Source organism: Amia ocellicauda, chromosome 11 (genome assembly GCF_036373705.1).
Source record: "Amia ocellicauda isolate fAmiCal2 chromosome 11, fAmiCal2.hap1, whole genome shotgun sequence".
Taxonomy (NCBI): domain Eukaryota; kingdom Metazoa; phylum Chordata; class Actinopteri; order Amiiformes; family Amiidae; genus Amia; species Amia ocellicauda.
Genome location: NC_089860.1, coordinates 22,041,416 through 22,113,504, shown reverse-complemented (window position 1 = coordinate 22,113,504; position 72,089 = coordinate 22,041,416). Strand labels below are relative to the sequence as shown.

The window sequence follows — 72,089 nt, the reverse complement described above, 5'->3', positions numbered from 1 at the left end:
CATATATTAATTGTTTCCTTTCAAATCCATTGTAGTGGCATACAGAGTCAAAATGATGACAATTGTGTTACTATCCAAATATTTATGGACCTAACTGTATAGTGGAATGTTCACTGGCTGTCTTGTCATCTAAATATCTAAATGCTCTCAGTTCAGAACAGAACATTACATATTTTGTATTACTTTGCATCCAGGCATGACCTACAGCATTTGGACACTTTTGACTATTTTCTAATGATTACAAATGTAACGATAGAATGTGTTTTTTCTCTCTCAAGTGGGGATCCTTACAAGGAAGTACAAGTATTTCATGTTTTAAGCAGAAGCCTAAAATCCTTTTATATCACCTATATAATCATTAAATTAAAATCCAATTGAGTCTATAAAAGCTACAGAAATAAGGATATGGTTTTATTTATTCTTTGTTTATATGAACTATCCTTGGTTTCAAGATTTTTATGCTTTGCGTCAGAGAGGTGATATCATTAGAAATACCTCACCACTGGTAAATTCTTTTAAAGGGTGGAGACCATATATTAGACGGCATAAGATCTTCTTTCACAGAAATTGTGAAAACACATGACTATTAATACTGTCTTATTTATGTTATGATTAATTGATCCACCATCATCCATCCATTAATTCATTAATTAATTCATTCATCCATTCATTTATTTTAATCTCAAAAAGTCTGCTTTAGATAAAACTTCCCCATTGTTTTGTTATGAATGTAACTGCTGGACGCCAGGTGTGCCACTGCTGTAGAACTACAGGAGGGAACTATTAGAGGTGCTTATATAGCAGGCCTCCCTGGTACTAGTAACTCGAGCTGCTCCAAACCTTGGCAAGATGACGCTCTTTAATGACAGTCTCCTAAATTAACTGCCATTACCCAGGTCGCTTGTGGCTATTCAACCCTCCCAACACACACACACACACACACACACACGCACACACACTCACTCAGAGGCTCTGTTAGTGTTTAGGAAAACAGAGAGATGCTTATGAAGTCCTATTCCCACTGGAAATTAGCTTTGCGGCTGAAAATGGGGGAAAAGCAGAGGCAGAAGAAGAGAATATGTTTGTTTTATGACATTTCCTTGTTGTATGTTTCAGTGCTTGAATAAGGTGCAAGAAAAGGGAAACCTTGATACTGGAAAGTCATCTATACACACAAGACAGAACAAAGAGGATGTAGAATTACATAGGGAAAATCCTGGGTTTTGTTTGTGTTTGTATTGGCCCAGTTAACCACAAGGGACTGAATAGAAAGCAATAACTGCTTTTAGCTTTTGTTAAAATGTCGGTGTTGTATGATTATGTATATATATTAAAACCTTCCTGATCACTTCATTTGTTTATGCTATCTCTGTTGATATTTCACATGATCTATCATTTTTTGAGAAACTACAGCAACTACGTCTTTGTCGGACTTTTCATTTAGTTGTTGTTATTTCTCACAGACAGCTCCTGAGCTGAGTCATTTTTCATCCCCATCTCAGGAGAACATTGTTTCGTAGCTCCTTACTAGACGGACCTCCACAGGCACTGATCCATCTTAATATTAACACCAGATCTCCCGCTGAGTCACAACTGCAATGTGTAGGAAATAACCCCCAACGTATCACTGTTAAAGCACAGGCATTAACCAACAAAATCTTTTAGAGAACTGAGAAGCATATGGTGGACATCACAGCACAGCATCTTCGAGGAGAGATGATGGTAGAGTTTATAGTTGGGCAGTATGGGGCCTTGGCTAGCTTCCAAAAGGTTTCCATAATATACCAATGGAAAGGTCTAGTTTATCCACATGTGAAGATCCTGTTAAATGAAACCTAATCTCATGACTTGGGGTCACTTCACAACCAGTGAACCTTATAAAATGTCTAGGGGTAAATTTGCAGAGTAATTTTGCAACTGGCTATCATTCCCCCGATCATATTGTGCTTCTTAAGTTTTTACTACAATTTAGTTTGTTTTTTGTTTGTTTTTTTACAGTTTTACTCGCATTCTCCCCTAAGTCTGCAGCCTCCTTTTTGTTTCTGAAGATTTACCTTTAATCTATATTTCAGAGCACAATTACAACATGTCTGAGTAACATCAGACATTTAATCATATAATTGATACCTCAAGCTCCCTGTAGGAGTGTTGGACTTTGAACTGGCATATCAGAGGAATTTAAAGTTGCAGGTTTACCCCCTGAATATTCATCATTAAATATAGTATCAGTTTGAGTAAAAATAGACTGCCAATAAAGCATGTGGGGAGAGCAAATTAGCATTGCAACATTTTGTAAAGTCCATACAAGATTAATACAAAGAACAGATCATGCAATGAGTAAGAGGAGAGAGAAAAAATTAAGAGGATTTAAAGTCTGGAGCAGACCCAGACAAATGGGTTTTATATAGAAGGGACCATGTTTAATGAGGACTACTGCAATTTAGGGCAGGGAAGGGAGTGACTTGTGAATTTCAGGATTGAGAGCAGATCCAGGGTGTGCTCACAAAACAAGTATGGCTGAGAACAGTAATAATAATTAAAAAACTAAAACAAACTAAAAAGAAAACACCCAATCAAATGTAACAGAAAATCTACACTGTAAGTTGTAAATTGACACAGTAAGTTTTTCTCTAACTCATATGCAAGCTATCAAAGTAGAAATGTGATGCAAACCTTGGTTGTGAAATTATTTTGGCTTAATTTGCTATTCTCCAGACAATACTTAATCAGCATAGGGAGTATTAGTCAGACTCAGGCCATGAAACTCTATATTGTTCCTTGTGCTTTCTTCTTTTTGTGTTACCGTGCATCAGAAAATAATTTTGCTGCTTGCGTCACAGTGACTGGGGCCCCACCTCACTGAGGGTGCTTGCATACATATGTTTCTTTTCAACCCGGCCCCTATTTAGATTTTCCTGCCTCCCTGTTCGCTCTGAAATAGCACACTGCTCACACTTCAGATTGGAGAGCATATTGGAATACTGTGCTGTTGTGAGAGTTTTTGAGTTCTGAATTTAGATGTGGAGGCACAATAATCAATTAAAACTTTGAATATGGAAATCTTTTTAAATGTTTTGTGTAATTGGAAGGCTAGCTCTCTGGCTTGTGAGTACATCAAACCAGAGGCAAACCACTGTATAAAGTTGATGTTCTGAAGGCTTTCACAGCATTTCAAAGCAATCTGATGAAACAGCCCACTTCCAAAACATGTCACAACTGACTTGAATTTCCGTGATGGGCAAATGCTATAATTATTCAAATTTGTCTGTCTCCAGACTTTCTCTTGGAGGACATTAAATGTAAAGAGCTTTTCAGTTTCAGCACAATAATTCAGACAGTCACAGACCTGCCATGTTACAGTGGTTTATTGTTGACAATCTTTTATTTTCTGGGTTCATTAAAATTAAGAACTGATCAATTTGCTGGCAGACCTTCCAAAGTCTTTTGCAAAATCATACATTGACTAATAAAAGGGTATGTCATATTTTTCACTGTTACTATGGACACATCCAAGAATTACAAATGAATCACTCTTCCCAGAGAATTTCTGCTCACCCTATAACAACGATCTTGCATGTAAGACTTGATTATGGGCATGATATTATCAAAAAGTGCAATTTTGGAAATATCCCCACTTGGTTCTGACACCTTCACAATAGTTCCATAAATATACAGCATGCACTGAGCCCAGAAACCCTGTGTAATCTCGACTACATTTTTCTTCCTGCTCAAACTGTGGCACATTTTTCAACTCCAGTTCTCTACATCTGCTTACGATTCTAGTAACCTGAATCTGTGTTGACATCAAACTGCAACAATTCCAAATGAATGATCACAAATGTGTTTATTTAAAAAAAATATATAACAGTGATCTGATATACAAGATTGGGATACACACTGATCATCCATAACATTATGACCACCTGCCTAATATTGTGTAGGCCCACCTAGGCAGCATGGGCACCCTGACTGGTCTGCGGCTACGCAGCAACATACGCAACAAACTGCGATGCACTGTGTGACACCTTTCTATCAGAACCAGCATTCACTTTTTCAGCAATTTGAGCTACAGTAGCTCGTCTGTTGGATCGGACCACACGGGCCAGTCTTCGCTCCCCACGTGCATCAATGAGCCTTGGCCGTCCATGACCCTGTCGCCGGTTCACCGCATTTCCTTCCTTGGACCACTTTTGATAGGTACTGACCACTGCAGACCGGGAACACCCCACAAGAGATGCAGTTTTAGAGATGCTCTGACCCAGTCGTCTAGCCATCACAATTTGGCCCTTGTCAAATACTATTTTATTGAATTTAGTATTTTTCTTTTCATCAATAAAAACAATTCAATTTTTAATACTTGTGATTAAAATCATTAAATATCAGTCCTTAAAATCACTTAAAATTTTTAAAATCTGTGATTTTAACAAGAACTAAAACAATTAACTTTAAAATAAACGTGCCCAAAACAACAACAAAAAAACGTGATAAAAGCAAAAGCTGCTCACCAACAAAAGAGTCAAATACATTGAAAATAACTGAAAATGCATTGAACAAAATAAAGAAACAATTAAAAAGTAAAAATAAAAAACAAACAAAAAAGGTCCAATGCATTTTAAATTAAACCCAAAACGGTCAATGTATTTGACAACAGAATATAACAAAACTATACCAAAAACCCTAAACAATGTGATTTAAAAACAACTAAATCTTTAAAACCAATTAAGATTTGTTTTTAAAATCTTTTTTAAAAACAATCATCCATAAAATCTTTAAAAGATCTTGGACTCGGGCTCCAGCAGGGGGAACTGACCGTCCCCGGAGGTGGGTCCCATCATGGGATCCTGAGCTCCCCCAGATCTTGTATACGCCAGTTCTTATAGGCTTCCTCCTTGCCCCTCTGATGGACCTCCAGATTGACATAGTCTCTTACAAACACCATGCCCCTCCGCGCGATGACGATTGGGTCCAGCTCCTGCTTATTGAACAAACAGATGTTCCGTCCCTCCCACAGTGCCTGCTTCACTGCGCAGACGACACGCCACCAGCACCTCAGGGTAGATGATGAAATTCCCCTGGCCGGACCGTACAGGATCTGCTGGGCGGTCGCCCGCGCAGGAACGGCAAACCTGTGAAGGAACGGAGAAAACAGGAGCCAGACCCTGTGGGCGGAGGGGCACTCACTAAAGATGTGAGCCTCCGTCTCCTTCCCCAGGCAACCCTTATAGGGGCAGGTGTCATAAGGAGCTATGCCCCTTCTGTGCATGAACACTCGGGTGGGGAGACACCGACTCACAGCCATCCAGGAGACATCTTTCTGCGTGTTCGTGAGGCAAACGTGCGTAGCGTTAGCCCAGATAAACCGGCAGGTTTCGGGAGGGAAATCTTCTATCCGGCTGGTCTCCTGGGTAGATCTCATCTGACTACAGATGGTCTTGTAATCCCAGGAGGGCAGCACGACTTTATGGAGGCCTACTTCGAGCGCAAAGGCTCGGAGCGCCCTGTAGAACGGCGGGGGATCCCACGAGTGCGGCCTGGTGTTATCCATGGCGCAGAGGCCGAATGGTCTCAGGCTGCTGGCAAAATAAAAGCGGTTCATAAAACTCACTTTCTTGCCAGCAGCCTGGATGTTCTTTACCACATAGGCCAGCCCCTGCGCCTTTATCAGCCGCACAACGTCCGGGACCCCCCTGCCTCCATCCAGGGTACCCTTCACCATCTGTACTCTTTTCAGCCTCTCCATTTTGCTCCCCCAGACAAACCGAAATATAATTCGGGTCACTAATTTTGCGATGACCTTGTCTGGGGGAAAGATCATTCCTACGTAGAGGAGTATCGGGAAGAGGATGGCCTTTACGACCAGCACCTTACCAGCCATCGTCAAGGTCCTTGTGCTCCAGCCGTGGATCTTCCTTTGGACCTTCGCTATGGCCTCCTCCCAGCTCCGGGTGCCCGTGTTGGTCCCGTCGATCGTGATCCCCAGAACCTTGATAGACGGCTTCACAGGGAACACGGTCGGCGGGCCCCGGCCGACAGGCCATGCCCTGGAGAGGTAGACCTCACTCTTGGCCTTGTTCACAGCGGCCCCCGTCGCCCTGCAGAAGCCGTCCAGCAGTTCCTCGACCCTGGCCACGGACGGAGCGTCCGTGCAGACCACGGCCACGTCGTCCATATAGGCCAGGGCCTTCAGTTGCTCTCCGCCGGAACCCGGGAGATGGAAACCTGTCACCCGGACGTCCCGGCGGATCGCCTGCATGAACGGCTCCAAGCAGAGGACGTACAGCAGGGCCGACAGGGGACAACCCTGCCGGACCCCCGACCTGACCGGAAATGGTTCGGTCAGGTGGCGGTTCACAAGGACCCTGCTGCTTAGGCCGCTGTAGATGATCTTGACCCACTTCCTCAGGCCAAGAGCGAGACCCATCCTCTCCATGACAAGCTGCAGGTATTCGTGGCCCACTCTGTCGAAGGCTTTCTCCTGGTCCAAGCTGATTAGGACCAGGGGAAGCCCTCTCTCGTTCGAGTAGGCCACGACATCCCTGAGCAGCATGGCGTTGTCGGCCGCCGATATCCCCCGGGCACCACAGACCTGGTCGGGGCCCACGACTTGAGGGAGTGGCCGCTGCAGCCGGAGCGTCAGTGCTTTGGCCAGTATCTTGTAGTCGGTGCACAGGAGGCTGACTGGCCGCCAGTTCCTCAGATCTTTTTGGTCTCCCTTCTTGTGAAGAAGGGAGAGGATACTCTTCTTCATCGACGGGGCCAATCTGCCCTCTCTGTACATCGACCCCAAGACCTGGCCCAGATCTTCCTTAAGCACCTCCCAAAAGATCTTATAGAACTCAGCAGGGATCCCGTCGGGACCCGGTGTCCTTCCAGAGTTAAGACTCTTTATCACCTGGGAGAGTTCAGTGATGGTGATCTCTGGATCCTCCTCCTCCTCCTCGTCCCCCTCATTGCGGGACTCCAACAGGGACAGAAAGTGATGGATCAGATTTTGATCCACCACCTTCTGATCGTACAACTCCCTGTAGAAATCCCGCACCACTGTCTCAACAGCCTCTCTGCCCTCCACCTCTTGCCCCGAGGAGTCGATCATGGAGGACATTGCAGGCCGCCTCTCCTTCGTTTTCTTGAAGAAGAAGCGGCTGCATTTCTCATCGTCCTCCATGATGCGGACCCTGGAAAGGACCTTGATCTTCTCTTGCTCCTCCCGATAGAGGGCGGAGAGACTCAGTTTGACCCGGGCCACCTCCTCAGTTAGGTCGAAGCCTCTGAGCTGTAAAAGACTCAGGCGCTGGAGGCGGGCGTTTAGATGGGAATATCTCGCCCGCCTCTCGCGAGCTTTCCGTTTCCCCAGCTGAATGAAGTAGCCCTTGGTTCTTTTCTTCACCATCTCCCACCACTCTATGGGAGAATCAAAAAGGTCCTTCAGGGTCCTCCACTCCTCGAGGCGTCTGCTAAAGGTCTTAATCACACGAGGGTCATCGAGCAGAGAGGTGTTGAGCTTCCAGACCCCAGGCCCCGACTCCCGTGTGCTCGGAATGAGCACCTCTGTCGTCAGGAGCCTGTGGTCTGAAAAGAAGACCGCCTCCGAAGACATGGCTCCAGTGGCTTACTGAGGAGGACGAGATCTATCCTGGAGAAGGAGGAGCCAGAAGAACTCACCCAGGTGAACAAGGGGACCAGGTCCCGACCTGCGTCGCAGAGTTCAAAGTCCTCCACGAACGCAGCGAGGTCCCTGCTGGATCTACCACTTTTGATAGGTACTGACCACTGCAGACCGGGAACACCCCACAAGAGATGCAGTTTTAGAGATGCTCTGACCCAGTCGTCTAGCCATCACAATTTGGCCCTTGTCAAAGTCGCTCAGATCCATACGCTTGCCCATTTTTCCTGCTTCTAACACATCAACTTTAAGGACAAAATGTTCACTTGCTGCCTAATATATCCCACCCACTGACAGGTGCCATGATGATGAGATTATCAGTGTATTCACTTCACCTGTCAGTGGTCATAATGTTATGGCTGATTGATATATATATACACACTCACCTAAAGGATTATTAGGAACACCTGTTCAATTTCTCATTAATGCAATTATCTAACCAACCAATCACATGGCAGTTGCTTCAATGCATTTAGGGGTGTGGTCCTGGTCAAGACAATCTCCTGAACTCCAAACTGAATGTCTGAATGGGAAAGAAAGGTGATTTAAGCAATTTTGAGCGTGGCATGGTTGTTGGTGCCAGACGGGCCGGTCTGAGTATTTCACAATCTGCTCAGTTACTGGGATTTTCACGCACAACCATTTCTAGGGTTTACAAAGAATGGTGTGAAAAGGGAAAAACATCCAGTATGCGGCAGTCCTGTGGGCGAAAATGCCTTGTTGATGCTAGAGGTCAGAGGAGAATGGGCCGACTGATTCAAGCTGATAGAAGAGCAACTTTGACTGAAATAACCACTCGTTACAACCGAGGTATGCAGCAAAGCATTTGTGAAGCCACAACACGTACAACCTTGAGGCGGATGGGCTACAACAGCAGAAGACCCCACCGGGTACCACTCATCTCCACTACAAATAGGAAAAAGAGGCTACAATTTGCACAAGCTCACCAAAATTGGACAGTTGAAGACTGGAAAAATGTTGCCTGGTCTGATGAGTCTCGATTTCTGTTGAGACATTCAGATGGTAGAGACAGAATTTGGCATAAACAGAATGAGAACATGGATCCATCATGCCTTGTTACCACTGTGCAGGCTGGTGGTGGTGGTGTAATGGTGTGGGGGATGTTTTCTTGGCACACTTTAGGCCCCTTAGTGCCAATTGGGCATCGTTTAAATGCCACGGCCTACCTGAGCATTGTTTCTGACCATATCCATCCCTTTATGACCACCATGTACCCATCCTCTGATGGCTACTTCCAGCAGGATAATGCACCATGTCACAAAGGTCGAATCATTTCAAATTGGTTTCTTGAACATGACAATGAGTTCACTGTACTAAACTGGCCCCCACAGTCACCAGATCTCAACCCAATAGAGCATCTTTGGGATGTGGTGGAACGGGAGCTTCGTGCCCTGGATGTGCATCCCACAAATCTAACATCAACTGCAAGATGCTATCCTATCAATATGGGCCAACATTTCCAAAGAATGCTTTCAGCACCTTGTTGAATCAATGCCACGTAGAATTAAGGCAGTTCTGAAGGCGAAAGGGGGTCAAACACAGTATTAGTATGGTGTTCCTAATAATCCTTTAGGTGAGTGTATATATATATATATATATATATTGGGAGTTTAGCAAGTTTTTCCCATGATTTTCCCACATTTTAACCACGATTTTACATGATTTAAATTTGTGGTTGTTTTGATTTATTTTACTATTTGACTCATTCACTTTCTTGCTTGAATGTTTATAGTATGTGTTTTGTGTAATCTTGGCACGTTATTCACCTGAAGTATGGAAACCTGCCCTGTCAGGCATCAGCAATCCCCAATCACCTATTGTGTTTCGCCTCCCCAAATACAGAGTGCCCTTTATAAACTCCATGTAATGGCAGAACTGGAAGGCAGGTTCAGAGTGTAGTATATAGGGAGGGAGTGTGTGTGGTAACAGAGCACCAGAACGAGAAGGGACGCTTAATGTATTTGAGACTGCAAGGGGTGCAGTGGAAACAACGGAATGAGGAAATAACTGATTGAGAGTCTATTGTTTGAACCTTTGTGTGTAAACATGCTCCTTTCCCCGTTTAACAATTTGCTAAAGAAAGGGATTGCCCAGATATTATGGGGAAAAATATCTTATTAATAGAAGATTACATTTGTATCCCCCCCTTTCTTTGTTGCACTATTCTTTGCCGCTTCTTTCCCATGCCTGGAAAGAGAAATCACAATAATTACAAATTGCAACATCTACTAAAGAGTTAAGATGAGGATTTCCATGTGCATTGGAAATGTTTAAGATACAAGAGCACTGAGTGTGTCAAACATATCTAGAATTATTCTGAGAGCCGCTGTGCTTGTTGTTCATTTAAGCAGTGTCCATTATTTTTTAATGAGTGTTTATTGTTAATTTGCTAGCCTATGCTGTGTGGACTTCTTGACCCTGAGAGCAGTGAATGTATTATAACTGTTTACTGGTTTGCTCCTGTGGGAAATAATAAAAAGGGATAGAGAAACTTGCCTGGGTCCCATGTGGTGTGCTGGGAATCAGTTAAATCCTGCTATGGGGGAAAGCTGCTTGTGTATAGAGGTCTTCACCGCTTTAAACCTCCAGGTGGTGTAGTCACAACTTGATTTAGAGACTTAACCGGGGAAAGTGTAATTTCACCCGGACCACTGCCTCTTGAAATGACACAGCCCTGTGAAAAGGGGAGTCTCGTCCCTGAAACAGAACTGCCTCAGAAGAAGTATTTAATATCTGATTTTTAGTATTTTTAGTATTTTTAGTATTGCCTCAAATTCATCTTCATCGTAGGATACTGTAGTCAGTAGGGCTGTTTCAGTGGATGGAACCAAGTGAAAAAGAAAGAGACAAGGTTATTATGTAAATTCCTACTAATCCACACCTTCTTCACCTACAGATTTTAACAGATTGTTATGCTGTCATATAAATCACACACTATTGTCTGCCCAAACGGTAACCACTACCTGGTTTCTGAGGCTTGTTCATTCTGATGAAAGGAGGAGTGAGATCTGACAGGGCTACAGAAAACCACAAACAACGTGCTGGAATATTAAAAGCCTGGCCTTTAATCATAGGGTCAGTCGTGTACTTGTCACAACACAAGGGAGGAACATAATGACCTGATGATTTCAATACTCATGTTTTTAGTTATATAGTGGGAAAAAAATCCAGTTTTTTAACATGGAAACACTGCCATCTATGGGTTTCCATTGTACTTTGACTGTGGAACTGTGGACTCAAAATTGTATAATTATTATTATTATTATTATTATTATTATTAACAGACAAGATTAGATTATCCAGGGCTAGTTACAGTTTACACTTTACAGTTTTACCTTAATAAGCAGCATATTCTCCTGATCTGTTCAGCACTCTTGTAATTTTGCAAACAAAACAAACAAACAAACATACAAATACATAAATAAATAAATAAATGAAAGCTTTGCATTACAGGGAAATATAGTTGAGGGTTTCAGTTACAGTACAGCGAATAAGACTTCTCAAGTGAACAACCCATTGTTATTCTTAGCAATAATGAAAACCTCAGTCTTGGCCACCACCAAGTTTCAAGCCAAGCAAATTAAACCCTATTAGTAATCCCAATTAAAAGACCAAACTGACCTCAATGGAAATCTACATTTACTGGGATTTTGTAGCCCAGCAATAAATCTAACCCCCTCTTTCATTAGTGTTTGGGTTAGTTTCGAGATGAGGATTAAGAGACCCAACCCTCTGTTCCAATGAACTTGCCTTGTTGCACACATGACCAGACAATTAAATGTCGAAACAGCATTCTGACACATGTGGGTTGGCCTGCTTGTAGTTTGCTGCTGAGTACCACCTAGTGGACCTGTACCAGAACTGCAATGGGTCTGAATTTGTTAGAGGAGAGACTATGGCAATAAATAGCTAGTGAAAATACTGTGCCTCAGTCACTGTGGAGAAGCTTGTGTTTCTTTTTCATTCAGGTTGCTCTCAGAATGTGTCAGTTTTTTTGTAAATAGATACTGAACTTCAGTCTTTCTGTTTCTGTATTCATAACAGCTTGCCCCCATCCCTCCTCTCACAGTAGGACTGTTTCTAAAGCTTCTATGGCTGCTAATCTGCCTCCTCGGTGCACAGTCTGACTAACCTGGGAATAGAATGGGAATAGAACGGTTATGAATCAGTTGAGGCCATTCTTCCCTGTGTGGTTCTTCCAGCCATTTATAGCTTATTGATAGAGGACCCTCAAAGCATTTCCTGACAGATAGAAGTAATCATTATCCACAGCAGGGGTTGTCATGTTGTTCCTGGGTCTCACTACTTTATAAAAATAATGCTTTTTGTCTTCAGGATCAAGTCAATTTAAAATTAGGAATATCCTTAACTCTATTAACTCAAGATCTATTAACTCTTATTAACTAAATATGTAGGCACTCTTCGGCATTTTATCAAGCCTCAATTAATTATCCTTGAAGCTTTCTTTACTCCACACTAAATGTGTTATATTCTTGAAAAGTTTATATTAACAGTACTTTGTATATAAATGTTTGATCAAGGCTCTACACATGAATATTGATAATAAACAAAGGAAATAATAAAACAAATATTAAATGGGTGTGACAGATTGACTTAGAGCCAAGGGGAATTAATTATTAAATCAGACTTCAACCAGGAATAAAATTGTCTCTTGCTTGAAATCAACCTGTTCAAGGAACCCTGGGAAAACTGCTACTTGAACTTTCAGTCTGGAGCAGCCATTTAAAGGCAATGCAACATTGTGTTAATTCTTAATGGAGGGTACATAAAGAAAACACAACATGTTTCCAAACAGCTCTTGGGAAACAGTTGTCAGAGTCCATTTTGCACGGCACAATGAGGCAGACACATTCACAGGGCTTCAGGGACAATCTCTTCACGCCTCCTGAAATTTTAATGCTGCCAGTACATGCAGGGAGCTATTTTATTCCCTTTCATTTAGTGGAAGCATTTCACGTTGGCAACGCAGCTTTTACTTTGCAGTGTTTTTGGCAAGTAAAATCAAGTAAGCAGTGATTGCCATGATTACAGGATCAAAAACAAAACCCACTTAGACACTGGGCTAACATTTTGACCAAGCTGTAACTGAGTTTGCACTCTATGCTGAAGATATATTATAATCCAAGGTGTATTGCCAGAATAAACAGAGAGACATAAAACCAAAGCATACAGTGTTACCTATAGATACAAATTACAAAATTGATTCAAGGTGCAATTCATGTTCAAATGTTCAGAGACCCCTTGGCAATTCTTGCTACAGAGCCCTTTAGATCAGGGGGTAAGAGTTCTTTCCTTCACCCATGGGAATTTAAGGAGGCACTCCCCATTCATACCCAGTCAAGATTAGAAACTTGAAACAGCTGGTATAAGCCAGTCATATTCCGGTCACCAGGGTCACCTGACACTTCACACTACATGCCGATGAAGCAAATTATGTTATGTAGGATCCAACAGGGATTGATATCACCATTTCGCCCCCCAGCATGATTTGTTTATTTTTGTACTTAAACAGTGGTAATTGTGTACGCCTAACCCGGAAATTTAATTTGAGCAACCTAACCTAAAGCAAAAGACATAATTTCAAATCAGTGCAACTGGTTTGATCTTTACTAAGACAACTTAATTCTCAACAAAAAGCCCAACCTAAGCCCCACCCTAAATCCATCACACTGCCCTTACAAGCTGCCCACGATGTTTTTTTGCTTAGACATACTCCAACAATTTTCTTCAAAATAATTTTCTGTAACACTTTACAATAATGAGCACCAATTCACCATGAATTAGGTATGAATAACATCTGAGTCATTAACTTCCATTGTGTTCTGGTGTTGATCACCCCCTAAACCCTGAATCTAGTCTGTAACCCTATCCCTAATCTTGTTATAAGTGTGATTTAAATTGGAACTCAGATAAACAATGCTTATTCACTTGCTACTTCTGTGGTATTCAGACATCACTTTAGATTTGATGTCCATCATTGTAAAGTGTGACTTTCATATAGCAAAAATTCAGGTTCTACAATATAAAGGTGTTCAGAAAGGTTTGGTGGATATCCATTGGGTTGCAATCATGCTAAAAGTTCATATTCAATTTACTGTGGATGGTGAGATCATGTTACATGGGGGTCAAACAGTATAGCAATTAGATCATATGAAACGCAGGTGAAGGGTAAAATGTCAGTCAATCATGGAAAACTTTGTGTCTGGCTGCTCCAGTGTAACTACAACTCTAACTTCACATAAAAATAAGAAATTCAAACCAAATTATTCAGAATTGGGCGACTGCAGAGTTTAGTGGGTCGTAGTTTCCTCAGCAACACAATGATCCCTAAGCCAAATTCATAATTCAAAATGTAAATTTAGAGCAAATAATTATTTTGGAAACAAATGATACCCAGACCATTGGTAGAAAGAATGTACTTATTAAACATGAAAAAAAGCAATGGAGAATTCAGAATGGAAAATAATTGTAATTTGTACAGGGATTATGTCTATAATTATATATTTAGCTGTTTATATAATACAGATGTTTGAATACATTTAAACAACTTATTCTTATTTTTACATTTACCTAGTTCATGTAGTTTATGTTACCTATTACGTTAGAATATAATTATTTCACTTATTTTACTTAATACTATTGTTTAGAAAAACAACGGTATGCTAAAACGTAACACTTTACTGATATCTCAAGAATTAGACCATTTGGATTCCGTCTTTTTTTTTTTTTTTTATCAAAGTGAATTGTAATTATAATGAATTATTAAACTGGAATCTTCCATGATCCTGCGTGTTTGATTTGCAGGAAGTAACGTGATCCTTAACCTGCCAGGAATCCTATGAATCCCATATGTACAAATGTTTAAGTTTTGTTTTCTGTATTCAACGAACGTGTACGTTTTGTTCCGATACAACATAAACCCCGCATGTGTGCAAACATATTCCATGAACATATTTGATCTGTTCTGTGTATATTTGTGTATATTTTTGCTTTCGTTTTCACACGTACGTTGTCTGCCACGGTAGACGTAGACGTAGCGTACCGTAAAACCGCTACTATTCGCCAGGTCGCAAATAACAGGGTTGATTTGCATACCCATGTAAACAAAAGTCGGTCTCTAATGAACGCATTTTTATAGTGGTATTGCTGCGATTTAATATAACTGTCAATTGCAAAAGAAACAAGACACGGATGAAGTAAATAATGTGGATGATTTGGTTGTTGTAGGGCTGTTTTTCAGTAGACATAATTAGCTTGTGCTCAATATAGGGTGTACGTACCATACAATGCATGCGATGTGTTTTGCTTTCTTTCGATTAAGTTAAAAATAAAAGCCAGGGCGTACTACTACAATGAAGCAATGTTTGCAAACTCATCATACCCTGCCTCAGCCCGCGATGTCTTTTTATGTGTAAATGTGTAACAGAAACGCCGCTGCTGCTCCAGCTCTTTGGAATAAACGGCGGCGGCTACATGACGTTTTACGGCAGCGCGCTGCGGCCCCACGTACGGCGGAAGCGTCGCGTTGGCCCCGCCCTTCTCCCCCGCAGCCAATGGCGGCGAGCGCTGTTATCACAGAGCCCGAGTCGCACGGCCGCCATGATGCTTGTTTGCTTTCGGTGAGGGAGCTGCGGATACAGAGTGGGGGAGAAACAAAGAGAAACAACACATTGGTCTGCACAAACTGGTATGCGTTTGCAGGTAAAAAAAAACAAAATGCAGATTGGGTAGATCCTTGAATAACTAGGCCAATGTGTGCGTCTCCGTCTGTGTTGGATGTTGTGGGAAGAAAATAAAGCGTAACCACGGGTAGAAGAAACGCGCTTCTCAGGTGGCAAGTGTTGTCAACGAGCCTTTATGATGGTGGAAATAAGTCCTGCTCCCGAGGGTCGAGGCAGTGAGGAGGATGTGAGAGCAATAAAGCGGACACGCAGGATTGGATTAAATGTGTATTTGTGATGTCGTGTACACGCTTCATATATCTATATTGAGTGTTTATATCCTCGCATGGTTGAGGGTCGTGAAACCTCGTTTTGGTTCAAGTGCTTTAAACTTTTGTCTACTTTGGCTTTATTTTCAGGCATACATCGCGTCGGTGCACGCCGTTAAAGAGCACAACAAACAGCCCACATCGCTCAAGGCCCTGATCCGATGTTAGAGAGCGCGTCTTTGTGAGCTTTGTCGTGCTCTTAAAGTTTAGCTACATGCAGCCAGTGTGTGTGTGTCGGTGGAGCTGCTGCTTATTTGCGTTGTTTGCGTTTCGTGTTGGTGTCGCACGATTCCCCCTCAAACGTGGTTTCACACAAGAATATAACTGGATGTGTCGTGGGTTTTCGGATTGTGGTGTAAATCGCGCTTCGTTTAATCGTTTCCCGTATTGAGGCCTATTTCGGATTGAAGCCATTTAGATCTGAGCCGAGCAGGGGAATAGAAAGTCGTGATTGACAGGTGAGCGGCCCAATAATCACAAAGCATCGACTTGGCTGGCTCACTAGAGGCATATTTTGGGGATTGTTTTAATGTTGTGTTTAGGTCTTTAATTCAGCCGAGGAAACTGCGTTTTTGTCATGTAGTTAATTATTTGTTTTAAAGATGTAATTTCACGGATTGCGGTGAATGCATGTAACCGTTACATCTGCAACATTTGTCCGTCACTGTCAGTCTATGTAATACAAATTGGCAAACGGCAACTTTGTACGGTTTAATGGTTATCGCTTTTGAACTATTTCAAATTCATAACTAAAACTTTTCACTTTTTAATCCAACAGTTTTTATGTGGGTGAACAATACATTGTTGAAATATATTTTCTCATGGTTGTCCTAACCCAGGTGTTTTAATTAGCTGTGATGCATCCCAGTGTGTTTGGGACGAGACTTATTCCAAGCTCAGTAACTTTTCTTTGCATCACTGAATCGTTTATATACATGCAAATATAATCTGACCCTTAACTGTAAAATGAATGTATTTGCGTGTGCATCATTTACCCTGGTACAGTAATGGGAGTGGATGAGCTCAGACTTGTTTGGGCTGTAAAGTGGTACAGCTGTGTTTCTGCTACTGGCTTGTTTTCCTTTTCCAACTAGGCAGTCAAAACAAAAGTAGGGAAGGTTGATTGTTTAAAGAAATGCAATTTGGTATTTATTCTAATGACCTACAATACAAATATACAAATCAGATTTAAAAGACTTTTCAGTGTGTGAATATTGTATTTTTGATTAGGATTGTCAGGCCTCGAAGTTCTGCACTTCAGGCTTGTCTTTTTTTATTTTTATTTTTATTCAAGTGTTTTTGTTGCAACTTTTCTGCGGATCATAAACAACCTGTGTGTGAATGAAGTATTCATAATCAAGCAGTTTGAATGTTACACAGCACACCTGTGATGCCTTCATTTTAATTTCATGGTTATCTCTGCTGGTAAAAGGGGACCTTCAATTTCTATTCAAAAATGGCCAATCTTGTATTGCTGAGGTATCTTTTCAAAGAGGCATTTATGGTTACCAAGTGCCAATTGCATATTGAGGTAGGATGCCTTTTAATATTTAATTTTATGAGATGGTAAACTGTTAAAGTAGTGTTATTTGTTGATTTAAGTTGTATATGAAGGTTTGTCAAAAGTCTACAGCAGGATAAAGCTACTCATTTACATTTTGTTTATTGTGAGATGCATTTGCTTAAGCATGTCACATTTTGTTCTGTCAACATGTACTGTATCAGATTGAAATCCCTTTGACATTTTTTGTTTGTAGTGTGTTCGCAATCTAACATTTTAGTTTAATACCACCCCATATATTGTATCATGAATTATATTGTCTGGACATCACATGCTGATTATGGCAAGGTATGCCCAGATTGTGTTAGAAAATTGTCTGTTATGGCCCAGATGGTTGGGGGAAGGTTTGAAGGGGTGAATACACAGGACTCACCAACAGGACTGTTGTACATTAAAATAATGCTACTAATTTGCAAGATTAAATTTCAGATTCTGGTAGGAAAAAAACACAAAACTGTGCTATTCTTCCTAATTTTAAAGTAATGTTTTGCAATTTTAAGGACACATTACATTTTTCTCATTAAAAGTGCAATTTCAAATTGGCTAACACAATTATTTTGTTAATACTTTGACAACAAGCATACCTAAAATACAGCTAGGGTTTTGCAGTAAATCCTTTAAAAAGGTGTATGGTTCTGTGTTTTGTATTTTGCATTTCTAAATGGCTTGTTGTGAGGCACAGACAAAATGTCAAGTTATACCCTGGTCTTACTCACCTAATAGGAAATAATTTGCTCATCCTTGAATGCAGGTCAAGGGCCAAGATTGTAATTTTCACTACATTTCAAAGTCTGGTTTGCAAACATTGATTTTAGAAAACAAGGTCTAAATTGTGTTTTTTTTGTTTTGTTTTGTTTCTGTGAAATATTCCTGGAAAGTTGTCAGCGCTGTGTTCATCAAACACTCCTCACAAGGTTAATTCTCCTCTTGTCTAACAGATTCTTGTCCAGACTGTGTGAAAACACTGTTTAGATAGTGAATTAAAGGTTTAAGCAAATTCATGTAGCTTTGAATATTTTATGCTTTGTATGGGGTCTGTGTTTAGTTGCCCTAATATGCCCAAGGGGATCATGCGTTGCTTGCAAAAGAAAATGACGTCATACATTTCTGGGGAATCACTATGAAAAAGGCTGGGCATGTTTTTATCTTAATTTTATTATTTATGTCAAATTGCCACCATTGCAGGTTTTTGGACTGCAATATCATGTATCAAAATCCAACCAATTTGTAATTTGAATTCCTCAGTCTAAATCTGAGTTTGTTACAAAATTGTCTGGTAATTATGTTAAATCCTATGTGATGAATGTAAATTTTCTGTGTTATCAGTTGAACATTGTTTCTCCCCCTCAGTTTATTTTTTAATTCTATACCGTTAAAACCCAACAGATTACAATTGAATTATTTGGGATCTTTCTTCCTTGTAAAATGCTGTCAAAATATTTTACAAATTCCTGTCTTCAGCTCTTGGCAATACCAGAACCATATCAGAGATACATAAGTCAAATTAATTACTTCAGGTAATGTTGGTAATTCTTTGCTCTTTTGGAGCATCTCTTAAGCGATACAAAGTGAAATATTTTTTACCTCATTATGTATTAAATACATATATCAAACAAAGGTGTTGCAAAACAAACAGGGGAAAGCATTGAATTGTCAGACCCAGATTGCTTTGCTTTTTGGTTATGACATGACATTTTCTGCAATTTACTACATATAGCCCTGAAATCTGTTTTGAGTGAAAACCGCTGTAATTCTTTGAGTACTTGTCTTTATCTATTGTGGGAGAGCACAAGAAAATGTATCATGCTACCTGTAAAAAGTAAAGCTGAACCTTCTAGATCTTCAACCCAGACTGACACTATAATTGGCATTTCAGAAGACTTACAAAATGGGTTCTTAATCCTCTCTTCACTGTAAAGTCTCTATGTAATTCTCTTTTCAAGCTGGCAAAGATGTCTGTTTCTCGGGTAAAGGGTGACCAGATGGTTTGATGGTCACCAATCTAGGTGAGCTAAATTCGTTCTCGTTTTACTTTGATGTATGATTAGTAAAACCTAAGGTCTCTGTCCGTGTGTTAACTTGCAGGAGTGTCAAAAACGAACTATTGTTGAAGCCGATTACTTGGGATCCTTTGAGAAATGTCTAGGTCTTTGGATTAGTACGGTACTACTATTTAATGTATTATTTATTTAGCCCTTACCCAGGGTGACTTAAGTTTTCACAAGAAACATTAGAAAGGTACAGTAAAGAACATCACTACCTGAAAAACAACAATAAATACATCCTATTACAAATGAGCTATGCAGTGCAAACATAGTGCCATCTCTCATGTGCTAAGGAGTGCGGTAGGTATTGGAACAGGAGAATTCCAGTAAAATGTTGAAAGTACTAACATTTATAAATAATCGCGAGCATAGTTTAATAAGAACAAGAGTGCTTCGATGTCCCGGAGATACTAAAACCAACAGAGCAATATGGCCGTAGTGGTTTCTTTGTAACCTTTCTTATACAAATTAATAAATACTCTATACTTTGAGGTTAATCTTTTGTGATTTGCTTTTTCTGCTATAAGGAAAACCTTTTTGCAGTGGTGTAGGAATTCAAATTGTGAATGGGTTGGGTAGGGGTTGTCTCCAAGATTGGTCTTTCAACCCCCCACCCCCCGGCTACTATAGCTCATCTCTGCAGTGAAGTCTTTCTAAAAAGTGATTGAGTCATTTATAGGATTGGTAACCTGTCAAATTTGTAAACTGAGATTTAAACAGTGAAGTATTGTGAATTTATGTATACAAGCAATCAAGAACAAAATGCCTAAAGATAATCCAATTCTGTCTCGCATGCATACAAAATGTATATTGCAATTTCAGTTTGCTTTTTGCCATTCTTATATAGCTATAGATGTCTACACATACATACTGCAGACTGATTACTCTGTATAGTGGTAATTTCTTAAAAATACACAGCCAAACATTATATAAAAAAATGGTATATGCAGATCCCTTTTCAGTTAGGGAGAAGGCTTCTGAGCTGCAAATGTTGCAGAGATCATTTTGATCTATCTTAAGAAATCTCATTACATTTTGAAGAGAATCAGGCAGTTTCCATCAGTACTGGAAACAATGATCACACTCTCTGTATTCAATCTGCAGGTAGCCAAGGCAAGCAAGTTCACTGAGCAATGGCACAATGGTGTGGCACTGGTTTTATAGTACCAGGCTAATTTATTTCCAGTGGGAGTTATAACAACACTTCATCTCATCAATTTTAAGACTTTTGAAATCACGTTTAGGAAAATATTTTCTGTTTAATATATGTGATTTTGCAACCAGTTAAAATGTATATAAAGTTAGTTATATTTACTAAATTACTCTGCAGTATGCCAAATAAAAACAGTGGAATTGTCCTTTTACTCTGGATTTGTAACTGTGTATGAGTGGCATTGAGATCTGTATTGCCAACTCTGTTTTCTAGAGTCCAGTGTAATATTTCTGGTTGAGATTGAGCATAATGTATTTGTTCATATACCTTTCATTTCACAAAAACCTATTTCCTCAATTTAAAAAAAAACAAACATTTTTGGACATATCTGGACACCTTTTCTGATGAGTTTTAAATATTTGTAAAGTCTGTGTAGTCAGCTTTAAGTTTACATTTATACCAGATTTATAGCCTGTATTGTGATAGATTTACTTGCAGTTTGTGGTCACAAATCTATATATAATTGACACTAAGCTTTATAGAAGCTAAATACTTTTTAGTTTGTTTCTAAATGCCTTACTAATAAACTTATCTAGATTTGCCATAATATTGTATTTGTGAATTCTGTGGTGTTTTGTGTGATGGTATAAAGCTATGGAAATTTGTTTTCCTTGTAGAAACAAAGCAGAATCTGTTGGAGGGCATGCATGACAACCCATCTGGTTACTGCTGTACCTTTTTAAAGATTAGTTAAAAATGGCTGCCTTACCATACCTCATTTGCCTGCTCGCCAGACTCCTTTCAATAATTCATACTTGTCTGAAAGTGCTGAATGACAGACTAACCTCAAAAGAAACCGGTTGCATTATTTTACCCATTGTGTTAGCTCTTCCATAAATATCCATCGAAACACATGCGTGCACACTTTACTGCACCCCACATTATGGGAGTGTGTTTAAAGGATTTTAAATGGAAAAGCCTTCAGTGACAGTTACGTTTTGTGGAGAGATGATACAATAACACCTAGGTATAAAATAAGTTGCTTTTACTTCAAAAAAACTATAGTATACTCGATTTATACTTCTGCATTCCATGCATCACCCCCCCCCCCCCCCAACAAATGGCCAAAATCAAGAGACAATGAAATGCAAAATACTTATTGTATGCCATTAAAATAAATAATTAGACCTTTTACTACATCTAAATTGCTCAGCATTGTTCTATTGACATCTCTAACTTCCAAATTTTGTGAAGTCTTCAACACTAATCCAATAAATATAAAGGAGTATTTAAAATATTATTTTAAACAATCTCAAGATGCACTAGAACTTTCATTTTATTGCAGAAAGACAGTACTTATTCTGACTTTTTATATCTGTCTTAATCAAGTGACATCCTATTGTTAAACAGCAGGTCTATAATTTGGAGTTCCTGCCTGCAAGTTAATAAATTAAAATAGCAGTTTTTAATGGCAGATATCTGACTCTTAAAAATAGATCCTCGTGTTGTAGCAAACACTTTGGAGCTGTGACTGCTTTGTTAGACCCTCCAGTTTTCTGCAATTATATGATTGTAGACTTCAATGGATAATTCACAAAAATTAAAAGCTCAGAAATGCAGGTAATGCAATGAATGAGCATGTTTCATTTTCTTCTGTCTGGGCATGCAATGGCACTTGACTTTACTTAAATTTAGTTGCATAATCCTTACAGAAATCTCCCCTAGAATTAATTTAGTACAAATCCTGGAATTCTGCTGGGATAGTTTGTTTGGTGAAAATATATTTCTGCATTTTCACCTTAGCATTTTTCAAAAAAAGTGAGGCATTGTTTTTATTTTGCACTTTCTGTGGGTTTTGGAAGTTGATGGGCAGATCAGGGATATTGCTGAGTATGATCCATCAGGTGGAGGTCTAACTAAATACCTGTATAAGTGTCTTGGATAGTTTCCCTCTCCCCTGCCCAACATGTTGTGGTATAAAATGACTGTGAAGCTAGAGCTGACTGCACAGCTGGCCACCTACACACTCGTATGTAAGGATTTGTGCTTGTTTGGATTAGAGCTGGGTTAGATGCCCAGAGATGTGAATGGAGGATGTGGTTGTGCAGGCTTTCGTTCCAGCCCTTTGCAAGGCGTGGGCAAACTGGTACTTGTGGCTCTCCCACCTTCCAGAAATCTGCTGTATATTGTTACGCAATGAGGCTGCAGTAGGGAAGTGGCCCTGTGTAGTAGGTTGCAGTATGGATGATGGATATCAAACCTGTGGTGAACATTTGTTTGAGTACAGGTTGACCGCTCTTTCCTGTTTTTCTGGTTGGCTGATTTGTATTTGGGATGGCTCGATACCACTTTTTCTTTTCCGATCCGATACCTCAACCTTTAATATTTGCTGATACCAATACCGATGCAATGTGAAACAAATTTCTCTATTTCCTTAAAGGAAAAAAAACAAAGCCCACAACAACATGACTTATGCAGTAATGCTGTTTCCTTTTATTTATTGAAACTCTTTTAAATGAAAAAATATATGTTTAAGCAGCATTTAAACATAACGCAAATAACTCAAACCTCAATATATATATTGTATATTTATAAGCATGTCCAGTAAAATAAATACTTTTCAATTTAACATTAACATAAATAGCATCTCCAGTGTTAGTCCTAGGTCATACATTTAAGTTTTCACCTAAAGATCTTCGATTTATTTTAATTTATTTTTCATTAAATAGTCTAATAGTTTAGCAATGTGAGCTACACCTTAACATTAGCATCCTTGTGGCAATGTTTTCTGGTCATAACAGTGAAATACAAAATGTATTAGACTATCTATGTAACTAATTCATACAATCTACTTTAATAAACAATTTACTTTTCCACGCTTCCAAGCACCACTCAACATACAGACACCGCTCTGCGTTCAGAAACACACTGTGCGCTCGAGTTCCAGTCAATACAAAATAAACGGCAATAGTTGGCTGTGTGTGTAGCTTAATATTAATTTGTTTGTTGCTCCTCTTCCCTTTTCTGTCATTGCTAGTTTCGCACAAGGATGTTTGGCTTTTAGGTGGGTTAACACACCAGCTGTAGATGTGTGGTTGTTTAATTGCACTGCACATATTATACACTTAAAAGTGTTTTCGTCTCTGTGAGGAAGCCATTGGTTGTGTTCTTGTAGTGCAGATTTCCGCAGATCTGCAGAATTCCACCGATTGTGCTTATATGGAATTTGTCAATGCAACTATTATAATCCTAGAACACTTTGATCCAGGTCATTAAAAAGTCAGTAATTAAGACTATGAAAAGTAATTAAAAGTAATTATTTTTCCACATCCTTAACCTACAGGAACCTTGCTCTAATGTGACTATTATGCCCTCTATACCCTCTATGTGACTGAGGTTTGCTAAGGGCAAAAAAAAAAAAAAAAAGTCATAATGATTTTCGTGACTTTTCTGATTTCCTCCATTGACTCAGGAAAGCAGCTCCAGAGTTAGGAACCTGGTGATGTCATGGCATATTTCTTGATCTCTGATTTCTGGTACATAGAATGAGCTGGACATGAAAAACTCACTTCACATAATATGTTTCTACTTATAGAATAACCTGAGAAAATATGGATTTTCAGTGGAGTTTCCCTTTAAGGCGAAGATTCAGGCTAGATTTGTCGGTGGATCGTATCGAATTACAACATCTATTATTTCCGATATCCGATCCAGTGTTTTTGGCCTGTATCGCACCGATACAGATTATCGAATCGGCGCATCTATAATTTGTATCCCGTTTCCGAGACGATGCCATCTTCTCATTTTTTAGTCATGTAAGATTCTTGCTAACATCTGATCAATTGCTTTGATCTGATCGGTACTTTTGAAACTGGGTGTTGGTCATGTCTTTCTTTTTAGTCTGATTCTCCAGTGGGGGATAAAAAATTGGACTTGTTTTGTTTTTCCATGATTGATGGATGTTGCTGAAATGAACAGAATAAATTCGATCATCCACTAGCAGTTTCATAATAGACATGTCCGGTCTTAATGCAATGTGAAAATCCAGTTAGGAATCGATATGTGAATAACGGAATGAACAAACAGTTGGCTTTACATATTTTCCAGATTTCATCTTGTGGCAGATTGAAAGCCAGTAGCTCTCAAGGGAGGGTACAAAAATCGCATTTAAAAGCCTGCAAGGAAATGGCAGGCTTATCAGCTGTGAAAACTGAATTTGATCACTGGTGCCTACCATAACACTCATGGGTATGCTAGTTGAATGCAAACTAGTAGTCGTGCAGCTGAATGAGTTGGAAATCTGATTCCATCTGCTATTCCAAGTGCTGTTATGAGCTTGCAAGGTCACACATGCATGTTCTTCACTACAGCCAACAATGGAATGACCCCTAACGTGGCTCGTTTTGGTGAACAGGCTCAAACTGGATTCTTACTCGACCATGACTATAAATATAGTGTTCTGTACACACACGGTGGGAAAGAAGATGATTAGTGCTTTGTGCTTGGTGAGGTTTTCTTTAATGCCATGCTGTCCATTCTTCTCAAAGCCGTTCCAACTTGACCAAACTCCAGTGTGGAGGGCACCACCTGGCAATTATAGCACTCATTGTGAAAGGTTAGAGGTGCTGTACCAGTACATGGAACAAGACAGCAGCAACATTCCCTGCTGAGTGTTTGTTTCAGCAGAGTGCACCTTGGGCAGACTGCAGGGGGTCACAGTGTGCAAATGACAGTGCAGTGCTGTGATGGTGGTGTAGAAAGAAGCCCATCAAAAATAAGCAATGTGGAGTTGTTTCCATAGGCTACTTTGTCATGTTCTCGCTAATCTTGTGTGTTCATTTCACTTCAGACTTTTTACATTTATAAATAAAAAAAATTAAAGATACACTTGAAAACTGCAGCAGTTGAAACATTGAAGCTTGGGATTGTGAATGTTAAATTGTTTTATAATTAGCCTCATTTGAAGCACAAACACCAGTATAGTATTTGAAACCAATTTGTCAGGTTCAGGATTAAAAAGCAGTGTTACAATAGGATTGTGAATATTACTTTGTGCAAGTGCGCATGCAGTGGGCAGCAAGTCTGGGTGTTGTGACCTGGCAGAGCATTAAAACAACTATCAGAGAACGTGATGTATTCTAAACAAGATGGTTTATGGTCTATACTTATTTCTATTCTAAAACAACAGAGACCACACTAATAAACAGCCTAGCCCCAAGGACAGCCTACTGAGCTCACAAAGTCCTTTCATTTCCAAGCATAATTAAAACCCGGTCAAATGCTTTTCTTCATAAAAATTAGTTAACCTAATCTTTGAAGATTCTTTGTAAATGTGTTTCACATCTAAGAGAGATGGACTTATTTGCATATATTCAAAATAATAACCATCCTTTTAATATTTTTGTCAGTTTCAATGTGTGGATTCAGAGTACCGACACTGAAGCATTATCATTAGATGTGGTGATATTGTCCATTATTCTGTTATTTATCTTAGAATAAACATGAAAGAATACAGTAGTGATCCCAGCAGAATGATTCCCTCATTGGTGTATAGACTAATTTTAGCCTCAAGATAACGCAAGTGTGCAAACGTGTTTTGGTGGAACAATCAGTCAACACAATGTTACATGGCATGTAAACAACTTCAGTTTATGCTATGCAAAGTTTCCAATGAATGGAGGGATTTGCTTTGGTGAAATGGTTTTTGTACTGGCTTCTTTAAGGGGAAGTCCTGTTCAAAGTGTCTGTTGCATTGCAATCACTTCTGGATAGAATTGAAATTGCACAAGTTGATTGGCTTTTTGGCTTTCTTCAGAAAGCATTGCAGTGGTCTGTAATGAGTTCTCAAGTCATTAGGTCTACTTCATTACAAGTAGAAGTAGGGCAGAGTGGAAATTGCTGTCCCTGCACTTAGTTTATAATTTAGTGTAGTATAATTTGCATTGATATACTAATAAAATTATGTACAGCTTTTTATCTGTGCAAATAACTGATCATTCAGAAGTACATTTAAATGCACAAATTTATATGATGGATGAATATCAAAAAAAGTTGTATTAAATCTTCAGTCCCAAACAAAAATTTGTTGAAGACCATTACATTTGTTTAATTTTGATATGTCCGGTGTGATTGCACATCTAATTTGTTGTATTTGTGGACGAAAAGCAAACCTTAATGTCCTCTAGAATACAGAGGTTACCTTCTCATGGTCTGGCTGTAGGTTTTAATCATAAGCTCCTTAATATCATTAATGAGTGGTCATAATTATAATTAAACTATTTGAAAGTACATATAATAGTGTAAGATTGAGAGCACGCAAGCCTACATTTCTACATGTTTTGGGTTCAGGCTGTTTAGCCATAAAATGGGGCATAGAACCTTGTATTGTTATACAATACTGTGTTTGCATAGTCTCCATTTGACACTGCAGTTAATTCTGTTCAGAATTAAGATTCTGATTCATACTTTTTTTTTTTATTCCCCACAATGTGTTTTTATATTTTTTGAAAGGTAAGGTAATACAGTATGGCACACCTGCTTAAAATATTTTGCAGCATCTTTAAATCGGTCAGGAACATAGAAATAGACCAAATTAAAACTACCCGTGAAATGTAAATTTGTTCACATGGCTTCTGACAATAAATTAATCTCAATAGGAGACAGGTTTGTAGTTAATCACTATTAATATTAACTTTTTCTTAGTTACACAGGAATGCCCAAGGAAAAATATGATCCGCCAGATCCGAGGCGGATGTATACAATAATGTCAAGTGAGGAAGCAGCCAACGGGAAGAAATCATACTGGGCGGAGCTAGAAATCAGTGGTAAGTGCGGAAATCAAAGGAAACAGAATTTGAGGTCTTGCCAAAAGAAGAAATCAGTGTGCAAATACTGCAGGTAATCTCCAGCCTTTTTTTTTATAGATGTTTCAGCTGTTATTGGTAAATGATGAATACTTAGTTTTTAAAAATGTTGTGCTGCGTTAAAGCATTCAATAATGTGCCTGTGGTGGGATCCGTAAATCTCGACTGTCCAAAAATGTTACAAAATGTCTGTATCCTTCCACTTTTTTCTGCTGATTTTTAGATTTTTCGTTATTTTTAAATGTTTTTGTTTTCTCTTCAAAGCAATTAAATTAAATGCCTCTTACAAACTTGTACTAATATGTATATGAACACTTACACAAAAGAAAGGGCTATTTTCTTATTTATTTTTCTCGTCTTCCCAATTAATTAAGGGAATAATTAAGGGAACTTAATTCCTGGCCTGCTTCCCATAGGTAGATGAAGCCCAGTGATTAAATTAAACATTTAAGAGCATGCTGTTTAATGTATTTATCTCTCTTCCTTACAGGGAAAGTAAGGAGCTTAAGCACTGCATTGTGGTCACTGACGCATTTAACTGCATTGCATCTCAGCGACAATTCCCTCTCGCGCATTCCACCAGACATTGCCAAACTCCATAACCTGGTTTACCTGGATCTGTCGTCCAACAAGATCAGGAGCTTACCAGCAGAGCTCGGAAACATGGTGTCACTCAGGTAAATAGTTTATTCTCTGTCTGCTGGGTGTTTTGTAATGTATATTTAAACACCATATCTCTGTGGGCTTAAAGTAATTTTAGGTCCTTCAGGTAATGTTGCCAAGTTGCTCTTTGTTTTTACCCTTTCCACAACGGCCAAGAAACCACTGGAAATTTAAGATAAGGTCATGTGATAATTGCTCAAGTACCAGTAAGTATTTTACTTAAGACTTTTTTTTTTTTTTTTTTTTTAAAGTGTGCAAACCCAGCCATTTATTTGTTTATAATTTGTCATGAAATGATAATTGTTGCCCCCTTATTAATTCATTACTAGGATGTAAAGGTGCTACAAGAAATAAAAATGCTAGATTAATGTATCATTCATCACAATATATATATACATTTTTTCTGTTGTACATGGAAAATGCTGGGGTATATTCATCAAGGGTTTGACACAGATTCGCAATTTCACACGCTCTGTAATGAATAAAATACAAATTAAATTTAACATGCATTCGTCACTGCACATAGTTTATTATGAATATGCTTTGTATGAGTGAATAATTTTTCATTGTTTTGCAGTTTATTTTTACTTTGATTGGTGCTATATCAAAAATAGTTGGATATAGAATTGGTGTAATGTAAAACCCTTGACGAACATAGACAAGCCTTTTGATTATGAATGCGGCTTGTTTTGGGGATATTTGCCTTGTAGTAATGGGGAAATCAATTAACTGTCGGATGATCTTGGGTGCTGTTAAGGCCTGTATGGTCTGATGGAAAATTCTGCTTATTGAAGGCTGTGATGGTCCCACATCACTGCTACGTTATTGCATTTTCCTTGTTGCCAGACACTGCAACATTGTCACTAATGCCTCACTGATACCAATAATTGGGAAGCTACATTTCCCGATTATTGATGTATCGGCCGATTATTTACTTTTCTTTTTGTTGGCATGCAAAACGGACATTTTCTAGCATGGATCCCTCAAATCTGACATTGTCAAATATGCATTGAAGGCAGGATTTTAATATTTTACATAATGAACTTAACTATTTTTTCATAACTACAAATGAAACATTGTAGAAATTTGAGCTTATTTAATGTATTAGGGAGAATTAAGGAAAAATATAAAAATATGCATGTTCTATACATTAGAACAAAGACCAAAGTACATGAGCAATTTCACACACAAATAGAAGAAAGTTCTTGTCCTCAAAACACGATGTAGGATTTTAAATCGTTTTATAAATATGTATAGTTTCAGTTTTATCCAACATTGTCTGAGATGTGTTTTTCACTAATTTACTTTAGATGTTTTACTGTGTTTTGAGCTTGTTTGTCATTTGGAGACGTTTTTTGTTTGATATCCAAGTCAACATCTTCCATGAACATTTACGGTTTTTCTTTATTTTATTTGCTATTGTGAATTGTGAAAAGCGATTTATTTAACTTTTCATTAAACATGCACCTCTATGCCATATTATACGGTAATCGTCAGTTATTACGAAAATAAGCAATCAAAACCATGGATACTCAAATGCAACACAGCTTTCAAAAACACTTTCTGTTGGTTATGAGTGTTTTAGTAAAACATGTTTATTGGTTTATTAGCCCAGTGTTTCTCAGTGGGTGTGTTTGTTTCACCATGGTGCTCAGTAGTGTAGTGTGCACCATAACTGTTTAAACAAATACAATTATATATATATATATATATATAGGTAAATAATTATAATAATTTGTAAAACCAAATAAACATGTATTTATTTGTCTGAAGTCTGATGAAGAATTTTATGGTAATTTGAAAAAAATGTATTTAGCCAATAGTTTGAGAATACATTGGTGCAATGTTGGTGGAATATGTGCCAATACATACATTTCTGTAAAAGGCCAATATCAGCTGATTTTTAATATAGATGCTCCAATATATGTCCGGCCCTAATTGTCACCACCTTGTCACATTTCTGACTGGTTGAAGTAACTGCATTTTTGACTAAAACAATATTCAATTTCTGTCAAATCTGTATCGTTGCAATAACTCAATCATGCCGCTGTAACACCTTTCCTTTCACGGAAGGTGCACTGACGCTGTCTTCAGTTTGCTGCCATCTTCCAAATCCTACCTACTTTATGAATCCTAATCTTTATGAATAGCTTTTACTCCTAAGAATAAAAGTAGGACCAAATTTACATCACTCAGATATTTCATGCACTTTGGATCGATTTCTCACTCAGATGCTTTATGAATACGGGCCCAGTTATCAATCGGATCAGATAATAAGCCCGTCAATGCTTTTTAGTCTTTCATTTCCCAAAGATTTTTTTTGAAAGTTTCTCATTTTGACCAGTTGCTGCTGCAAAGAGTTAATAATGGTCTTGGCTGAATCTCGTCACGCTGTAGAAATGTTAAAATGCATAACTCCATTAATGACAACTTCGTTGCCAATAGTCTGTATAATGCCATCATGTGTTCTCAATATGTTTCTATAGGTAACAGCTTCACACTGGTGTACAGAAACCCATTTCAGTACATTTAATCCAACTATTGTGTTGCTTACAACCAAAGTGTATAGTTAGTAACTAAAGCTTTCAAACTTTAATTTCCTATCAAATCCTAATTGGTTTGGGGTACATTTTGTGTTAATTACATTTTCTTAATTAAATATCTGTGACCATTCAATTTCAAAAAATGTCAGTGCATGGATCTATCTGCCCTTTAGGAATTCAGTGCACACTGCATTAATATGCTAGATGAGCAGAGTGCTTTTTCATCTTCCTGATGTGTGCAATTGATTTAGGTTTGTGATTGATAATCGTTATTTGTAGAACACCCTTCTACTAAGCTTTAAATGGCAATCCCAGGGCTTTGAAAGTGTTCAAATGCATTGTTTCATTGTATTTCTTTAAGTTTTATCTAAAGCTAGGAATTTCAGGTGGAGCTTGAAAATGAGTGAGTGTAATTAGAAGATGGGTTGCAACACCTATTTATTCTAGTGTCTGAAGTGCATCGACGTGGCTTCATGGTTTTATTGATTGCAACCAGAGATGAGTTAAGCATTAGAAATTCACGGGGGTTATTCCATTAGCATTGCATACTGCTTTTCTAAAGATATCTGCTTTGTAATTCTGCATAGTATTATCTATATTGGTATGATCTAAGTTTGAAATGTGAGTCATGCGTTTATTTTAGTGTGACTTATTAATATTGGTATAGAAAAATGAATGACCCTTAAATAAAATGGATGAGGGCTACTGTTCTACAACAAACCTTGATTTCCTAAAGATATGTAGGGCATTCTGTGAACCTATATGTGGCATTTGATTTCATGAATCTTATGGAGATATTTCCTGGGTAACTCGAGATGCTGTTCATACTCTTTGAATTCCATTATCATAGGAGAAAAGAGTCAATTTTAAATAAAAATAAAAAAAGCTTTACAGAGCAATTGTTCCTGATGCAATTTAAAAATGTTTTTTGTTAGTTTTTTTTTTCTCCTCGGTGAGTTAATTTGATGTATTCTTATTTTTTCAGGGAACTGCTTTTAAATAATAACCTGTTGCGGGTTCTACCTTTTGAGCTGGGAAAACTGTTTCAGTTACAAACACTGGGGTTGAAAGGTAAGATGCTGTTTGACTGAAGCTAAACTCGCGCTACATACATTTTAGCCCGATTTGGTACTCCCAACAACCGATAAACATGTAGTTGTTAGACGGTCCACGATGCAATTGCTTGCCCCCGATACAATCGTAATCTAGTTGGAGTCGCTATGATTTTATCAAACTTTGATATTTACGACGCGGGTGAGATGATCAGCTACACATTCTGAGATGGGAGACCTGAATATTTTCAAATACAAATACCAATTAATATCTGTAATTGACCCAAGTATGCGCAAAATATCGATCCCTACAATGCGATGATCATACTGTGGGATGGATATAGCCTGTGACTGTTGCTCACCTCCAGCTCTCACAGCAGGGATGCAGGCTATTGCCCTCGCCTCTCCAGCCATGTCTTCACCGAATGCAAACGGCAGCAGTGGCAAGCTCGATAGTGCCCAGGTCCATGTTTCTTTACTTTTTCTCTGGATGGATCATGCATGTTTCTGCGAGATTTGGGGACTTTCGAGGCTGTTGGAGATCCCCACAACAAAGGATGTCATTAAGTGTGTGACCCCCCTAGTTAAACGAACATGTAGTGTGCTGGTCGTTAAGTGTGAGCTGCCCACCGTTCTCAAAATCGGGTTTGATTGTAAAAGTCGTGTAATGTGCGCCCAGCATAAGGGTTTAGGTTCCTTTGAGACTCATTGATTTATTCTGCAGAAATTGCTTTATTCTCCACTTACCACATGGTGTCGCCAAAAACGGTCGATCACAAAGTCATTTATAATTCCGTACAATTGAAAATCTTAAGTAGTGCTTTTATACACCATAAACGAGGGGTCAGGCATATTTTTTTAAATCTTATTCAGACCTCCTTTCAGTTATAGGCATTTTTTTTATTTTTCAGGAAACCCACTTGCACAAGAAATCTTGAACCTCTACCAGGAACCAGATGGGACACGAAGGCTACTGAATTACTTGCTTGATAACTTGGCTGGTACCACCAAACGAAGTGAGACCCGTTCCTCTTGAGGTTTCAGAACTCACCGCCACAATCAAAAATAATCCCTGTCTCACGCCATACTCTTTCCTTTAGTTCCAACAGAACAGCCACCTTCAAGGTCATGGATTGTGCTGCAGGAACCGGACCGGGCACGACCCTCTGGTAAGCCTGGTTTCACCTGGTGGAAGGGGATTGGGTCGGCTACAATTTGTCCACAGTTTCCATGGTTTTGCCTCTAAAACAATAAGCACATTTTTCTTTGGGAGTGGTGGGGGGCTGTTGGATGTCTCCCTATAGAGTCCAGCATGCTCTGTAAAGTATCATATCCCATCTTTCCGCTGAGCATATATGAGCTCCTGATTTAAGGGTTCACACAGACCGAATTCTTATTCTGAGAATAATTGCTCATATGTCAGTTTACTGATTGTACTTCAGCTAGACTTATTTACAATCTACTACAAAAACAGTATGAAACCCATCAGTAAGTGAACACCTCATTAAAATGATTTTCTGATACAGTCCTGACAATCTGCAGTATAATTCATATAATTCTCATCTTGGAGAAAGCTGTGGGGAATTTCTCCCTTAGGTTTAATTTGTTTTTCTTCCTTCCTTGCAGCCCTGTTTTCTGTGATGTGCTACAATGTGCTCTGTGATAAGTATGCTACTCGACAGTTGTATGGCTATTGTCCATCTTGGGCTTTAAACTGGGAGTACAGGAAGAAATCGATCATGCAAGAGATAATGAGCTGTAATGCTGACATCATTAGTCTTCAGGTAAAAAGTTATCTATTACTGTCAAGAGTTTAATTCTATATAAAAGTTATTTAAATTGAAATCTGCATTATAACTAAACCCCTCTTTTGAGTTTTACTTGTAGGTTTCCCCCACTATGCTTGCTTAGACTTCAGTAATATTTTACACTGAAACATTTAGTCAAGCTGTAACCTGTCTTCACCTTTTTGCAGGAGGTCGAAACAGAGCAGTACTACAACTACTTCCTGGTAGAATTGAAGGAGCAGGGCTATGATGGCTTCTTTAGTCCCAAATCCCGAGCCAGGACGATGTCCGAGTCCGACAGGAAGCACGTGGATGGCTGTGCAATATTCTTCAAAACGGAAAAGTAGGTGTCGCATTAATTGTGATGTTTACTTCAGTATGTCGGGGGAACTTAGTGTGAACTGAAATTCCTGCAATAGCAGCTTCACATAAAACTGAATTGTAATGAATAACCAGATGACATCAAACAAGCTTAAATATTTATTGCATACATTCTTGAACCAAAACAACAAAATTATGCATTTTAATCTATTTAATCAAACTGTTAGCCTATCAAGTGTGCTGATATGAATGTCATTCTGATGTTATGGGTACTTGGCAGGTTTAGCTTGGTCCAAAAACACACCGTTGAGTTCAACCAGCTTGCCATGGCCAACTCGGAAGGATCAGAAGCCATGCTGAACAGAGTGATGACCAAGGACAACATCGGGGTGGCTGTTCTGCTAGAGCTACGCAAGGAAATCATGGAAATGTCTTGTAAGTGGCAAAGCCTAAGAGCATTTATTAAATATGTTCCTGTTATTTAATGTACATATTGAATATCGTATTACTGGATGAGTCATTTGTGTTGTCAAAGGCTTGGGCATGTATGCCCTTTCTAGATCAAACAAAGGTTTTCAATACTAAGGTTTTCAATTTAAAGTAAACCAGTAAGGGCAATTGAATCACAATTGTGGGTCACGGTGCTTGTAATTCAAACACGTTTGAATGTAACTTCAGTGAGGAAGGGGAGAACTAGGGCTGATGCAGGCCACCCCATAGGAAACTGTCATGGGACAATAAAATGTCTTGTTACCCTTTCAGCTGGGAAGTCCCTTCACAGCATGGAGAAACAGCTCATCCTTGTGGCCAACGCACACATGCACTGGGACCCGGAGTACTCTGATGTCAAACTGGTCCAGACCATGATGTTCCTTTCTGAGGTCAAGAACATCATCGACAAGGCAACCCGAAGCCTCAAGCTGTCCTCAGTCTCTGGAGAAACCAATGCCATCCCGCTAGTCCTGTGTGCTGATCTGAACTCCTTGCCAGAATCCGGTAAGCACTGCGTATTTAAGCTTGGTCTTTGATTCTTTTGGGACTGTACAACTTTTGGTTTAATTGTTTTACTTCTTTAGGGTACTGCTTGATCTGCATTGGTGTCTTAAAAGAAACCGCAAGATCTGACATCCCATTTGTTTAGTCTTCCCGTTATGTGTGGGTCTTTGTAATGTTCTAGCCTGACGTTAGGATGCGTTTAAAGGAACTGCTAAACTTTCAACCCCCTGATTTTGATCTAGTTCACATCCAAAGATTCCAGTATGTACTATGGAAAGTGGCTTGTGTTGCATCTTAAGTTTCAAGCAATAATTCGGAGAAAAGTGTGGCAGCGACCTATGCTCACTCCAGTTGTCTGTTTCAGGTGTGGTGGAGTACCTGAGTACCGGAGGGGTGGACTGCACACACAAGGATTTCAAAGAGTTGCGCTACAGTGACAGCCTCACCAACTTCAACTGCAACGGCAAGAATGGCACTTCCAATAGCAGGATAACTCACGGCTTCAAACTCAAGAGTGCCTATGAGAATGGCCTGATGCCTTACACAAACTATACATTTGACTTCAAGGTGAGAATGAGCTTTGTTTTGTGTGTTTATAGATGCACACACAGGCGTGTCTATGTATTTGTATTACATTTATTTACCTTTTATAGTTTTCAGTAACAACCTGGTCAAGAGGCTTGCAGTTTTAAAGCTTTGTTCTTTATTATATACAGTATGCTTTAAGTTTAATTCTTTCACTTCCACCTAAGTCTTCTTCATTGGAGGTTATTTTTCATTGGGCCTTCTTAAAGTTAAATGGGGTGGAAATGCACAAGTAGAGAGAGAAAGCTGGAAATTGGAGAGAAGATGAAGCATAACAAAGAAAAACACTGAAGTGTGTTTCTGAGACAGAGACACACAGACACAGCTGGGCTATAGAGTTCCACTTTTTTGTAGTCCCATACATTTCAGCTGAGTTTGTTTCTTGACTGTTTTTCAGGGTGTCATCGATTACATCTTCTACTCCAAGCCTCAGCTCAATGTGCTCGGCATCCTGGGCCCACTGGATCCTCACTGGCTCATTGAGAACAATATCAGTGGCTGCCCGCACCCGCACATACCATCAGACCACTTCTCCCTTTTTGCACAACTGGAGCTCGTGTTGCCCTACTTGCCCCCTGTTAATGGAATCCACCTGCCCGGCAGGAGGTAGTTGTTAAGCCAGCTGAGGGCTCACTATCCCTCGAACTATCTTGTAAACTTAACCTGTAAAATGAAACTTATAGAGGAGTGAGGTATGGCCAACAGGGATTTTTTTGTTTTTGTTTTGTTTTCATGAATTTTAATTAAGTCAAGCTTGTTAATCAGGCACAATCCATGTTTTGAACCCCTTTATGCTTTCTATACAGTTAGAATGGACCAGAAGGATGGTGGATTTTTTTTTTTCTTCCCCAAACACCTTCCTTTTTTTTCTTTTTTTACCTTGCTTAATCCAATAATATACAGTTTTAAGTCTAAAAATAAGCGCATTCATGCCTATAGAAGTGTACTGGGTTTGCACAGTTTCAGCTTTTAGAGATTAAAAAGTAATGTTGGATTGTACAGGAATAATTCCCTCCAAATTCAGCTTTTGAAGTAATTGGAACAGGATACCATGATCAAAATATTCTCTGATCACTTGTATAAAACGCATTAAAACCAGTTATTTTTGCCTCAAGGTACATATGACCAGTGCCCAGAATAAGTGTTGCTGATGCTGAATTTTTATTTTAATTAACAAAACACACATGCACACAATATTGTTCCCCATAATTCTGTCCCCCCCCGCCCCCCATATTTGGCACAAAATGCATGTGACCAAAATAAGACTTGTACTGTTCAGTGAGGTTATGCTTTTTAACATACGCACACATTCACTGGTGCCAGACTCTGCTCGCTAGGTGCTAGAAGTACTGTCGTATAACTTTTTTACTAAGAGGTGTAATTTTTGTATGAAAAATTAGGTGCGCATTCTGAAAGTCTTGCCTTTTGAAGCACGATCTTCAGTTTCTTCTAGTGATAAATCTGAAGAAAACGTGTAAGAGCCACTTAGCCTGATCTGTGAAGTTGTTTCAATTAGTGCTTGGATTTGTGCCAGGTGTGAAAGTGACCTTTCACCCTGTAGGCATCGTTGAGTTTGTATTTGTTACTGCTCTTAACTTAAAGCAGCCTTAAACTCATGCACTGTATTGTAATTATGAATTAGGTCTTTTGAGCTTGTCTAAATGTAAAAAATAAGTCTAGGTGTAACAGAATATGCATTTATCAATTAAGGGCAGATTATTTTCTGGCACCACTGTATAATGTCAGGTGATCAAAAAGTTAGTCCTTTATTTTTCTTGATTTCTCTCAATGCTACACAACTCATTTTAGTTGTACTATTCCAGTGATCTAATGAGTTGAAGCCCCAGCCATTTTCTGAACATTGGGATTGGATTGATGACCAGATACAAAAAATACAATTAGAAAATTCTGATTCTGGCCGATGTGGTGCAAATTTATGTGGACCTCAGAATACACCCCCTCCAAACCACCTGCACCCAAACACAAAGAACTACTAGCATACAGGACGAAAACCACTTTAAGATATTTAAGATTTCAGTTAAAAACTAGGTATATCCAATAAAACTGAGGCAATAATAAATGACCCAATAGCATATTTTTAACAGATTGAAAGAAAGCAACTGTTTTGATGCTCACCTGCATGGCATGTCTGCTCACTCGTACACTTGTCTAGGCATTTGCGTTCACAGGGATCTGTAGCACTGTCTGAGGCCAGTAGTAACGTTCTAAGGCCATTTTTCCATACTTCACTCCAAGGTTTTTTTCAGAGAAGTGTTTGTATAATAGAAATTGAATTTAGCCTTTAAATGATTGTATATGAACCACAAAAGACCTGATTTATGGCATTTTTGTACTTAAAAAAAAAAAAAAAAAAAAAAAAAAAACTGATTTGGAAAAAATGATTGTATTGTTAACTAAGGCTAAATTTTTATCCGTTGCACATGTTAATGTTATTAAAAAAATATATAAGACCAGCTTGTAAAAAGAAGAAAAAAAGACATTGACAGGTTTTCTCTGCTAATATTTGCACTGTTCTGGGTTACATTTCAAGATGTACCACAGTTTTTCTTTACTTTTATTTTGAGAACATTGCTTATTTAATTTTTTTAATTAAACAATCAAAACTCCATTCCGTTATCAAGTAGTATCAAGCCCAAATATCTAGGCAGCTGATGCTAGTATGCATTTTTCTAATTTCATTTAGATGGAACACATTGCTTTCTCTATTCTCTACTGGGTCCTTTCAAAATAAAAATAAAAACGTGAAATACCAACAAACAGGAAACATTGAATGGTCCTGTGCATTGCTATGGTCAGTTGTGTTCCTAATGTGACATTTTGAACCCTTTGAGGGCAGGTCTGTTGAACCGAAGGGGAAATGGAAAGCTCTTAATTTCTTTGCAACTGATTGGCAGTGCACAATGGGTAGGAAAATGTAAGAATTCCCCCATTTCAAAAGACGTGTGCCTCACTAGTTCTGTTCTCAAACAGCACTGCCCGTGCAAGCTGGGGAAACCTGTACAATGTCTTTTCAATTTTTTAAATACTGTTAACATTTGTAAAGATTTTATGATTCCTTCTTTTTTTTGGGGTATTAGCTGTGACTTTTTTTTTTTTTTGTTCCTTTCTTCTCATGGAGTAATGAATTCCATAGTGATCAGGTTAAGTATGGAAAATGTAAATTTTATAGCTGCTGAACCTTAGAACTGTTTGTCTCTTTGCACAGTGCTTGGATCTTCTGTTTTTTTTTTTTGTTTTGTTCTTGATTTTTTTTATATATATAATTTTTTTTTTTTTTTTTTGTATTTTTACACCAAGGTATGCTATCATGTGATACCTTCAGAAACTTTTGGTCTGGTGTTTAAGAAGCATCCTATTTTTAACTTCGTTTTTAAACAGAATAAAGAGCAAAATGTCAGACACAGAAAACCCCAGGCCATTGCAAAACTATTTTTTATAATGAAATTGGGACCGAACCATGCTGTTCTGTAGAGCTAGACCTGTGCTATAGCTTAACCTATTTGTGTATAGTGCCATCTGTTGCATATTACCATAAAGCCAAGTGTAAAGATCTACCTTTAATTATTGTTATACTTTTTGTTAGAGCTGTTTTTAAAAAAAGGGGAGTTTTTTCGTACTAAGTTTAATCTATCTAGTATGTCACACGAGCCAGAAGTATAACCCGGTCTAGCTTGTTGCGTTTCATCTGCTGGCAGGGAACCATACAGGGTATGGCGGTTCTGTAAGTCACCATTTGACATTAAATTTGTAATTTGCAGTTGTGGTACACTGCACTAAAGATTTTATTTCTTAAAGTTGACGACAAAAATAAAACAATTGACAAGCACTTAATGTAGATTGAAAGTGCAGCTACACCTTAAAATTAATCTTAATCTTTAAAAAAGCAAATGTGAAAAACTTTGGATTTTAACAATTTTTACAAAAACATTGGATCTGTGGTCCTTGTCTGGGCCTTGTCTGTGACCTGCTCTTTCTCTGTCCGTCTTTTTCCCTTTCTGTTTAAGCAAATGGCAAATGTCCAGTTAAAGATGAGTACATTTGAAATGCTGATAGTATTGTAGTAGACTTATTTTTTTTTCTTTTCTTTTTTTGTAAAGTGTGAATAAAAGGTGTTATCATGTTTCCTTTCTTAAAAACAAATTGTGTTGTTAATGTGTATCATGAAAATACTCAATAATATGATTGGTTGTTTTCTTTTTACCCTTTTTTTTTTTTTTTTTTTTTTTAAATCATGAAACAAACCAAATTTTTATTTTTTATTTTTTGTAGAAATGTTAGCAAGCTGAATTATAGATTTGTATGGCTGCTAACTTGGATTTAAAACACTTCTTACCTTGAGGGCATGATTTGGTTTATGTCCTTTTTTAAACAAAATATATATATATATTGTTTTCAGTGTCACCAAACGGGAATCTCAGACTTGTATTTTCAGCTATATTTTAGACGTCACATAGCGCAGGCTAGCAGAGTTGTGAAATCAAGTGGGTTATATGGGCCCACTAATCAGTGGTTGATGCTTTAGTAGAAAGAGCCCTTTGCAAGTGGTGTTACAGTGTGCATTAAAACACAGGGAGCAGGTGATGTTGTAATGCGAGTCTACTTATTGCACCCTCTCGGTATATATGTTATTGTGCTTCTAGTGGTGAATTAAGTTTAAGTTGTGTTCTCTGCTATTTAAATAACTGAATACACCTTAGAGGCCCCTTCTTTTGCATTGTGCATTTGGAATGTGCCCTTAGGATGGGTGGGGTGGGGTGGGAGGTCAGGAGGGGAACCCTGAACTTCAGTAAAGATCAGCAGCTTGTGCACATGCACTTCTACTTTACCTTGCAGTCATTGTAATGACCCTTTTTGTGTTTTACACTCTGATCAGTACTGAACGTGCAGTCGGGGTATTTTGTTAAACACTCTACCACATCCGTTGCATCCATCATGTGATATGTTTTGGGGATTGTAGTTGTGGCCACACTTAGAACAGTAGAATGGTAGGCCATTCTATAGGTTGACCATACTTAGCCTATTCTCACAATTTTTTTTGGTAACAGCTTGCAATATTAGAACAATCATTTTTCATTTTAGACCTTAGGAAACTCCTGAAACTTGGCAATAATGGTTGCTCATCTGCAGATTTTGTTTTGTTGGCATCCCTTTGATGTTCCTGACCCATTTGGCAGAAATGCTCAACTCCAATGCTTTTCATTTCATTTCAGCACCCACTCTTTTCCCCTCCACAAGTTTCTTGTAAATCCTACCATTTCCACATCTGCTTTGCCAGTAGTTAGTCTTTCAATGATCAGGATTGCCTGTCTTTAGTCGACTGAGTACATATATAAATATATATGTTCCACTATGTAATGCACTGGACCAACTCTTGTTTACCATTCATGGAATACCAGCAAAACACTTGCACAAAGTTTAAAAAAAAAAAAAAAAAAAAAGTTATGTTAAAAAAATACTTTAAAAATAAAGGCAGCTGTTTTTAAATAAAATATTAGGAACTGTAAGGGGCCTAATGGTAAACAAGGGATTTTCAATTTACTGTTATCCTTAACAGTTTTCTTTGGTTATCTTTTGAACTAGTTTTATGTTTATAACAGGGTCAGCTTGTTTCCTTTACACCTATGTATTTTCCTACTTATGGTTGAAAATAAATTCTATATCTGTTTCAGCCCTTGTGTAGTGTACATCCTTTTTGCTGTGAGGGCTGGGAATCGAATTCTCCATCTCGACTGCGTGACTAGAGGAACCATTCCCTTTTTGCTAATGTTTCTTAAGCGTTCGCTGCTGCTACTCAAAGATTTTCTTGTCACGTACAAGTGTGAATGTGTTGTCTTTCTCCCTTTGCCCTTTCTCTTATGAACTTATTGACTTTTTACAACTCTGCACATGACTTTATTTTTTTTACTTCTTAAAATTGAGCTTCAGGAGCTAAAAAGGTACACTTTGTACAGCATACAGATCAAGTTTAACTTCATTCCCTGGATGTATTTGGGAAACTAAGTGCACAGGGGTTTTGTGAATGATTGCTATAAAGGCACATTTTTTTTTTTTTTTTTTTTGGTACTGTGCTGCTGTAGTGCATCTTCTAGTAATCACTTAACAGACTACTCAGGAACTTCCTAAGATAGATTTCAATGAGATATATATTTATTGAACGCATAAATTGTGATGCAGCCGGCTGTTCTGCTACACATTAATTGGAAAAATAGGAATATATTTTTCTTGCAGTTTTTAGTGACACCACAAGATGGAGGTATTTGAACACTGCAAAATTAGTTGTTGCTGCAGAGTGTGAACTACATCAGCAATGTCTAAGGTGGAAAAAACCTGTCCAATGTCACCAAACGTTACTATATTGAGTTGTATCTGAAAAACAGGAATTTGGTTAATGTAGACATGACTGTTTTGATTAAGGCCCACACAAATGCAAAACTTCAACCAGGGATCAATCTGAAATTTCTAAACCAGTACACGGTGGTGTTCTCTATGGTAAACTCAAAGCCTCTGGCAATCGGAAAAACATCAAGAGGCACATTTTCAGTTTGTTATTGGTTGTGAGGTTTACATGTTGATGTAATCTGTGCTTTGATGCACTGATACTGAAAATTTCATTAAAGGCTCATCTGGTAAAGAAAATAAATTAAAAGAAGCTCAGAGCTAAGGATTAGTCCTGTATCCTCAACACTGGTGTGCAGAATGGGCAGTGTGGGACGCCATTGCACTTTGCTGGGCACCTTAGGGACTGAACATTATAAATAAGATTGTCTGATGTGTGGTTGGTGCATAAGCCCTGCTGTCTGCTTTATACAGTTATACAATTATGGTGCGGGACCAAACGACTCTGTGAAGCATGTCTGAGTCGACGCCCGTGGGCTTTCTTCTCTCTCAGGACAGTGAAATTTCACAACGTAGTTTTGCCCCTCAATTTAATATCGGATTAAAACAAAAATAAAACCTCTCTGCAAAAACCTGGGGTTGGGCAGGGCAAGCATGAAAATCTAAACTCGTCTGTAAATTCATTAAATCCCTGTTGTCAGCAAGAGGAAGGAAAATCTAACACATGCTATATTTTTTTTTAATACCGAAGTTCTGCCAGTGCATTATATCCGAAAGGCTAAACATATCTGAATAACATGAGCCATTAAAACACATTGTTTTATACAAATAAAGATGTGGTAGGTGGATGGACAGCCACTAAAATACTGCTGTATCTCACAAAGGTTCCCAAGGCAATTATCAAGTTGCAGGCTTGTGAGACAAGAAACTAAGATGGCAAAAATCACTAGTTTGTTTTCATTATCACTGTAAGGAAAGCTAGAAATCAAACAAGTCTTATTCACTCCATATCTACAGAAAAAGCTGCCTTCAAGATTCACTGCCACTATGTTGTACATTTTAATTTTAATTATATACTACACTCTGAGCTACACAGAGAAAAGGATGTATACAGGGTCGGACAAAACTGGCAGATCTAAAGCAGAAATAGGTTATTTACATACGTATGTTAAACAAACTGCCCTGATACAAAAGATACAAGGATTGGTCTTCCAATATCCAAATTATGAGCACTAGCTTTGTCAAACATACCTTTCATTTTGTTTTGTAAGGAAAACACTTAAAAAAAATAAAAAAAAAATAACACTTAATCCTAAAAAATTAATTTACGTAACAGTTGTTGTTTGACTTTGTCTGCTAGGTCACAAGCAGTTTCCTGGTGAGTCACAGTCAGTAGAGGGTGATAGAAGGAAGGAAAGTCTGCCAGCCACCCCTGCCCAGCACATCACTCCAGAAAGCAGGGCTGAAACGGCGAATTCTCCACGGAGGTCTGCCACTTCATCTAAACAATTAACCACCCAGGCCGATTTATTCATCAAATGCCTTTGATTTCAATAAAACACAGACCTGCAATCTGTCACAGTCCATATACCAAGATGAAAGTAAATGAGTGGCTGAAATAGAGCACAAGTAGATTGTACTACCATTCATATGCATGCATGTTTTTCTCGGCAATATAACTGAACTGTGAAACATGTATACTGTTTGCTTTTACAGAGCTATTTAAAATCTAATCATTGTGTGTTTGCGTGCACAAGATATTGGAAAGACATACATTTACAAACAGACCAGTGTTAAGATGGATAAAGTAGCTTTCTTCTTTTCAAATGACTTATAAAGAGTTCCCAAACTAGTCTACCATTAAATTAACCCATTGACCATTATTATCTATAGCTTTTGTAATGAAACTCCTTGCAATAAATACTATTAGATGTTTTACTTCACAGTATTGAATAAGATCATATCCCAAAATGCAAAACAACATTACAACAACAAATCACAATCCAATATACACACTTATAATTATTATTATTAGTATTATTAGTATTATTATTATTATTTATTTATTGGCAGACACCCTTATCCAGGGCGACTTACAAAATATAAGCGCAATACAAAGTCCAGCTGGTCTGTACTATCCATCTGGTGTACAAAAATTGTTAGCACTACTGTATGTTCCAGTTGTTTGAACATACATCAATGGCAAGAATGTAGTATCTTTTATCTGTGGTCCTTTATGTACACATAATACATGTTTTTTTGCTGTGCTGTACTTAATGAGGTCATATTCCTTATTTCCACTGGGGCCAGTTCATGTGCTTCCACTACAGCTGAGAGTGCTCTAGCTGAGCTCAGAGCTCTGTGTTTACGTGGCAGCAGGAGACAGGCAGCCTATAAACCACAAGCAGATGTACAATGTTCTCCCTCCTTGGCTCGCCAGGTCACAGACACAACCCCCCCACCCGACTGCTTCATAAACTACAACGCTGCAATCACGCTGCACAGAGGGAATCTCTGGCAAGCCCTTTCCTCTGCACTTAAGATAATCATCTGCATGTTTAGTTATGTGGATGCTAATTACAATAGAGAAACCCACTTGGAAACCAAAGGCGGAATGCATAATCCTGCTCAAACTGAACAACACTCATGGCCAAGCCAGGCAGCATGGTGTTTGAAAAATGTCTTCAAGTCGCTGTTATTGAATTATTTCAAAGATGACATGGATGTGAAATATAAAGGCATGACACTACAACTCTGCATTGAACTTGTAGTATAATACAAACAGATTTGTATGGCTTGTGTTGGTCAAGTGCATCAGTGCATCACCGAGCGCTGAGGTGAATATAAAGCGATTGAGCTTTACGAAGCCATAGAGATGGATCAAGCACTTTGCATTCTCACTTCTAATAGTTCCTGCTGTCACAGTGTGTACAGCCTGTAAGAAGATGTAGGAACATCCAGGACTGAAAGTTTTTGCTTATACTGAACTAGTACAGGAAATCAAGTAGAGTTTGCTCAGCAGGTGGAGGTCAGAGACAGTACAGTAGCCTCTGCTGCAATCATATAACAAGCTTCGTCAGCAAAGATGATAAAACAACTGAGCAGGGTACAGTATTGTCAATCACAAGGCCTAGCGCTGCAGGACTGGACTCCTATTACCTTTGTAAGGATTATATATATATATATATATATATATATATATATATATATATAAAGAAAACTCATGTAGTTACATAGACAGGACAGGAGACATTGTTTCACAGTGATGAGGAATAGCGTAAGTTATAGTTTGTGTTTTATTAATTTTTTTAACAGTTTAGAAAAACATTATTTTTGCAAATCACTTGTAGTATAGATCTGACACCTATCATTCAAGATTGCTTCATGTCCTAGATTTAGTTCAAGACAAGTCGACTTTTTATTTGTAGACATTGTGTTGAATTGAACTACTTCATGTTTAATCTCAGGTTTGTTCAGTTGAGGTTCTGCTGCAAAATCTGCTGTGGCAAAACCTGCTTTTCTTTGCTACAACAGCATTAGGTGCAACACGTTTAGTGACCGAGTTTTCCCTCAACAGTGCTTATTATTTTGATTATGTAATTTTGTAGAAGTTTGTGACTTACTAACTTATAAAGTATAAAATGCTGTTCCGAATATTAAATGAGTGTTTTCATGTCTTTTTACCAATAGGTTGCAAAAAAATGTTTATGAGCCCGTTGCATTGTGTCATTTAACAGGCTGTATCCTTCAAATCCAGGCGGAATGGATTGCAGGCTTTGTGCAATCTATCCTTTTTAGCAGGCTTCGTTTGTACTCCTACTCTAAACCTGGTATCAAATCGTGCAGTTTAGTGATTTATGACGTCTCTCGACAGAGAATCGACGCCACTGAGACAGAGACTCCTAAAAGTGTTCTTCACTTAAGCCTTCGGGCGCTGGTGAAACTTTATAGATTTTGTTGAAGTGTATTATTTTAAAGCTGTTTTGTGAGAGAAACAGCTTATTTTACAAAACTAATAATAAGAAAAGGGCAGAGTAAATCCCTTACCAGACCCATTCTGTGGATATATATAATTATTTTTTGTTCTCAGATTCTACAAAATGAAACTTTTATTGTACATAGCAGCAGTTTAAGTTTAAGTTTAAGTCCACTAATATGTCCACAAGGGAACTTCTTATTTATAGTAGATGTGGAGGCAATATCTTGGGGGTTTCAATCTAGGTGCAACAATTAAAGGGAGTCGAACAAATAACTTGAAAAAAACAAACCCTTTTGACAAAACAACTCTCCCAGCTCTCCCCGTTCTCTATCCGTTAATAATGTGTGTTAGTGCAGACAGGTCTGTGGTGCTATAATTGACAGTGTTACAAATAGGAGCTAGCATCTTTCTCTTTCGTTGTCCCACTCAGGCTAGGTGATCGTAGAGGTTTATTTAGCTAACTATTAGTTACTAGCATGGTTGCATTGTTGTTGTTGTTGTTGTTGTTGGTGGTGGTGTTTTGGACACATTGTGAAACTGAACTCTATATTTCTATTAGAAGCCAGAGCTCTTATTGCTTTTTAATGATAATTACAGCTTTTCCCAAAACAGGACCACCACCATTAGTTGAGGAGCATCAAGCAGCCATCTTCTGTTCACAAACTAAGTACAGTGAGGCCAGTATTCATCATGGTCCTCCCAAGTGATCGCTGCTGATTACAGTAAGCCAACAGGACTGCCAAGCACCAGTTACATCTGATGATGAATTTGTCAGCTCAAAAGCATCCACTTTGTCATTTTTAAGTTTGCTGATTTGTCTTCATAAATGTTGAAGTAGTGATCCCCTTTGATAGCTATCCAGTTTTCAGTACTCTCTGAGAAGGTTGGTGTGTTTAATGCATGTAAATAAATGTGTTGTAAACAAGTCAAGACAAACATAAATCCCTATATTGAAGATCATAACTATAAATAATATTACATATGCTGACAAGCCAAAAAACCAAAGCACTGGAGTTTATATGAGAAAAATACTTGTTCTGACTGTGATCATGCATTGATCTATCTATCTGCATCTATTTGGGTCCCTATTTGGAAAGGGGTTGAGTATGAATCGCTGAATACATGAATGACTTTTCATATACAGCCAATCAAATGTTAAAAATGTAGTCAGGTGATTGGAAAGTGTTATGTATTAACTCAGATGCACACTGTCAGACGTTTTAACATTGAACTTTGCTGACGAGAGAATAAATGTTTTACTTGTACATAACAGTGACTCTCAACTTAACTACGGAATCACAGAAGTGCCAAACTTCGTAATTGACTATGATCTGTAGGCTATTGGAAAGCATTAAATAATTCTCTTAATATACTACAGAAAGTTAAACATTTTTTCCTAAGAACAGATTTCTATGCCAGTCTTTATTATTACCACACTGTTTGTTCCAGACAGTCAGAGTTAGATATTGGTGCTACCCCTGGTCTGGAGACTGGGGTAATTAGTGATTCACTGAATGGTTTCCCTTTGTTGTGGTTCTGCAGTTTGAGGACCCATTTTTTCCTTATCTGTGCTGCTAATTTGTATAGCTTATCCAGTTGGATTAATGGATTTGTACTGTCATCTCAGGCACACCACTAAGCACCCAAACACTGCCCAGTTCAACCAGTCAATAAACCACGCAATGGGTGCTGGGGATTGGTACCGCAAAGAGAGCGATGTTGCAATCATAGGCTCATTGTACACACTGAGCCCTGTTACATTTGGAAATGGTTATGGGTTTTTGTTCAGTTTCCAAACTAGACTGAATCCAGGTGTTATGAAACAAGAAGTGTTCTGATTGGATGAGAATATCTTCTCATCCCCACCCATTGACCTAGATCTTTCACACATCGTTCAGTCCCCACAGCTCCCCACCTTTTGGGGACAGACAGCAGGTAGTTTTGTGCATAAATAAAACCGTAAAGCTGCAGTCTTGTTACCTTTAATTCATCACCCTTTGAAGTTAATACAACAAAGCTAATTCCAAAGGGTGCACTTCAGAAAATTAAAATCGTCCATAGTAATACATTTCTTTGACAAAAATTAAGATGTATAGTAGTATTTTAACACACTTCTTTAAATTATTTATTTATTTGGAAACTCGTTCCCTCAAATACACTGTTTTTGACAGCTGGTTGAAATAACAACAAAATGTTTAATAAAGACTAAATATCTCTTCAGTTGTGACAAAAAACAATAATAATTTTGAGACTGAATTTAGGTGGATAGAACAAACTAAATAAATACATCTTCAGTATAATGCACTGAAAAAAAGTTTTACTACTTTAATTCCAGTGACTTTTTTGATTCCATAAACAAAAACTAAATTACATGGTGAACTCAGTAACTATTACCATAACAACAAACACTTCCTGAACTCTTTGCTCTTGCGGTTGCTGTGAAGGTAGTTGGATAAGAACTGGGTCAGACTCATCCTGACAATGAACTCTTTGTGGAGAATCATGCAAAGAATCCTCTGTCAATGCAATTAGTTTATTTAGGATTCATTATTATTTCCCCTTTCAGAGCCACTAATTTGAAATAGTAACTTACTATTCAACCTGACCCACCACTGTAGCCCTAACACCATCTTCTGCACTTTTGTCATTTTTAAATTGTATTGTATAGTATTGTATTACTGCACTTTTGTATTGCTTGTGTAACCTGTAAGTCTGGGTAAAGGTGTCTGTCAATAAGTAAATAATAATATCAATATTTAAATTCAATATATAACATTCCCAGGATATAAATGTAGCACCATCTGTGTAATTGTGGTAGAAACAATATAATATATAAATATCTTCAAGACTTGCTATTATAACTAAGGGCCTAATGAATGTCAGACTGACACACAGTCATATAACCATGTTTTTAATAATAGGCAATTATCTGTACCTTCCCAGTACAGATGACTTGAGGAGTCTTCGAAGTAGAAATCCAGTTTTGGCTCGGCTAGTAGCGTATGTCAACTTTGAATTAGCAGATGACTTGTCAACCGGGGGGTGGGTGGGAATTCTTCTCAATACAAACCATGAAATTAAAGGAGATGAGAATAACTGTCTAAAAATTTAGAACATTGGCCAAAAAAAAAAAATCTCTTTACTGAACAAACAGAAAACATACTGAGTGAATAGAAAACAGGTGGAATTGCAGGTTTTTATTTGAGAGACACATGAAGAAAAGATTAATTAAGGCATTATAAACCCTTTCATTTAATGGGATATCCTGATTTGTAATAGTACTCTTCTCTTCTGTAATGTCACTGCTCATTCTGCACATTCACATCAAAAACTTTGTCTTTCTGTCTTCGTTTTAACCTGATGTATCTGATTTCAATTAAGAATGCTATTGAGTATAAATATTCAACTTGATAAACACTCAGCAGGGGGGAGAAAGGATACCTCGTGTTGATTTTAGCACTTTGTGTTATAACTTCTCCCATTGTTCCATCCCTCCCTTTTCTCTCGCGCTCCCTCTCTGCAAACTTGTTTCCATGGTAACAGTCAGTTTGTACCGTCGTTGGGCTCAGATGTAACAGGTGAATGGACACTACAGTGTACGTTATAAATGGACATCTTCACAATTACACCACAATGGCGGTTTACTAAATGACACATATATATCACTACTACTACTACTACTACTACTACTCTGATTAGGAAACTTCAAGAAACGGACACAGATTGTTTTCTTAAGAATCCTTAGATCATTAGCGATAGAAAGTGGGCAAACCTGCTTGAGAAATTCTGTCCTCTGCGGCTGCTTGGACATCAGTGCCATAGTAACAGAAACTCCCCTGTCGCTTGAAAATGTATTCCCGGTTAATGAAGAACATTTTCTAACACTAGCAATGATGGGCTGTTTGTTTATATATTTATAAATGATTCCCAAATGGATCTCATCATTCAAAGACATGTTTACAAGAAGTAGGTAGATGGCATTCCTTTAATAGGCCCGAACAATAGATCAAAAAGCTGTATTTGGATAGGCTGGAAAATTGAAAAGTAGTCTCTCTTTCTCTCTGGTTTGTTTTTGTTTAGTTAGGCCTTCCTAGTTGTAGGTGGTTTTTATCCCAGTCAGTAATTATGTTAAATAGATAGAGATGATTACTTTAGTTACTATTTTTGCGAACAGTTTGTTTTTACTCTAGGTCATGGGTGCATGTAGCAAAATACAAATACATTTCTGCTGACTTTGTTCCCTGTGTTTGAATGCAAATCAATATAATAAACAAAGTATTCTATATCTCTAAATTAATGGATACATTGTTTATACTTACACTGGAATAGTTTTATCTCTCTTCAAAGGTGTTATTGTCAACTTCCTTCTGAAAGTCTCCAGCCTGTTTCTATTACATTTTACAGCTCCCCTATTCAATTGAATTGAACTTTTTTTTTTGTATGGCTGCTTTACAGTTTGGACTAGAAAAATGGCATGAAAGGGGAACCCTGCGTGATGATTCTAGTTTGAAATGTCCACCGTGAAGCCATTTATGTCTATCAACTATCCCTTCATGGCTCAGTGACTTCCCACAAAACTCAAGGGAATCTGTTTGTAAAAAAAGAAATACAACTGTCTGTGTTTGACTGCAAGCAGAAGTCACTCTGTAGTGCTCTTGTATGCTGATAAAGACCTAGAAAACAGCAATGGCTTGGCGAATGAATAGTCTATCTAATGACAATCTTGACAGAATGTAAAAGACATCTGAACCCCTTGTGAAGATTATTGACCGTTATTGACTAGCTTTGTTGTCGGGCACATTTCACTGACAGCGTTTCTAAAGTCTGCACGGCCTACTTTTCCACAATTAACGAGATGCTTTGCTCCAGGATTCTGGTGCATGTGTCAATGTTTCAGACAGGGTTAGTGGAGGGCGACGTAGCAGATGGTGTTTGTTCCCATGACAGCACAGTACGGTTTAGGACAGGGGTGGGCAAACTTTTTGGCTCGAGGGCCACATTGAGTTTTTGAAACCAATACTAGGCCACATACTATATGCATGATAAAACATGAGAAGCCTTTGTTCTTTTTCACATTGACACACAACTACTACTGTACAGTAGATGTAGACTTCTGCCACTGAAGTGCAAACTTAAATGTTGATAAGACTGGAAACAAAAGTAGGCATATATGACAGCAAATGCCTGATATACAGCACTGTAAAAAAAACTAAATTTCTAACATTTCTAAAATTACAATTTGAGTTAGAAATAGTAAGTATTTAGTTCATAATGAATGGCCTGCTTTTGACAGCAGATTAAGGAAAGGCCTGTATCCAAATGCATTGCAGAGAGAAAAGCATAAGTCTTGCCTACCCCAGTCTTGGTTATTTGAGTCGTGCGAGCTATGGGTCTGGTCACCTCTCTTGGCAAGGGCATCAAAGTCAGGTGTAATTTTTGACGTAGAGATCCTTAGAACAGCTGACAAGTGGTAATTTGTTAAATTCAACCTGTGATGGGATTTGTTGTAGTTCATGACTGAGAACGCTTGTTCACACACACATGTGGAGCCGAATAAAACAAGCATCCTTTGGGCGTGCTTTTTAATGTTTGGAAACTGTGCTTCATTCAGTGAGCCATAGAACTGGTCAACTGTGGCTGTTTTGTACTTCTCCATCAAAGCACTGTCACATTATTATTATTATTATTATTATTATTATTATTATTATTATTATAATCGGATGTCGATGAGCTCCAGTTGTGCGTCTGGTTTTGCTTTCTCACTGTTGAAAGACAGGGGCCATGATACAAGCTCCAGCTCAGTCTCAATCTTGGTAAAGTCCGAGAAGCGGCGGGAAAACTCGGCATGCAGATTGATCAAAGTGCTGCTGTATATCTCAGTGCGGCACTGCGACAGGGACACGTTCAGTACTGCCAGTGTAGGGAAATGAGCGAGAGACCGGCTGCTCATTTGTCTGGAGAACAACATAAGTTTGGCCTTGCATGCTTTCACATTGGAATACAGTTCATGCACAAAAACACCCTTCCCCTAGAGATTCAAGTTTAGATTGTTAAGTATGTCCACACCGAAAGCAAAGTCGGCCAGCCAGTCTGTGTCTTGTAACTCGGGGAAGTCGTCAGCTTTACCAATAGTATCCAGGAACATACAAATCTCCTTTCTCAGCTCCCACACACAGCAAAAGAATTTCCCCAGGCTTAACCAGCGCACATTTAAAAAATAAAACAAGTCCTGGTGCTCTGCCTCAGTGTCATTGAGCACAACTGAATGATGGTTAAGCCGCCTTGCCCGTATCACATTTACAAATTTCACGACCACTTTGACGACGTTCGAGCTTTGAAACACTTTTACACAGGGCTTCCCAGTGAATAATACAGTGAAGAAATATCTTTTTAACAGACCAATGTTCTTACCAGTTAGATTTGGTGATCCACCCCACCCCTTCATTGTGAAATAGCAGCAATTAAAATAATTTCTTCTTATATAACACATTTGGATTAATATGAATTAATTTGGATGTTTTTTTCATAAGTGGTTTCCTAAGACTTATGGATCCCACACATTTAATCATGATTGTAAGCTTTATATAACAATCCCTGTGGAAGAATGACTTGATTTGAGGTCAGTTACTCAGAATCCCTTATGGATTGGGTCTAGAGTTTACAGAGAATCTGTCTGAATAATGCCAAGGATGGTATTCTAGTTGTTATAAACATTAGTTATTATCTGCAGTTACCATAAGAGCTTTGGTGATTTATCAATTGGAAAGACAAACTACAATAAATAGCTTTAATTATTATATTTATAAAGGAACTTGTACTGCAGTCCAGTGTCAAATAAGTCAATATTCTTTGTACTTAAGCAGCTAGAAAGACCTCTGAATATGAACTATAGTTTAGTCAATATACAGCACACTGTTTTGCATTGTATTTGTACAACACTGCAGGATAGCTGTGCCAAACTGTGAACATTTACAGCAGTGACTATATCATCTTTCACATACATATTTAGCAAGAAGCTGGTAATACTCAAGTTGCATACATTGAAATATCTCACTATAGATTATGATTGTGTAAATACATTCCTATACTGTAGCAAAGTTTATTCTGCTTAAGTGTCAATAAACTTAATTTCAAATTATTATAGTCAGCCTTAAAATAAATTATATGAAACAGATTGCTGGAGTTAGGAACAGATGTGAAATGTACATTCTGACACGTGGTGGGAGGAACAAATTACAACAGATAACTGGCCATTTTTAAAACTATTTTTCAAGATGCCTCTTTATCATTTTCAGATTCAATTTAAGTTGACCAGTCCTTGAAAAATAAATAATTATAGATAATACATTTTTTTGACTGAATGGGTATGTAGTTGTCATTGTAAATAGTATACCTAGAATAACATTCTTAAAATGACCTACTTTTATTCCTGAAATACTCCAGATTCCTGAATCACTTTTTAACGTTGAAATGCAACCCTTCGTGAGTGCCAACTTGTGGATTAAGAGATTTGGTTTCTGGCAGGACTGAATGTGCACAGACTTTGGCTTGGTTAGAAGTTGCTTACTTACAATAGCAATGCATTTTCTTCCTGTCTGTAATTGATGATTAAAAAAAAAAAAAAAAAATCACATCCCGTCATGAGAAGCATGATTTTCTTTCTCCTCCATTTCAGCATCTCATTTGTCATCTGTCGGGGAAAAAAGGAGTTTTGATGGAAGATTTTTTCTGTTGCTCTTACATAAATTTGAATAAGTAGACTACCTTTTCCTTCCAATACTCAAAGAACATCTGAGATGACAACATTGCTGAAAATGCCATTTTTATGCGGACTAGGAAACGTAATACTCCCGGGAGGACCTTCAGAAAAATTTTACAATATTAAAAGCAGTATACTAAGGTTTTAGAGAGTTATGTTCATATATATATATATATATATATATATTGTATATGAATTAATTACAATTTTGTTACATCAAGGTTTGTCACTTATTAATTACTTTTTGTATATATAACATACTGTTCTATGTATATGGGGTTTTGAACATGTGATTAAGTCCTCCCTGTTTTAATTAATACTTATTTTTCAGTCATGTGTTGTTTGGAATCTTTTTTAAGTGTCACGATGCGTTTTTTCCCATCTTTATGTATCACAGATGTCATTGTTTTTCAATCCTTGCACGCTCTTGAAAAGAAAACATCAGCCCTTTCATTTCGCTGAAGTCATGTGAGGGACACTTAATTATTCTAGACATTGAGGTCATCATAAAGTTTACTTCGGTAGATTTACCATACACGTTACACTTTTAACATGGTTTTACTGTGGTTTTACCATAGTTTTACAGTGGTTCAACATGCTGTGCTTTACCACACTGGATCATGAGTAAACCATGGTGTACTATAGTAAACATGCTTTAGAAACATTTAACATGTATATCATGGTACTCCAAATGGCCAGTGTAGTAAAGCACAGTGAAATCGTGTTGAACCTATAGGAAAGCAGGCTGGAACTGGATTATACTGGCTATTGTATTTCTATGGAACAAGATCAGAGCTGGGCACGGGAATACGAAAGAAAGCTCCAAGTTCCATTCCCATTTCTGAATTCAGCTGATGAATTCTCAGGCAGGTCAATAGGATTTGTAAGTAAATGCAGGCAACCTCAGCTATTGGCAGTAGCCTATAGATCAACCATGCAGGAGCCGGTAGCAGCAGGCCTTTCTCTTCCAATACTAAACATGCATCGCATTCCCAAGGGCATTGCATGTTACATTGAAAACAGGCTCCATTTTAATCAATAGCTGCAGATGGCATACCCTTTTCAAGCTATTAGTAACATCACAATCATTTATTCAACTCCATTTCAATTATTATGTATGTCAAGGTTAAATGGTTTTAAAAAGAACTGTGTGAATAGAAACTTTATATCTTTTTCATTGCCTTTCTATATTATTATTTGAATCAATTATATAAGAATGAGGACCTGATTTTTTTACATGCAACAATCCTAATGTTTAAAATTGAATAATACATGTGGCTCTTGCCCTGTTTCCTCAGCCTGTACCAGTTACATTTTTGCCTACATACAGCCTGCCCTGTGCTATTTGACAAATAAGTTGTTTACTAATTTTTTACTTTGACACAAATTACACTTTTTAACAGAAGCTTTCCGTTTTCAAAAGCCTATGGTACGAGGAACTCAGGATGGGTTGTGTGAGACTGGAGTTGTCCATGCACAAACCTGGGATTACCCATAGTCCTCCACTACACCAGATGACCAGTACATATCAACTCTCCCCAGATTAATCTCTCAAAAATATGTCGTTCCTTTTACCTTGTTTGATATAGGGGGATTTTAACTTACTGTCAGCTAGAATACACTTCTATAATTAATTCCTTTACCCTATAGAACCCCCCTTTCTCTCTCTAGGGAGACAATAATAAGGATCAGATTGTTCTTTAATTTATTCTAGATGGGCTGTCTGACAGTTCATAAGTATTAAAAATATAAGTAATATAAACAAAAAGCACACAGTTGAATTTTTAATTACGTGCATGCTGGTGTAGTGTTCCTGTTATGTAACCATCTCCAGTGCTCACTGTGTTATTTATTTCAAGGTCATAAAGCTAGATTTTACTGAGATAAAAATAAGGCTTCACAATGGCATTTTAAAAACATTAAGAATGCCATGTCACTTTTAATTTGTGTGCTCTGTAGTCTATAAACTGTGCGGCCCATTTTCATGTTGATGTTTATAGAGAAGTTATTCACCTTAACAAAACTTCTGCGTTTGCTCAGTTTCCTCCAACAGAGCAATTCAAAATGACTTAACAGTCTGCACTTTACTTTAACAAGCCCTTTGACCAAATTTGAACTGTTAAACTCAAACTATTCAGTATTGCACTTGATGTCCTTATATGATGAAATTGATTCAGTTTACCAAACTGGTAATCCAAGGTCAAACGTGATTACAAGGAAAACAGAGCACAAGCTTTCCTTATGTGAACATCAGAGGACAGACTAACCAGCAACGCCAAATATCTTATGTTAGAAAGACAATGCAGGGCTTGTATTGACAGTGTAAAGAAATAATTAAAATCTTTTCAAATCTAAAATATAAGATTTAACAATTTGTCGACTGTTAAATGTGTAAGGGAAAGATATATATAAAGAAATAAACTAGTAGTGTCCATTGAGGTTTACTTTGGGTGGGATGATTTTGTTTATGTATGTACTTATGTATGTATTCATTTATTGATGTTGTTTCATCCCATACGTAAAGAACATATGTTTTCAATATATTGTAAATGTATGTATTTTAAGTAGTTTGATATGTTACTTATACACAGCACATATCCATATATTTACATTAATATATTCCTAGTGTACATATCAAGGAACATATATGTTTAAACGTGTTATACATATTTATATGCAAGACATGTTGATTCCAAATAAAAACAATGAAAACAAGAACAATTCAAGATTCAAAACCAAAAGTTAATATTTGGTTTTATCACACATTATAAATCCTAAATATAAAACACTTGTATAAAATGACTTCTGTTTAAAGTTGCGAGTCGGGCTGTAATTTGGGACACCGTTGATAAATTACCGTATAAAAGCACTAGATAGTTGTTTATGAATCAGAAGAGGTGAGTGAAATACAATGTGGGGAGATCCAGGGATTTTTCCCCCTCAGGACATAACCCCTAAATGCAGAGTTTTTGGTACACTTTGAGACATACATTCATAAAAAATTACTGATGACTGGAGGCTGAAGACAGACCATAGTACCGGCCTTCCCATTGGTCAATAGCATCCCATGCTCTGCAGCTGTGCGTTGGACTGCAGGCACTGGGAGAGGCGCGATGTAAACAAAGCGCACATGGTTCCTTCGGCCGCATCTCAGCTACACAGCTAAAACGCATGTATCTATCACATGTATCTTATGCATTTTCGTCAGCTAATGATTTAAACTAGCAAGTTACCTCTGTAATTGGAAAGTATCTGTCAGCCACCTCAACCTCTGCCTCCTTCCTTCCCTCCATGATGCTGCTGTTCACTGGTCTAATGGAGCTCACCACACCAAGTAAGACAACCTATTCTACATGTGCACACTTCTTCTGAAGAAACAGCAAGATGGTGTTGTGTAGACCCGCTAATTTACAACAGCACCTGTGATGCTGCTCAGTCACACACCTAACGTTACAATAGCATGTAACATATACATATCAATTTGGGCATTCATGTTTTATGTTTAATATTAGCTTTAATACACAGCATTTCCACCAAGTAGCCTGACACTCCCACATCAAATTGCTCTGATTCGGACAAAGAAGGACCAAAAGAGGAGGTATTCAAAGTGGTCGTGGAGTACCCCCTGCCCTGTTGGTTTTTGTTCCAACCTAGGTCTTAATTATTTAATTGAATGGTATATTGCTTTGTTAGGTCAATTAAGGATTCAATTAAACAATTAAGTCTTCAGTTGGAACAAAAACCAGAAGGGCAGGGGGTACTCCAGGACCGGTTTGAAAAACCCTGGTCTATACAAATACAAAGAAAAGTATTTCTTATTTATAGATATGAATGGGATAGAGTTATGGCTGTCACATTTGTTGTGTTGTTGTTGTCTGTAAATTAATAAATAACGTTTCTTAACAAATAGAGATTGAGACATTACTGTGTTTTTTATGACACATATACCAATGTATAAAGTATATAATAAGTTTACTTAACCTTTATAAAAAAAATAATAATAACAAATGCATTTTAAAAAGTGTATTCTAATTGTAAGAAACATTTAAAATCTATATAACTTGTAAAATTGAGGATGTAAGAAACTCTTTTAAAAATGCATATTTAAATTATATAAAAACATATGAACAATAAAATCACATGTTTTTCCAGTATAAATGGCATATATGGAGAGCAATATATGCTACATTTACAAACACATAATATTCGTATATTGCACATACTACAAAAAGGGGGCAATTTTGTGCCAAAACTACATATAGTTGATATTTATACATATATATTGAACATACATCAATACACATATAAAATACACATAGGAATAATAACAGGCATATAAATGTAACATAATGTTTAATCTATGTCAAATATATGTTTTTTTCCGTATGGGATAGTACACAAAACAATTCACAGATAATAAATTAACAATTTTCAGCTAGAGGCATATTGATTCTACTTTCTGGTAGTGGGGTCTCTGAGATGATGTCATAATTAAAACCAAGTTGGAAGTCTTCAAATTCCCTATTATTGTCACAAGGGGTACTTAACTGTGACCGTGAGTGCTTTGGGAAACAAACAAACAAACAAAGCTTCTCATTAATATAAGGGGCTTTTATATTCTTAGATGTTTTCTTCTGTTTGTTACAGAAGTCAGTTCTTTTCCAGCCAGTCTCTAATATGCCATGATAACTGTAAAGTCAATAAAGGAATGCCCATCAGACCAATATCCAGCAGATCTGTGCAGTCTTCCATACTGTTTTCTTTTCTTTTCTTTTTTATGTCCTTAAAAATACAATTTATTAGGTTAGGACATACATTCTGGAACAGAGAGATGGTGCCATTAAATAATAACATTGTTAAGCTTTCTGTGACTGTGAAATAAATAAGAAACAAAAGCTTTGCTCATTAACTTACATCCTTTGCCAGTGCAGCTCTTCCTTGTGCTTCTGAACTGTATTTTGACAGCCCAGGCATGTCAATTTATTCCTTTCTTGCCTTTTCATTTACAGTAATGGGTTTCATTTTATTGATCAAAACAGCAGTGGCTGTAAGTCAAACAACCTTTGAATTAGCAGTTTGGATGCTTTGCCTTTTTACAATACATTTGTGACATTCATTAACTAAAAAGTTGAAAGATTAACTCTCAAACATCCTATAAAAAAAACTGTTAATTTAATCCACAATACAAGGTGGTAATGGACTCATAGTCAGGGTTAGGTTGTTTTTGTAAAATCTAATGAACTCACAATAGGGTTAGGCTAGTTTTGGGTTTCCAATGCACACACAAATGTTTAGCGAACCTAAATGACTATAGTTTCAGGGAAAAACACAATAGTTTGAACTGCCTCAGTCTGCCTTACTGACCACATTAAAGACTGCATGATCTATTAAGCAACATGTGGTTGTTTATAACTGCTTACTTATATTAGTGTAATAATTTCTTCTGAACATTGTGCTGTTGAAGAAAAACATTTTTCTTACATACTAATATTTTGTGTTCTCATGACAATTCACGTGGACGTTGATTTAGTCTGATGAGCAATGGCATGAAAGATGTAGAGTAGAATACAATACTGTACCAGGCCATTTCTTAAAACCAACAGCACAAAAACACACAAACTGGACTATCAAACCAAGTATACATTTTGTGAAGACTGAATGAAATGTACCTTTCTTGAAATAGAGGACAGATACACTGAAGACAGGGATGGATACTGTGCAAATATTTACAGTACTGGTGGTGAAATAAAAAACAAACCAAAATAAAACCCTAGCTCTTCTGGAGTCTAATTGACTTTATTGAGGTCCATCTCTATAACAGTGGAGCAGAAAAAATGTGATGCTGGCCTGTTGGGCATTTTGTGCTCCTACTAGCCTCATGTCACAATAGGACCTATCCAGTTGTTTTTCACCCATGCAAGGCTTCACTGAGCAAATATAGATTTTTCAGTGTGTACAGGACCCAGTTTATGATTTGTTAAACTGTTATGCAACCTTCCTGTTATGTAATAGGCTGCAACTGCCTGTCAACACTACTGAAAATGGATCCACACTGACACAAAGAGTAGTTTAAACATATATTTTTCTTTAGAATTTCCATAAGAATAAATTACTGCTTCATAGCAAATATAGATTCACTGTGTGTTACAATCTATCAATCAGATGAAGCCGGGTCATATATATTAACCACATTCAAGCACTCTACTTTAACTTTCCATTCCCATCATATTTGCGGTACTATGCCACTTAATGCTGAAGTGTGTCTTGATAGTGATAGTGGGCCAAGCGGTCACAGCACACAGGAATCTAATGGCAACTTTACTATAAGGTTTCAATCGCTTCCTGGTGAAAGGTAATACCAATAATCTCTTTCTTGGGAACTGTTTTCTCTTTCAGATAAGCAACGTGCATCCGCAACCCAACAATCTGAATTGTAGTATCTTTACCCTCATTATAAAAGCACTGCAAGGAGTAGGTGAACTATAATATGTTTTGTTTATATGCAAAATAAAACTGGCCCAAACTTCTGGAAAAGATCAAGAGCTAAAAGAATAAATATGCCATAAGGTTCACATGTGACCGTGACCTATATCTGATGCAGACTTACATATTTAAATACTGTCATGCTTGGACTAGTAACATGTCTAATTTGCTTAACTGAGTTACCGTCTCTGCTAATAATGTTTGTGGAGTTGTGCTTGATGTGTGTTCAATGCTAATGCGTCTGTTTAGGAAACTAAACGGGTTTCTGTTTAGCTTTAAATGCTTTTGGTCTTTAAAAGGAAGTATTTAGGAAAGTGGTTATTTGGTACTTTCTTAGCTTATATTTAACCAAAATCAACCGTTAAGGTTTGTTTTGGGTTTTATTTTCCACTAATTGCTGCAGAATTTATATTTCTCAGAGGCCTTTGTTTATTTTTCCCAATAAGCTGCACTAGAGATTTAATTTCACAAGATGGGTAGATGATACACACACAGACACACTTTGCTTTATTTTTTAGTCAACATATGGACAAGCATTTAGCAATCTCTAAAGAGTCAATCCCAGTTGACAGATATTAAAGTTGAAGCCTGTCTCCAGTGGTCTTTATGATACAGAATATTCTTACATAAAGTACACACTTATATTTCTTTGAAAGCCTGTTTCCAAAGATTTAAATTAGCACTTGTTGTAAAGAGCTTTTTAGTCAACATAAATTGAGGTTGTCATTATACAGAGCAGAGCAGAGCAGACATAAACATTTAAAGATTGTATCTATCAAATATTAAATAAGCCAATTTACAGAAGAGAGTAATACATTTAATGATGTGATATTTTCAAAACAGCCTAGTTATATGGAAGGATTATTCAGCTAAAAATGGACTATGGATTTAATATGTTCCTGTCAAACTCTGATATGAAATGCCTAGACATAAGCTCAACCAAGCATATGAGACTAATTGACCCAAGCTTTTTATATATTTATTTAGTATTTGTATAATGGTCTGATTATAATACAAATATTAAAAAGTAATCAATCCATTTCAGCTCACTCATAATTTAATATTCCTTAAAGAGTATTTGAAACTATGACTAAAACAAGCCTCTCCTGTCTCCCCTTGCTGGAGTAGCCTAATAATTATATGAGTTCCAGCCTATAAGTTAAACAGCATAACAGTATTTGTTAGAAGTGTTTTTTTACTTTCTGTAGTTTATCAAAAGATACATATTGTTCAAGGATTATATTCCTGAATATAAACCAATTAAGTCACACTGGATAAGGGTGTCTGCTAATAAATCAATAATAATAGTAATAATAATTTTCCTATACAACATTAGTGCAATGCCTTTACCAATTAGCAGTGTTGTTTTAGAAACTGGAAACCTGGATATGAATGCAAACACAAATGTGCAAGTTAATTTTTTTTTTTATAGGGATTACCAAACAAGGCACCTGCAGACACATGCTACAGCTTTAATTTGAATTTACTTAATGTCTGTATTTAAGATTAAAGTCTTTATATATTATACTTTTTTGCAACCCCACTTATATATGCAGCGAAGAAGAGCCTGTTGTGTTTAGAGATACTAGTCTACCGATTTCACAAACTCTCTCCTGGAAAGTAAAGCAGTAGAAAAACCTCAAGGACAGGTACATTTGTCATCTGGCAGAGCAGAAATAGCTGTCACACATAAGACATTTATGCTAGGTTATGTAATTTACTTCCAAAGCAATTTATACAGAGGACCATAACAAGGAAGGATGTTCCCCAGTACATTAGCAGGAATGGCACTGAATATGAATGAGAATAAATAAATACCGCTTCTGCACAGCAGTAGTGTAGTTCATAAGGAAAACATGATATGGTGCTGTAGATGCTATGAAAAAAAATGTTTTTAATTAATTTGACTCCTAGGTGATTTTGTGTCCAATTAATTAAACGTTGAAACCGTCACTATGCATTTTAAGTGCTTGAACGTGGAAGGTGCACGGGATGCTGTATTTGATACAAAAATATATTTTATCTTCAAGTTTCAAATTCAGTAACAAGCTTTGCAAATACCTGTAATGAAACTAATTTAAAAGGAGGGGTTTGTGTTTGTTTGTTACTGACACCACCTTCTTATTTTGCCAGAAAATCTGGGTTCCAAGAAGGCTGACTCAACAGAAGGAACAAATGAAGGTTAAAATCAATTTGTTGCAAATTACCTTAAAACAATGCAATTCTACAAAAAGTACAGGGGCTGGGGGATCCTCCATTCTTCATGGTTTGGCTCAAGGTTAAAATCAAAACAACCATAACCCTCAATTTCACACCAATAATAATAATAATACTTTGATTGCAAATAAGACTTCTCTCCATTAACTCTGTGAAAAAGTATGTAACCAAATTCTACCAAATAATGAATGAAACCCAGTCCAATCAGTTTTAAAATAGTTATCCTCTCCTCAGTCCTACTAATATGTACAGGTAATTGCTTAAATATATTAGTAAAAAATAACATACATATGAAAAATAAACAATTAAAATAGGGAACAGGGCTATAGACTTCCCTTTAATATGGTCATGAGTAGAACTACTATTTTTAATAAAAATCTAGGAAGTCACTTATAACTTTGTGCTTACTTCACCAAATACAGAGGATGAAGGAATAGTCTTTAAATTCAGCACAATACAAAATGAAAGAGAGAAGAACATTTGGGTTCAGGCTAAGTATGGCAAGCCAAATTGTCATTTAGAGATATCTCAAAATACAATTCAAGATATCTTAAATCGAATGCAGATATCTCAAATTAACTCTATTTGAAGATATCTCAAATTGAATTAGAGATATCTCAAATTACATTCAAGATATTTCAAATTGACTTCCTGTGAAATTGCTGTATGTTTTGTATGAACTTTCTGTCTATTTTAAGATATCTGAAATAGAACAGGAAGTCTAATTTCAGATATCTCAAGTGCAATTCGAAATACCTTTGAGATATCTCAAAATTGCATTTGAGATACCTCATTTAAAGCTCCAATTTGAGATATTTTGAAATGGAGCGTTAAATGAGATATCTCAGATTGACTTCCTGTCCTATTTGAGATATCTCAAATTCAATTCGAGATATCTTGAAATGGAGTTAGTTTGAGATAACTGCAGTTCAATTTAAGATATCTTGAATTGTATTTTGAGATACCTCTAAATGACAATTTGGCTTGCCATAGGCTTAGGTCGTTATAGGAGCTGTGAGACAATATGATTTCGTCATCAGGTGAGTTGGGTTGAAACACTTTGTAGGGAAACTCTCCTGTGACAGAAACCTCCCATGACAGAGCAATTCCTCACCAACCACAATCTTCAGATGGAGAATCATGCTCCATTCTAAAGAAACACTTTTCATTATTTCATGGTAACCAGTTTGCAAATCTGGGTTCTTTATTGTCAAACATGGACCTGGGGATAGATTTACCATGAGCTGGTGCCATGAAAGAGGTTTATTGTTGTTTTTATTATTTTGCAAAGAACAACTTGCCACTTAAATTAAGCTTTCTGAGACTAAAAGGAAATAAAATTGAATAAATCTTAAACACTCATAAAAAAGGTTCAGTATAAAAAATATAAAAATAAAAAGACATAAGTTGATAATATGTGAAAGATGAGCCAGGAATAACATAAATTGGATAAATCTATTCCATTCATTTTACAAGAAAAATAAAATTTGGTGAAATAAACTAAAGAAGGCACAGTAAAACAATCAGGAAAAAATGCACTGCAAATTCACAATTATAATCGGGTATGGCTGTGTATCTAAAGCAAGGAGGCCTTTCCGGTGTCTATTGACTAAAACAATCCAATCTTTAATTTAAACAAATGAAGTAATTTCCCTTAGTTACCCTACAATGCACCCTTTAACAAGTTCCCCGTTAATATGTGCCTACTGCTGCTTTTTCTGTCCGATCTGTTAACATAAATGAGAAGCTAATCAATGCCTAATGTAAACCTTAGTGGAAATATCAACACAACATACAAAAGTGTTTACCTTGCTGTAGTGTTTGTATTTAATCATTATATGATATTAGTATGTAACAAATCAATTTACCAATTGTGCGAGTCCAGGAATGGATACAATAGCCATGTCCTTCTTCTGCAGTGATTACTTTGATCTTAGTGTGTTTGGCTGTTGTAGTAACCTAAGTCTGTAATACACACATTCTGATTAGATGTTTAGATTATTAAGGAGGGAAAATATTAATTTCAAAGTTATTACATCAACAACATGTGTATTAATATATTTGTATAATTACATTTACAAATAAAACTGATTCCAACCTTTACTATTGCTTGTCTTCAGTACATCAGCATACAATATGTTGCAGTTCAAACAAAAATACATTTAGTGTTTATTCATTCATTTGGAACAAAGAATTGGGAAAAAAACAAAGAGAATGTTTCTTCTGCTGCAAAGCACCAGTAGATCAGGCCCACTTTGTCTTACCGTTCCTCTTCAAAAAATTATTCAGTAATCAGCCCTGGAGACCACCTAGCCCACATCTGTTTAGATTAACCAGCAGCTGGATCATTCATCTTCACCTCCGCCTATCCCCTCCAACTCTACAGTCCTTTCACATGGTACCAGAAATTAATACAGGAAATAACCTCAAGACTCCTGACAGCCCAAAACAGCCCACTAAAGCACTGTGTCCCCCATAGTGCTCAGCCTCTGCTGTCATAGATACACATTTTCACAATAATTACAATAACAAAATAATGTGTTTATTGTGGGGCTTTTCTTAATAGCCTCAACTGAAAGGAATGAACTGATTCGATCAGCCCCTCACACAGACCAACACATGTGCAAACACCTGACCTAACTGCCATCCACAAGCAACATGAAATCTCTGCTAAAGCTCACAGATACCTTTCGGGAGCACAGACAAATTGATACAATTATGTAATCAATCCTGTATCACTGCACTTCTACTATTTGTTCACTATTATGAGGTGTTTCTAGACTGCCATCTGCCTCAGTAACAGGATACAATATACATCCAATAAATAAACAAACCAAAAAAGAGTACATATAACAATAATATATATGTATCTGAAGAATGTAGTCATGTGAGTAAAGAAGAGTTTCTGAAAGCAGAAACTTGAGTCAAATCCAAATTTGGGTGGAAAAAAGGGAAAGTATTCTCCTTTATGAAAAACATTCCAGACCAATTTGGCAGTCCTCAGTCCAAAATCATAAAAATATGAGAACATACCATGGTAGATGAAAGTCTGTTCTCTATAGCTTACAAATTCGGTTTCATAACTCATTTATATCCAGTGTTCATTCATTGTTACCACATGTGATAAAAACTGCTTAACAGATACTAGAGAGTCTTGTATGAATGATCACAGTATTTCAATGACATGCTAGTTACAGAAGTATTTGGTCATTTGCAGAATAAGGAATAGATATGGTGTCTAAAGCCAAGGTGGATTTATAGTTGATCTTTGGCAGGGTAGAAGAATTGGATCTTATTACTTGTTATTGGAAATCGTATGTCAACATAGAAAAATGTTCCGTTTTGGATTTTCTCAGTCAAGGTCTCCCTTTTATCGTTAATCCGTGTCATGTGCAGATTAACCAACTGGATGTTTTTCTTATTGTGTTTTGAAACAAGCCATTTCAAGCATGGCTCACATTTATTCATAGTGTCTTCAAAAGGACTTGGGTTTCCTTAATGGCTTATGTTTACATCTGCAAAATTCCAACATAAACACTCTCAACGTTGATATTTCTCACAAAGTAATACCAATTATATAGCGTTTGCTATTTAAAAAATATATATATATACATTTTTTGCTAGGTTATGACAATATCATGATATTGCACAGAAAAGACCAGTTCTTATATATTGTGACAGGCTGAGCTCCCCCTGTTCACATGGCCTTGCTGTGCAGGTCTGGGAGGTTTAATTGACTGATTGGTCAGCATGAGAATGTGGCACATTGCTGCCGCCTGTATGTTTAGCCAATCAATCAATTATCCCCCTAGCCCGGCACAACCCCCATTTTAAGGGGATTTCCACAAAGAAATCCGAGTAAAGAGAAAGAGACAGCAGAGGGATTGTGCCCTGTACCCTGGGGGCAAAAGGGCTCCGAGTATGTTCAGTTGAGTTAGGGGGGTATTTCAGGTTCATGTGCTTATGGTTTTGTAAATAAGTGTTTTTGTTTGATCTTATTTCTGCCTCCTTTGTGCCAGCTCAATAAATATAGTCTGTATATGTTTTAAAATTTGTATAGGTGGTAAACTATTGTATTTTCTTAGCTGAGTGAATTAAAGCAAAGTGAAAACACAGTGCATTATTGTAAGATCTAAAACACAACCTACAATAGAAGAGAGGAATATTGTATACCAGTGGTTCCCAACCCTGGTTTGGAGAACCCCCTATCCTGCTGTTTTTTGTTCCAACTGATTGCTCAATTACTTAATTGAACCCTTAATTTAACTAATTTGCTTACATTTGACTTTTTAAATTGGCTAATGGATTAAATCTAGTCCCTTAATCAGATTAAGTTCCATATACAATAGTTTACTTAAATTAAAAACCCTATTGTTTAATCATATCTAAAATAATTAAAAGGTTCTGATTTAGGAATCTTTGTTAAATTAAGGGTTGAATTAAGTAATGAGATCTTGGTTGGAACAAAAACCAGCAGGGTAGGGGGGTCACCATGACCACTGTTGTTTACCTTCATAAGAGGGACCTGAGTCACTACAATATGAACAAGCAACTCGTTAACAGCCAGTCTAGCTGGAGCTGGTGGTCACTGTTCCTCAGGGACAGACATTTTCAGTTGCTTCTCCATCAAATTTACTGTGTGTCCTGAAGAACCAGAGTCTCTAATTAAACATCTACAGCTCAACAGGTCCTCCCTATAAAAGCCCCTTAAACCTTCCCTACAGCTTGGCGCTCTCAGTCATGGCCGTGTCCACATGACAATGAGACGACTATGTGCCTGCACCCCTGGAACTGAAGCCATCAACTGGGATGTTACAGCAGGTAGAATATATCATTTTCAAAACCTTTCCTTATGTTATCATTGATATTGTGTCTTTGAGTGTTGCCATATTGTAATCAGGTGGCCCCAGAAATATACCTTTCAAATCAATTCAAGCTCTGGTTGAAAATGACAACGTGAGTTAAATTTACAGATTGCTTTAGAGAACTTTTGTTGAATAGCAGTTTGTCTTTCTTTTTTAAACTCCATGTCTAGTGTTTTCTTGTGTCCTATGAGACGATTTTGATGAGCTTAGTCTGTTGCCAGGAATTGCCAGTTGATGTGGAGAGGAATGTAAAATGTTTTTAATTTGTGCAGGGTTCATGCTGGGGTCCTTTTTTAGCTAAGAATACTATTTTGAAATGTAAATACATCATCTGAACATCTTTAGTGAGCCCCAACCTCCAGAGGATTTTCATAGCAGCTAATGCAAACGTATTGGCATGTCTGTTGTGAGACACAGGCAGCCATGGTGGTTTTAATTATAAGAAAAGCACCTGTCTTGGGATTTGGATGATTACGGTTCATTCCCCAGTCACTGCTATCAGAACTCACTCAGTGCACTCAATGGGCTGAGTTTGCTTTTGATGTAATTGTGTAGTCTTTTGTTCTGGAAGTTTGGTCAATATGGAATAAACTACTTCAAGAAGCCATTCTTTTGAACTATTGCACTGAATGCTACTCTAGTGGAGGTAAGTCAGCACTTACATCACTATTATGTACGGCCAGTCAATAACTCATACTGAATTCAGAGGATGTTATCAGATGTTCAGTTTAATATTTCACATCCGTAATGCAGAACAATAATGCATTTACCTTATTTTCCCTTTTCCTCATGGTATTATGTGGAATATTTTCATGCTTTGGACAAATACCAATCACTGTGCGCATCCCATATGTGAATCTAAATGTACGCCTCTTGTCTCTGAATGTTCTGTCATGTAAATCCAGACCCTGTTATCAAAGTGAGAGATTGAACACCCTGTGGAATTCCCACAGAATTCTCCAATATGTGTGTTATAAGCTCTCCCCGCATTCAACATTATGTAAGTGTCTGTGGTAAACAAAATAGGGATGTTTGTCAGTCATCTACATACTATTTATCAGGCATTAGAAGGCCCTTCATTTCCAGGAAAGACGCTAAGCTAGATGAGTATTGATTTGTCACCTTTTACAGTCCATTTTATAGGCGTCTCCTGAGTGAGGTTTTCATCAAAAAAACAATATAAAATGAGCTGTTGAACTCTAGGACTGCTGTCTGAAATTAAGTGTGTGCCATTCACTTTTATTATTATTTTTACCTTACTGCTAATGACTAATTAATAAAGCACCACAGGAACGCTGAGTAGGGAAGGGTACATACTGTAGATTACTGTCGGCTTATTACACAAAAGCAGCTCTGTTACGTGTTGCCATTTGGACTGCCCACCTGACGGCACGTTTTCCATTCTTTCATGCTTTATTTCACTTGGAACAGAGGCAACCATGTATACATAATGTGCGTTTCATAATCTCAAATAAATACTATGGCTGGTTTGGCTATGCTAATATTCATCTTTGTGTTTCCAATTTAAACTTTTTGTACTGAAGGAGTGGAAACAGATCTGGGCTGGCTTAACTCGGTTACATCTGGGATACTTCAGTGTGCTTGTAATTTGGTTTCACCCTTGGAATGGTAGAGCTGGGGGAGTCACATGATGCCTAGTCAGTTCATATTTTGCAGATTATCAGCCTCCATATCAATTTCAGTTTTGTTATCCATGAAAGAGCATAGCAACACTAATTCTCTTAATAAAGGGATGAACTGTTGTTAATTAGAGTTGCTGTTGAAATTCAGCAGATAATGCATTGTAGACTCTGGAGTGCCACAGATGAACTGTTGAATTAATTAGAGAATATTGGACTGTCCTTCGTATCTCCGAAACGATGTGTTCATGTCTGTGTGAAGTAATCCCATTTGTTCGTGGATCTCTGTTCCACTGAATAGGCTTTGATAGAAAGGCTGACCTTCAGAATATGGTTGACCTTCAGGAATGGAACAGACTTTGATCTATGTGTGATGCTTTGCGGTCACGGAGAAAGCGGCTTGTAAGTTTTATAATTGCGCGATAAATGGCAAAGCTTAATTGCTGTCAAACCAACTGGGTGCTCAGAGCACTGTGTTCTATTAGGAGCGAGCTCTCAACAGTCCCCGGCCTGTTTTTTATTATCCAGGGTTAATGATATTGAACTCCCATTCATAACAATGCAAAGCAAAGAGGAGAACAAGTGTGCTAAATAATAAACAGGTCTCCAAAACTGGTTTGATAATCACAGATGGGATTGCTGCTGGTCTATTTACATAGCAAAAATCTGATTAAATGTAACCTCGTCATCTGATGTTAATAAGGTGCTCCCATCAGAGATGTGTGGTGTATTTCCTTTTAGTCTTACTAGTTGTCTTGCAATTTGTGGGGCAAACAGAGACATCTTTGAGGTATCCGTCGGGAATTTAAAGAGCAATAGTGGGATGTTTTGCTTTTAGGAAAGACAAAAATGATTTAACAAACCAAATAACACTGAATTGTCTGTAGTCAGTCTACTTGAAGTATGCCAACTTCAAATGTATTGATGTTTGTGTGGAATATCTGAATAACAAGGAGGACTACTTTTAAACTATTATTTTCCGTGTCTCTTTCTGAAGCTTTTCTTGGACTTCGTTAATAATAAGTCTGTGTGTGACTTCCAGTAGCCTGTTAAACTGGTATTTGAGAATGCAGACATGGGGAGGAGCTGCCAGTGAGGGAGAGGCAGCTACATAAGTCTGAGTTATGTAAAAATCCTCCTGCGTCTCATCTGTAGAAACCCATCTCGCATACATATCCCTGGGGAACATCTGTTAACAGAGCTTTCAGCAGCCTACCATGGATATTGATTGAATTATTTGCACAACACCTGATATGTGCATCCCAGTAGCTACATAAAAGCACTGAAAGCTTTCCCCATCACAACTATTGAAATGTTTAACTATGATACACCAATTAAAAATATTTATAGATTTAAAATACTTAAAATATGCTTTATTCCGTCTTCGTAATTTTTCTGCTAAACACATGATAGCTGCATTAGATGTCTTTACTTGTTATTTACATCCATCAAGGGCACCATGTCTGCTTGTGTTGATTTTTCAACTAAACTATGTTTGGACAGGTTTCTTTCTATGATCCAAAATACAGGGCTGTACCAGGGACATAAGACTTAGCAGCTTATTGCATTTCAGCTGACCTAGTTACGCTGATCCAATGGCTTTAGACAACCGTGGTTCAATGTCACCACCACAACTACTAACAGTGCACCAACATTAGTCCAAGTCAGTTACGTTAACAGGACGGATTTATGTGATAACCATTGATGCAAGGCTTGGCTGTCAACTGTCACCAAACATTGACCCCAAATATGAAACTGCTTACATTGGCCATTCAGCTGTGGTTCCAATTGCACCAATTTACTGGCTACATCATCTAATAAATTGTGGCATATCTGGGTTTAGACATGGAAGGCAAATCCCCTGCTTATTTGAATAGTCTATCTTCACCACCAGTTGTAAAACACCTATCATGTGGTATATTGGTATATTGGTATATTGAAACCTCATTTTAAAAATAAGAACGTTTCCCCGTTTTGTCTCAGGCAGTCCATGAACATGAGCACTGTTAATGACTCATCAATTATCTGATTTATAACACATGTATAATCTGTGTTAATTACACTATTACAATGTTAATAAATGCATCACACCATTAATATCTTAACAAGGAAAATTGTTTATAACTAACAGCTGCATTCCCAGTAGAATTGAAGAGATGGCTGTGGGTCTTCTGATGCTTTCTGTTGTGATGTTTGCTTATTTGGAGATCTCACAACAAAACTTAAGCACAAAGAAGGGGAATGGCTTTTACTGCTCACTTTAGCACGTACCCTGTCACACACAAACCCTGGCACAAGCACTACCATTACACTTTACTAGATGCAGGCAGGGCACAGCCAGGATCTCACCCTGCACTCTAGAGGCTTTTACACAATAAGCCACATGGGTTTTATAGTTCTGTCTAAATCATATTGATGTTAACTTAATAAACAGTACTATAGACACTTAGGCCATGGTTATTATGGTATTTTCATAATAAATTACAAAATGCTTGCCTCAGTTGTTAAGTAAAAGAGTACAATACAGAGGGATTAATATGGATAGTTCAAAGGGAATTCTCTCCCATTCTCTAGGGTGCCATAAAGCAGAAGGAAAATCAAGAACAGGAGGGTTCTCTGAAATTACATGGATCAAGGTAAAGGTTGAAAAATACAATTATTGCACTGGTGGTAAACTTTTCAGTGCCCTGATTTCAAACCATTCGTATCTGGGATATAGATCATTTGCTGAGCAGGTGTAATTTAAATGGAATACCTGCCATGCTTTAAAGAAGCATAGAATTAAATCCCACACCGAAGATATGAAGTTTCATTTGAGAGAGGTCCTGTTTACAATATGCACTTGCAATATATAATTCAAGTCAGATGTGCAGACGTGTATAATTTATATATATAAACCTACTCCTGTATTAAAAGACAGGATTGCTGGCTGGAACAATTATGACAGCTTTCTCTATTTTATTCGTCTAACCACTAGCATTCAGAGGCAGATTGTTCCCACGAGGGCTGTAATTAATACACTGCAGAGAACCATTTGTGTGCTTGAAGGACTTATTTACCGTACCCAGCTTGTGTCTGGGGAAACGTGAGTTCTTTCCCTTCTTATGTGAGCAGATTAATCTTTCTCCAGGTCTTCCTAAAAAAATTACCAATCAATCTCAATATTTTGTCTCTGGTTTCTCTTTTGGACACACTCTTACCATTGCTGACAAGATTTTGGCAACCTGTTGTCCAGTGTCACATGCCTGATATGATCTGTGGTTCCTAACCATTTCAAGCCAAACTCACACTTAATTAACATACAGATTTATTTGATGCTGTTCTTTTTATGCATATCTTTTCTTAAATACTGTACTCATACAATTAGAAATGTTGACAATCCTATTTACTGATGTAATGCAATAGATTATATGGAAAAGTCTCTATCCTTTCTATAGTGCAATATAGTATCAGAATAAAGATTCTGAATATTATGTAATATTCGTTTTTTTAATTATCTGAAAAAAAAAAAACTAATTGGATATT

General features: G+C 37.5%; 1 protein-coding gene and 1 long non-coding RNA gene across 4 annotated transcripts in view; both read left to right on the top strand.

The window, feature by feature from the left end:
• Positions 1-15,304: 15,304 nt before the first annotated feature.
• On the top strand, positions 15,305-40,953 carry cnot6a (CCR4-NOT transcription complex, subunit 6a). 3 transcript variants are annotated; one of them, XM_066716945.1, is made up of 12 exons: positions 15,305-15,406; positions 27,157-27,278; positions 27,808-27,994; positions 31,509-31,594; positions 32,487-32,591; positions 32,676-32,744; positions 33,202-33,359; positions 33,551-33,705; positions 33,964-34,118; positions 34,446-34,679; positions 35,044-35,246; positions 35,662-40,953. In XM_066716945.1, exons 2-12 carry the CDS (start codon positions 27,167-27,169, stop codon positions 35,872-35,874), a joined length of 1,677 nt encoding a protein of 558 aa, XP_066573042.1. In that variant the 5' UTR covers positions 15,305-15,406; positions 27,157-27,166; the 3' UTR covers positions 35,875-40,953. The 3 variants fall into 3 exon arrangements, with proteins under 3 accessions (XP_066573042.1, XP_066573043.1, XP_066573044.1); XM_066716946.1 differs by having other exon boundaries at positions 15,326-15,392; XM_066716947.1 differs by lacking the exons at positions 15,305-15,406; positions 27,157-27,278 and adding an exon at positions 27,280-27,351.
• A 25,741-nt stretch (positions 40,954-66,694) lies between these two features.
• The window catches only part of LOC136762789 (uncharacterized), a 7,842-nt gene continuing 2,447 nt past the window's right edge, over positions 66,695-72,089 (top strand). The window contains exons 1-2 of the long non-coding RNA XR_010820899.1: positions 66,695-66,880; positions 71,139-71,200. This is a non-coding gene — a long non-coding RNA (uncharacterized LOC136762789). The remainder of the gene's footprint in view (positions 66,881-71,138; positions 71,201-72,089) is intronic.

Excerpts from the sequence above, each read along its gene's own strand:
- cnot6a (XM_066716945.1), top strand. The coding sequence starts at position 27,167 with ATGCCCAAGGAAAAATATGATCCGCCAGATCCGAGGCGGATGTATACA. Across the intron at positions 31,595-32,486 it reads ACAAACACTGGGGTTGAAAG|GAAACCCACTTGCACAAGAA; the intron begins GTAAGATGCTGT and ends TTTATTTTTCAG. Across the intron at positions 33,706-33,963 it reads ATATTCTTCAAAACGGAAAA|GTTTAGCTTGGTCCAAAAAC; the intron begins GTAGGTGTCGCA and ends GGTACTTGGCAG.